Source organism: Staurois parvus, unplaced genomic scaffold (genome assembly GCF_062004578.1).
Source record: "Staurois parvus isolate SC_StPar_1 unplaced genomic scaffold, SC_StPar_1.0 ptg000268l, whole genome shotgun sequence".
In the NCBI taxonomy this organism is placed as follows: Eukaryota; Metazoa; Chordata; class Amphibia; order Anura; family Ranidae; genus Staurois; species Staurois parvus.
In genome coordinates this window covers 116121-188209 of record NW_028318064.1, presented here as the reverse complement: position 1 = coordinate 188209, position 72089 = coordinate 116121, and the positions used below count along the sequence as shown (strand labels likewise).

Here is a 72089-nt window from a genome sequence, read left to right as displayed (position 1 = left end):
TCTGTTGTAATTATAATTTACACAGCTGCTACTGTAAGCCATTTGATATTATCAACACAGAACTTGATAGTTCAGTTGTTAAATTAATGCAATGCAAAATGATGGAGTGCTAGAATTGGTGGGTTAAATACAGCCATTATCAGGTTTTGTGGCACAGCTGTGTATGCCTGGCATACTCTGCCCCTTCATGATAAGCTTTTAATCTTATTTATCCCTTTTTTTAAAGAGACCTTTCTAACATGTTCATTGAGCTCACAAGAAGAATGCAGAAAGGTAAGATAACTTAATACGTATGATGACAAAAGGAGAACAAAGAACTGGAACAGAAAAATGAAATCGCTACCAATGTGAATCAGTGGTAAGACAATGCGTGGCCGATTTGCCTGGCATTGGATAACCCTCCAGTGAATAGATCAGAGAGCAGAACAAGAAGTATATTATTTTCATTTGTATGCTCGTGGAGACATTAAACATATTAGTAGGATAGTTTTTCATATGCTATACAAAATAGCTAATGATGTAATTAAAGAAGAGAGGATCTATTTTACTGTGAGTGTTGTCATAAAAAATGATTGCCCTGAAGTTTTATTCAGATTTTAATATTAAAATGGCAAAACACAAAGTGCTATGTATGTGCTATATCCAGTATAATCAAAGCAAAGGAGCAGTTTTGTTTTATTACATTTTAATGTTTTTAATAAAAATACTAGACTGTGCTAGTAAAAGAAGAGTTGAAAAATGTGTAAGTTAAGGAAAGATAATTTTGATCAGATTGATTTTAAGCAAAATTGTGCTTTTCCCACTTAGGCAAAACAACAGGTTTCCCTTATGCTCTGATCCCAATTATTATATATTTGCTTTTCCTTCATGCCCCCTCTGATCTGTTTAGTGGCAGAAGTCAATAGTAATACCTTGTACTTTCAGGTATGGAAGAGCACATGTGATTTATTCCAGCACTGTTAGGCCAAGTCCAAAACCATATGTGAGCTATAACTCCAGACACTTGTAGCTTGCCCAAGGCTTTGCTTTCACCCCCATTTACTGAATGAAGTGTCAGGAGGAAGGATTTAATTAATGTATATGCAACACTTTTGTTGAAAAAACATAATCCCCTCTGGGTGATCAGTGTATTTTGCAGGGATTTAAACAAATTTTGTTATATAGTCCTATCTATTTATGCTTTGAAGAAATATCTGTTTATTGTCTGCTGAGTGAATCTGAATGAGGATTACTTTTTCCTTATTAATCAGCTGATACACTTGCAGTGTTCTAATGAGGAGAATGCAGGGCATGCATCCTTTTATAAGTGATTACCCCTTTGGGAGTGTCTCAGCAAAAGTGAAATTCTTGTTGAAGATGATCCCTAAAATCTGACTTGTATCTTAGTGCAGACTTCTGGAAAAATCATTGAGCCAATCACACAAGCAGGAAATGACATTTCAGGAGGTGTTGCGTACAGAACGCTTCCAGGTTGCCATATTGCTTTGAATTTTACAGAAAACAGCAACTCTGATCAAAAACGGAAGGTCATGTTTAATGACATTCAATTACAATTTGGCATGTGTAGCAATAGTATATACTATATTATTATTTTCTCTGTTTGCTATATTTTTCCAATGAAATGTACCCTTTAAATAAAGCTCTTGCTTTGCACTGCATGCCTATAGCTCATATTCACTTTAAAGATCAAGATTTGAAGGACTTGGTATAGCCCTCTTTTAAAATGGTAAGCAAAGCTACGATCATTGACTTGTACAGGTGAAGCTGAACTCTTAGTAAAAAGCTTGACCCAGGACTACATCGTAATATCTGACAAAAAGCATGAAAACCCCTTCAAACTAGTTGACACTGCTTAACCGCTTGCCGCCCTGCCACTGTGTATATACGTGTGCAGGGCGGTAGTGGAACGCAAAACCCCGTTTTAAAACGGGTTCCGTGCTCCCGACACTTTCACCGGCAGGGGGCGCACGCGCGCTCCCGCCGACCCGCGGGTGACACGATTTGATCCAGGAGGGATCAATCATTAGATTTCAGCCAGTGATTTCTAGCTGAAATCACATGATCGGTCCCTGTCCTATCCTGTCCTGTGTTGACAAATACACAGGGCAGGATATGATGTCATTCTTCTCTGCCTGGACACATTCCGTTCCAGACAGAGAAGAAGACATCCAAAAAGTGAGTACACAAGCACTACACTACAGTTAGAACACTCTAGGACACATTTAACCCCCTGATCGCCCCCCCCCCAGTTAACCCTTCACTGCCCTGTCACCAGTGTCACTGATCAGTGAAGCGATTTTTACTGATCAGTGTCGCTGGCGACTTCCCATAGAGTTAGCGCCCATCCCAGATAGCGCCAGGTTGCCCGCCAGTACACCAGTAATCCTGTTTAACCCCTTGATCGCCCCCCCCTCCAGTTAACCCCTTCACTGCCCTGTCACCAGTGTCACTGATCAGTGAACCAATTTTTACTGATCACTGTATCAGTGTCGCTGGCGACTTCCGATAGAGTTAGCGCCCCTCCCAGATAGGGCCAGTTTGCCCGCCAGTACACCAGTAATCCCGTTTAACCCCTTGATCGCCCCCCCCAGTTAACCCCTTCACTGCCCTGTCACCAGTGTCACTGATCAGTGAACCAATTTTTACTGATCACTGTATCAGTGTCGCTGGCGACTTCCGATAGTGTTAGCGCCCCTCCCAGATAGCGCCAGACTGCCCGCCAGTACACCAGTAATCCCGTTTAACCCCTTGATCGCCCCCCCCCAGTTAACCCCTTCACTGCCCTGTCACCAGTGTCACTGATCAGTGAACCAATTTTTATTGATCACTGTATCAGTGTCGCTGGCGACTTCCGATAGAGTTAGCGCCCCTCCCAGATAGGGCCAGTTTGCCCGCCAGTACACCAGTAATCCCGTTTAACCCCTTGATCGCCCCCCCCCCAGTTAACCCCTTCACTGCCCTGTCACCAGTGTCACTGATCAGTGAACCAATTTTTACTGATCACTGTATCAGTGTCGCTGGCGACTTCCGATAGTGTTAGCGCCCCTCCCAGATAGCGCCAGACTGCCCGCCAGTACACCAGTAATCCCGTTTAACCCCTTGATCGCCCCCCCCAGTTAACCCCTTCACTGCCCTGTCACCAGTGTCACTGATCAGTGAACCAATTTTTATTGATCACTGTATCAGTGTCGCTGGCGACTTCCGATAGAGTTGGCGCCACTTCCAAATAGCGCCAGTTTGCCCGCCAGTACACCAGTAATACCGTTTAACCCATTGATCGCCCCCCCAGTTAACCCCTTCACTGCCCTGTCACCAGTGTCACTGATCAGTGAACCAATTTTTACTGATCACTGCATCAGTGTCGCTGGCGACTTCCGATAGTGTTAGCGCCCCTCACAGATAGCGCCAGATTGCCCGCTAGTACACCAGTAATCCCATTTAACCCCTTAATCTCCCCCCCCCCCAGTTAACCCATTCACTGCCCTATCACCAGTGTCACTGATCAGTGAACCAATTTTTACTGATCACTGCATCAGTGTCGCTGGCGACTTCCGATAGTGTTAGCGCCCCTCCCAGATAGCACCATATTGCCCGCCAGTACACCAGTAATCCCGTTTAACCCCTTGATCGCCCCCCCCCCAGTTAACCCCTTCACTGCCCTGTCACCAGTGTCACTGATCAGTGAACCAATTTTTACTGATCACTGTATCAGTGTCGCTGGCGACTAAATTTATGACTAACTTTGAGTTTACGATATATTTTTTATAGCTGAAAGTAGAAAATATTGTTTTTTTTCAAAATTTTCGTGGTTTTTTTGTTTATAGCGCAAAAAATAATAAGCGCACAGGTGATCAAATACCACCAAAAGAAAGCTCTATTTGTGTGAAAAAAAGGACGTAAATTTTGTTTGGGTACAGCATTGCATGACCGCGCAATTATCATTTAAATTAGTGCAGCGCTGTATAGCAAAAAAAGGCATAAATTACAGCATCTATACGATAGTTTGTAGACGCTATAACTTTCACACAAAGCAATCAATATACACTTATTGGGATTTTTTTTACCAAAAACATGTAGCAGAATACATTTTGGCTTAAATTTATGACTAACTTTGAGTTTACGATATATTTTTTATAGCTGAAAGTAGAAAATATTTTTTTTTCAAAATTTTCGTGGTTTTTTTGTTTATAGCACAAAAAATAAAAAGCGCACAGGTGATAAAATACCACCAAAAGAAAGCTCTATTTGTGTGAAAAAAAAGGACGTAAATTTCGTTTGGGTACAGCATTGCATGACCGCGCAATTATCATTTGAATTAGTGCAGCGCCAAACAGCAAAAAAAGGCCTGGTCATTAAGGGGGGTAAATCCTCTGGGGCTCAAGTGGTTAAACTTGATGTCTGATGCTAGAACATTGACATGACAATATGCTGCTTCCAGTTATTCAACAGACTACCAAATAGACCGGATGATTTACTAAGAGTAGACTTTCACTTTGAAATCTAAATGTTCAGCTAGCCTAGCAAATGAGGCAACCCAGTCATTTCCAAAAATCCTGTTTTTGTTTTGTTTTTTCCATTATTTCTGCATTCAAAACAAACACATCTTCACTTGATTTACTAGGCTAAGTGAACTTTTGCATTGCAAAGTGAACATCCCCAGAAAAATATCTGTTTGCAAAACATTTATATAAAAACTATTGACATATCTCTTTAAAAAAAATTACATTGTGAAGAATAGCATAGATGGGTCTCCCAAGCAATTGTCAATGCTAATAATTATTGCAAACAATTGTGATGACATTATTGTACATCTGGTCACCATTACTCTATATCACTGAGCAAATACTGGAGATATTTTGAAGCCTATAGTCAGAGTCAATGATGGCTATAAATAGAAGTAAGCGTGTCCTTAGTTGTATTGCAACCAGAGGTGGTGAAGCAGATCTTAAAGAAGAGGATGCTGATGGTGGTGAGGTTAGTGCTGCTTATCTCTTGAAATTGGCAAACAATGATCCTAATGATTTTGTGATCTGGAGTGATTTTGTAGTGCACACAGAAAGTTGGAACCTTGGTCAATGGGAGGGACAGCAAGTTCACAATTATTTCTGCTACTCGAGCACATCTCAGTTGGAACCCTTAGATGGACTGAGCCCAGTAACCAGTATGGTTTAAAGACCACAGGTACATTCCATTCTTTCAGCAGTGCCCAGTTGGCAGTGAAGAGAATGTTTAGAGACTGAAAATCTTAGATACTTAATATAATCTGTTTTGTTGGTGGTTATTTTTGACACTGGAAACAATTTTTACTTATAAATAAATTACATTAAAAAAATATATATATATATAAGTTTACTGGCATAAAAATGATTTGATAAATGTATGTTGCCTTTAGGTCACACCAAAGCACCTTTTGACTTTCAATTTACACCATTGATGAACTGCAAAACAGCCCATATATTAGGCACAAAACTGTTTTTCCCAGACAATTGTTGATGATAATAATAATTATTATTGTATGCAATATACTTAAAAGGATTGTGCACCAACAGTGAAATATTCCAAGATTACAGAGATTCAGCTAGGGCTCATTCACATTATTGGACTACATTAAAGTGGTTGTAAACCTCAGACATGAAATATGGACAAAACGTATCCCTATAGTGTGCACTTGTCTCAATTAAGAGCATCAAGTGTCATTTCTGTCTGCTGCTTTGTTCTTCTTCTATCAGCATGAATCACTGTTTTTCTGACACTAAGTGACAATGGAGGGACCTTAAGCAGATTGACAGCCTCAGCTCTGTTCCTGTGAACTGTGTGGAGGAGGATGTGTCTCTTCTCTGCAATCAGTTCTTAGAGCACTCTTCACTGAACTCTGCAGACTCTCCACCCCCTTTTTTTTCTGACTTCTCAGACAAGCTTTATAAATTCAGCAATTTAAATTGGATGAAGAGAAGACTGCAGATAAACAGGTACGCCTAATATTGGAGGATTTTTCATCTCTGTGTATCACCTTAGGCCAGTCACTTTACTGGGTATATGTGATGGTTTGCAACCACTTTAATGCTCATCTGTGAACAATTGTGTACTTATTAATTTGAATGGCTAGCCAACATATTACAGTACAGGCAAAGATGGGTCTTTATCATTTTTTCCAAAGCCGCACACCACAATGCACAGGCTACAGTACAAAACCTGCTGCTGGTAAGGTGTTGGGAAAAATGCTCATTCTTCCATAAAGGAAAGCAAATAATTAGGCTGCCCCTGCTGACCTTTTATTTCTAAAAATATTCGTTTCTTTTCTGTCATACGGATTCATTGGCTTCTGTATTTCTGAGATACAGACGCAAAAAAACTATGCAGACCAGCAATTTTAGCTTCAACCCACACTACTGCATACTTGTTACAGGTCAGTGATAAGGTGAGGAAAGCTAGGCAACTAGCATATTCAGAGGGAGGTGAGCAGTGTCTACCTCTTTCCTCCACTCAGTATAGGCTTCCTTTCATCAAGATGGCAATTTGCTGAGTAGAAGGTTATTAAAATTTATAGCAGATTAGAAATATCTGCAGACACATCAGCCCTTCTGTAAAATTCTAGGGCTGCATGTCAAGGCCTTCTCCATATTTCAGAGCAAATTTGTTTTTAATCTGTACTTTGTTGTTTAATGATGAAAATGTCAACAAATATTCACTTGCTAAACTAATTTTCATATAATTTTGAGTAAACAAGAATATTATTCTCCAGTCTATTTGAACTTACAGTACATCTGGCTTTCCTTGCTCTTCAATACGATAGCAAAGTCTATTGTCCTTTAACTAAAAAACTGAAGCAAGGATACCATATGCAAGATGCAGCTGCTGATGCCAGTGTAAAATTTGTTTTCAGAAATGATTATTTTAATCTGACTTCTACATGGTATCCGATACAACTTGGGGGGGCGGGGCTTTGTGTTTAATCTTGCATAAGAAAAACAAGAAGCTAAATTATTCAGCTGAAAAAAAGGATTTTGATTGTTTCATACTGTACATCTATATATTTTTAGTTTAACTAAATGTTGCTTCGCTGCAGTACCTTTTTACTTTATTTTCTCAGAAATCCTAATGGCAGACAGTCATAAATTCATGGATGCGAAATTTAAAGAAGATACTGTATATTTGAAGGTGATCTATGAAAGTACACATTATACGAATACTAATCCCTTGTTAAGCCCCTTTTAAATGGACCATGTTGTTGATCCCTATTATATTATATGTATAAACGTCTTACCCAGCTAAAACTGTCCATCAAAGATGAACTACAGGTTAATTTGGGGGAAGTTTGGTGAACCCTATTAAAGTCTATGGCAGGTGAAACAAGCTTTTATTTCCTGATCTAAGGAAAGCTATTGCTGAAAAAAGGACATGGGGAGGCAAACTGCCATGGGGTTTATGAACCAATGCAAACATTAAAAAAAAAAAAAATAAAAAAAAAATATATATATATATATATATATATATATATATATATATATATACATAGTGTGTTGTAAAGGCCAACAAAAATATTACACAAAACATTTAAACGACTTGCTTGGAAGATGTGTGGTGTTACAGTACAATGTAGTCCTTCAAATATGGTATAAAAAAGAAAAACAAGAAGCAATGTGGTGTATGTTTCCCTTAGTATTTTAACCAGGCCCTTAGCCAGGCATTCAGTCTGGGTTGTCAGGAAAGGAAGGATGGAGTTAGGGTGTATCTTGCAGGGGGGGGGGGTTGGCAAAGCCTCCTTCCCCTTGCTAGGCACCTTTTCCAAATGTAAAGGAACAAGAACTCACTGACCAAAAAAAATTCGGGTTTGTGGAGGGGACTTATAGGATTATGGAATCCCCTTTATAATAATGTGGCCCCCAGATATCCACCCCCTCCAAGGAGAATGAGTACAGGGGGACATTAGTACCAACAAAAAAAGTAAAATGGTAGAAAAAGTAATTTAAATGGTGCCCCCTGATGTAAATCCATCATCAATCATGTTGTCTAATGATGTAAATCCATCATCAATCATGACGACCCACAACCTGCTGATGTTTTGGTGCTGCCATGAAGACCTTTCATTGCTCCCCCACCACAATTGTATGGCTCAATGACAAATACCCACTGTAGCAGTGTAGCAATGTAAACACAGGGCATAGGGATCCTGGGTTACTTCACTGACCACATTTGTCTCCTTGCACAGATCAAAAGGGCTGCAAGGGCTGGGACAGTGATAATAATGGGGGATTTTAACTACCCAGAAATTGACTGGAGTAATGGTACTGCAGGAACAGTTAAAGAGCAAAAATATTTAAACCTACTACCGGACAATTTTATGGTACAGTTCATAGAGGCCCCTACTAGGAATGATGCTCTGCTGGACCTGGTACTCTCAAACCATGCAGAGCTTATTACGAATGTCCATATAAAAGAATATCTGGGTAGCAGTGACCATAACATGATTTCATTTATTGTTAGCTGTAAACAGCAAGCACATACGGGAAAAATAAAACGCTCAATTTCAAGAGAGCTAATTTTCTAAGGCTGAGAGCTGCTCTCCAAGACTTAGACTGGGAGGGAATATTGGCATTGATGAACACAACACAGAAATGGGAGTTCTTCAAAAAGACTGTATGTGAACACACTGCAAAATTTATTCCCATGGGCAACAAGTTTAAAAAGCTAAAAATCAAACCTATGTGGCTTACGGCCAAAGTTAATAAGAATATAGATAAGAAAAGAGCTTTTATTAAATATAAAAATGAAGGAACTCTATCATCGTTTAAACATTACAAAGAATATAACAGAATATGCAAAAAGGAAATAACGGCCGCAAAACCTGAAAACAAACGACAGATTGCAAAAGATAGCAGGACTAACCCCAAAACATTCTTCAGATATATTATTAGTAAAAAGGTCTGGTCTCAGCATGTAGGCCCTTTACAAAATAATCTAGAGTGGGTGACTGGGGACAAAGAGAAGGCAAATTTATTTAATACCTTCTTCAGCTCTGTGTATACAAAGCAGCATGGGGGAGCTCTTGTCCATAATGGGCATGGTATTGACACAGCTCCAGATGATCCACATTGGCTTACAATTGATATGATCCAAAAATATTTAGACAGTATAAAGGTGAATAAATCACCTGGACCGGGTGGCATACACCCACGGGTCCTTGAAGAATTGAGCTCTGTCATTTCAAAGCCATTGTTTCTAATTTTTAGGGACTCTTTAATGACTGGCATAGTATCACTGGATTGGCGTAAGGCCAATGTGGTGCCAATATTTAAAAATGGGTCAAAATCTTTAGCAAGTAATTATAGACCTGTTAGTTTAACTTCTATAGTTGGGAAGATATTGGCGAGTTTAATAAAAGACCACATAGATGAGTTCTTGCTGGAAAAAAATATTTTAAGCAACAGACAGCATGGATTCATGAAAGACAGAAGTTGTCAAACAAATCTGATTTCTTTTTATGAGGGGGTGAGCAAAACCTTGGACAGAGGGGTGGTGGTGGACGTGGTATACTTGAATTTTGCAAAAACGTTTGACACAGTTCCCCACACACGGCTAATATGTAAAGTAAAGTCTACGGGTTTGGAAAAATCCGTATGTAAATGGATAGAAAACTGGCTAAAAGATCATATTCAAAGAGTAGTGATTAATGATTTACACTCTGAATATATTTATAAACAATTACAGGATCTGCACAGCAAAATCATAGGTAATTTTAAGTCATATCTTCTACATCTTTTAATTATGTTGCTTAGTAACAAATTGAGTTAAACTTTAGAAGCCAGGTGCAGCAACGTACTTTTGGTTTGCTCCCTGTGATGTCTCTCCAGCCTACTGTTAGCTGCACTTTCACCATTGCAGCTACCTTCACTTCTTCAGTGGAAACATAATCAGACCTGTACCACATAAGGTTAATATTTATGCTATGCCCAGGGGATCAGAATGAAAATTATGGTCCTTCCCTAGATTTATTTAGCAATCTATATGTCTTTTCCTTTACTGTTCATACAGCCAATTTTAAGAAAAAGCACAAACAAAATGGAAGCAAGGCAAAAAAGGTAGACGAAGCATAGTGCTTCTGTTACCACAATATGAAGAGTGTACACATTAACCATATTATACCCTGTATCTTTGTGGAACAAGCTTTTTCTGTAAATAGGATATTTGCAACTTTATTCAAGCTGGTACAGTGTATGCGTATGTGGAGGGACTTAGCAGAAATGTTATTATGAGAGGACAGAATGCCAGTTTATTATGTGAAAATTTATCAGGCCCAACAAAGCAGAGTAAGGGTACCTATCAGGGTAGGCTGATCTTTCCCATTCCATCACATGATCCTTGTAGATTTGAGTGGTCAAAATAACATGATGTAACATACAAATGTTGATAATCGGCAAAGCAGGCCTAATTTACCAGGTAGTGAACATCTCCCTTGACGCAGCGGGGATTAGAATGACTGCAGATGCCCAGTATTCCTATTCTTTGTAAGAAACTATTTCCTGGTTGCTAGATAGCAAAAAGGACTCAATTGTGCAAGTTGTAAGGTCATAAATCTTTATAAATTGTAAATTTAGATCCACAGCAAGATTTGTATCCAAAACAACACACCATCTATGGAAAGATGCTCACCATACTTATTTGAATCGGAGGTCAAAATACACTTATTTATTTCAGGTACTTATATAGCGCCGTCAATTTACGCAGCACTTTACATATATATTGTACATTCACATCAGTCCCTAACCCTCAAGGAGAGTACAATCTAAAGTCCCTAACTCACAGTCATACATACACATACTAGGGCCAATTCACCTACCAGCATGTCTTTGGAGTGTGGGAGGAAACCGGAGTACCTGGAGGAAACCCACGCAGACACAGGGAGAACATGCAAACTCCAGGCAGGTGGTGCTGTGGTTGGGATTCGAACCAGCAGCTTGAGTACTGCCAGGCGGAAGTGCTAACCATTTAGCAACTGTGCTGCCCACTTATGGCCAAACTTAGGATGTTTAAGTGGAAGGTAAACAAACATATTCACCTTTCAATAAGCATCCACTAAATACACGCTCAAAGTGACAAAGAAAGACTCCCCATAATGAAATACCATCAATAAAGGTCCTTTTTCATGGTGTGATTGATTTAAGTTACTTTTCAAATTTTTTGTGAACCAATATCAAGGGGCAATACAACATATGTTGGGTCTGCACAGGGATGATTTATAGGAATCTGTAAGCCTTTTTAGAAAGTGGGGGCCACCATATATCCCCTCATTTGAATAAGCACTGTGTATATAGTATCTCTTGTATCTCATTCACAAAAAAAATGTAAATGTAAATAAATACACTTAAACTGTGAAAAAAGTCCTTTATTAAAAAAACAAACAAAAACAATGTCCAGCGATGTAAATCCAAAGTTAGTCACATTGTCCAGCAATGTAGACCCTCGTCACTCATTATGAGCACTCACCTAATGATGCTGATCCACCACCCGGAGATGGTTCAATGCCATCACAATGACCCACTGTACAATGATGCTGATCCATCGCACATCTGTCTCAAAATGATGGATCTCCAGCCAGCATCTTTGTAAACAGGCTGGGGGAGATCTAGGGTGATGTCAACTAAATAACAGATTCCCAGCCACTTTGTTACAAACAGAAACTGAACAGATATTTGTCATTTTACAGCAGTAGTGCGAACGCTGCAAAATACAGGGGATCTGGCGTTTAGCAGTGGTAGCACTTCCACAGTGCTAACAAATATTGGTATGTGCTAAAGAGCTACCTCACTTAAATGCCAGTTCCCTGATTTTGTTTATAGACAAAGTGGCTGTGGGTTCTGGTAATGTCATTGACCTAATATGGTCATGACTATATTTGTTCAATGACATCACCCAGCAGCTCTGTCCTGCTTGTTTACATATAGATGCAGGCCAGGGATCTGCTGAGGTTAACCGCTTCCCATGTGCCCGACCCGCAATTTACTGTGGAAGTGTGACAGCTACAGGCAAAGCGACATACCCTGCAGAGACAGCGGAATGAAGATCCCGGTGAACGGGACCTTGTGATCATGTGATCACGTTTGGAAAATGAAGAAAGAAAACAAAAAATGTACTTTTTTCTTTTCTTTTTTTCAAAATCCTGTGACAAAAATGATATCTGTAAAACACTCACCATGCCTCTTATCAAATTATTTGGGGTGTCTACTTTCCAAAAAGTGGTCATTTGGGGGGGGGGTGTTTGTATTATCCAGGAATTTTGGAACTGTGATAGGTAGTGGGAAGTGATATGAGGAAATATGCCCTTTGAAAGCCTGGAGGTGGTTATTGGATTTTGGGGGCTTGTATGTAGCCAAAAAGTCTCTCACATGTGGTATCCCCATACTAAGGAGAAGTTGAAGAATGTGTGTTTTGGGGTGTTATTCCACATATACCCATGGCATGCATGAGCAATATATCATTAAATTAACAACTTGTCTTTGTGTAAATAAAAAATAAATAAATCAAAAATTGTTATGTTCAAAACATTTGTGGCAAAAAATAAAATGTTCCATGGACTCAACATGCCTCTGCAAAATTCTTGGGGTGTCTACTTTCCAAAAAGGGGGCATTTGGGGGGAGTTGTACTGCCCTGGCATTTTAGCACCTCAAGAAATGTGACAGCCAGTCAGAAAGTAAAAGCTACGTAAATTCCAATATATACCATAGTTTGTAGACGCTATAACTTTCACACAAACCAATTAATATACATGTACTGAGATTTGTTTTTACCAAAGACATATACCAGAGCACATTTTAGCCTAAATTTATGACTAACTTTGAGTTTATTGGATATTTTTTATAACCAAATATGAAAAATATTTATTTTTTCAAAATTTTCAGTCTTTTTGTTTATAGCGGAAAAAATAAAACCTGCAGAGGTGATCAAATACCACCAAAAGAAAGCTCTATTTGTGTGAAAAAAGGACATACATTTTGTTTGGGTACAGCATTGCACAACCGTGGAATTACCAGTTGAAATAGCACAATGTCAAACAGCAAAAAATGGCTTGGTCAGGAAAGTGGGTAAATCCTCTGGAGGGTAAGTGGTTAAAAAAAATGTATTGCTTCCAAATGATTGAAATGAACAGGGTTTACCTAATGTTGCTCCATGTTTACTCAGTCCCAATGCTAACATGCATAGTGTTACTGATAAATATATGATATCTGGCTTCACATGGTGCTTTTTGAATCATTATTTGTTTATTAGTGTGCAGAAAAATAGTTTTTCTTATTGATGAAAAATTGTAAACAAGAAAGTTAATTTTTATTACAGTTAGAATAGTTAGCCAAATGTGGATAGAGAAGAGAATAACTATAGCAGCAGAGTCCACCAGCTTTTGCACTTAATGAAAAGGGAACAGCCATAAGAGAACAACATTCCCAAAGAAATGAGTCACGATGCCTGAAATACAGTACTTATACCCCACTGCTGCAGACTAAAAATTCTAGACCTGAAAATGGCACAAATAACCGTGCAAGTGGTTTTGAATTTTTTTCCCCCTATTGGCCTCTAGCACTCTACCTTGGCTGCTTCTACCATTAAGCTGAATATTTCATGTATTGCATCAGTACTTTATTAATTTTACTCTTTTGTCATGTTGTAATTTACACTTTAGATTGGGATTTTTTTGTAGTTCTCTTTCTTTTATGTTTATATTAGGTTCGAACCAAACCCAGCCTGTTTACTCTCCTCTTAGCAAAACCCTCGACTGATGTTTAACAAACCTCTCGGTCCTGACAATATTTGGTCAATGATGCCATCCAGGATTCCAGGCCTGTTTGTTTACAAACAGGAGCCTGCAGAGATCTGTTGTTTAGCGGCATTAGGACTGCCACTGTCTAAACAAACCATATCACTTTTAACCACTTCCCGACCACCCTATAGCAGATATATTGCTACAGGACAGCACAAAATCACACACACATATATATATATATATATATATATATATATATATATGTGTGATTTAGCGCGCCCTACCCACATTGCCATTCGCGGCCGCAGCTGTCAGTCACCAGTGATTACTTGCCAGCACCCAGTGATTGCTGAGCATCTCCGATGGGGAAGAGAATAGTTTGTAAAAGAAACAGTTCTCCTCCCTGTCAGCTTGTGCACAGTACAGCCATCCACAGCAGTGTGATTACAGTGAAGCACAAACACATGGCCCCATAGTAAAACACACCCAGCACACAGTTAACCTTTGATTGCCCCTCATATTAGCCCCTTCCCTAGTACAGTACAGTGCTTTTTTTAAGCACTGATCACTGTATTGGTGTCACTGGGGATGTCAGTGACACCAAGTCAGTTCCCCCCAGTGTCAGAATGCCCGCCGCAGTCCCGCTATAAGTCGCTGATTGCCGCCATTACTTGTAAAAAAAAAAATCCATTATCTATACTGTCATTTGTGAACGCTATAACTTTCACATAAACCAATTCATTTGCACGTATTGGGATTTTTTTTTTAGCAAAGACTACATTTTGCCCTAAATTGATGACTAAATTTGATTTTTAAAAATTTTTTTCCTGGACATGTTTAATAGCAAAAGTAAAAAAATATTGTTTTTCTCAAAATTGTTGGTCTATTTTTTTTTATAGCACAAAAAATAAAAAACACAGACAATCAAATACCACCGAAAGCAAGCTTAATTCGTGGGAAAAAAGGATATAAATATCATTTGGGTGCAGCGTTGCATGACCGCGCAATTGTCAGTTAACCTCCCTAGCGGTCTGATTATGTCAGCATTTTCTGTGCTCAAAGCGGTACTTTTTTTGCATTTTTTTAATTGTAGGCCTGTAATTTTTAGGAATAACTCACTGAAATCTGTCCGAACAAGAGTCTAGTAAACATCCCGGGTATGTTAAAATTTGAAACACAAAATCATAAACTTTAATAAATAATCATAAAAAATAATAATTTAATAATATATTTAATTCAATAAAATAATCAAACCAAAAACATTGAAATTTGAAATATAGCCCCAAGTTCGTACATCACTGAGCAAAGTCACAAAAAATTGTTTTCAGTGTCTGATGATGAATTTCCCCACAAATCATTATCACTCAATTCTGCAAGTAGTTCTAATTTACTAGCTGGTCTAAAACTGTTTTTGACGTAAAGAGACGCTTTTTGGACGCCATGGGCATTTCTCAATTTCCAGGCAGAAAGAACAGTAAAAATAAAGGCAGGACACTGGACAAAGCACTAGGGACAAGATGTATTTGAAATGCTTTGATACAGTAATGTTTTACGTTGTGATTTTAGTGTATTTAGTGAATGTCACTTTTTGACATGTTTAAATTTCCCACCAGTTCCGTCCCCGTACGTCCTGACATCGCAGGGAACGGAACCCGGAATACAGATGCCGGCATGAGCCGGAGGACATTGCCGGGGACGGTGCAGGGGGGACATTGCTGGAGCGCTGGACAAGGTAAGTGCAGAAGGGATCCCGGAGCAACGCTGCAAGGTATTCCCGAGTGTAGCTTGGGGTTACCGCTTGTGGTGCTGAAACTTTACCCCCAGCTACACTCGGGAATAGCTCCAGGGAGGTTAAAGTAATACAGTGCCATATCGGAAAAAAATTCCTGGTCAGGAAGGGGAGTAAATCCTCAGGAAGGCAAGTGGTTAAAGGAGTATATTGTGGTGTATCCAGGACTTCATATGCATGTTATTTAACCACTTTCCTGCCGCCCTATAGCAGATATACTGCTACAGGGTGGCAGGGGTGCGTAAAATCCTGTGTGTATATATACGTGATTTTGCATTTCCAGGTAGGAGGCACATATATTTATTTTTAATGTTTTACATAGCTATAACTATAACTGTAAAAGGGACCAGCCTGAATTTATCAAGCAGACATAATGTTCTGACTAAAGTTCCACTTTAATGAATTGGCTTGCTAATGATCGGGTTGTACTTGTCAAATAATATATGCCTACAATGTACAGCGCGGAGCAAACATTTTGGCGCTATATAAATACTGTATAATACTAAGACACTATGGGTTCAGTCCCTTGGTATACCTTACCCAGGTAGCATGCATACATTGAAAAGTTAATTAAAAAAGAACAGAATGAGCACTGCAGTTGCAACCCTTGACATGACATGAATGAACTCTTAGCCAGTGTAGACAGATGAACCCATAGGAGAATAGAGTCCATAAAGTCTGCAGTTGGAAAATAAGTTGGAAGTTAATCCACTGCTGATTACATGGGCATCTCTTTAGCATGATCAGACCTTGACAGGAATAAAAAGTACTTGAAGGCTCAAAACACAGGTTTTGACAAGGAAAACTATGTCTACTATACTACATAAATTATTGGGCTAAGATGCTAAACAGCGCTCAGAAAATGGTTATACCACTTAAGATTGTACCAAATGTGATAGACTAAAAAAGGAAACAAATACAGTTTTTTTTCCCCCATTTTATTTTAAAAATGAATAAGAATCCAGTCCAACATGCATTTTTCTACAAACTGAATGTATTTAAATAACCAGATAATTTATCCATACAATACATTACATATATAGATAATATACATATATTGATAACAAACCTCATCTCATCCCATCAGTTTATTTAAATATTATAAAACCTTGATCTAACCATCTAAGTTCTTGAAAGAAGAACTATACCCAACGTTTGATACACTACCTTATCTTTATTGCTGTTAACGATAAGGGATGAGCAAATGTATTCACATGGAAGGTGATTTGCAAACTTTTTGTTTTGCCTAAATATATTCATGCAAGTTTGCCTAATCATCAAAGAATCATTATTAATCACAATCACTTGGCTTTTGAATTATTTAGTACTCGGCACATCAGACAGATCTACATAGAAATGATGTACCAAAATTAAAAGCAAAAATTTGAATCCAGAAAGGTTTATTTCTTTCAGTGATTCTCTACAGATTGAATAAGACTGCATTAATAAGTTTAAGCAAATTGAAAAAAGTTTGTAATTTGTTTACTTTTTGCTCATCCATATTCCAGATCACTCACTCAATTTCCCTTCACAACTTGATTGGGCTTTGGAAGAGATGTCTCTGCCAAGGCCAATAACAACAGAGATACAACTCCATTCCAAAACTCCACAATTATTGGGTTAAAATTTGCTTTAAGAAAGAACATACATACTGTTTTATATTCAGTGAAATACTGCCTATAAATCATTTGCATGTAGCAACGGTGTATAAAGAGTAATACTCTGTATAAACATACTCAGAGCTTTAACAATTTGTCTAGTATGGGGTTCTGAAAGCACAGTGTTATAATATTTATGTAAGTGATATTATATACTTGAAATTAATTACACCACTTGATATTCTGGGAATGGATTTATTCTGAGAAAAGTTATTACCTTTTTAAATTGAAATTGTATGAATAATAAAAATTGGCCCTATTAGGGAAATATATTTTACCCATATTTTCTCAAGTTTATACATTTTGTAAAAGGTGCACGTTGAAGCACAGTGTAAAAATACCATAAAATTGGTTAAAAAAGGTAAAACAGAAAGATGTGATGAAACCCAAAAGGTAAGGTTTATATATAATGGATTTAATCAGGTTTAAAGTAACAGTGACATTTTCACTGTGGAAATTGAAAAGTCCAAACACGAGCTGAGGAATTGTCTAGAACAGGTGTCAAGTAAAAAAAAAAAAAAAAGCAGCATTGTTGGGAATATTTATTTTCCTTAAAAAGGAAGCAGTTTTGACCTTTTCTAAACAATGCCAATATTGAAAATCTTAAATTATAAAAACATAGAAAAAATAAATTAAATTAACATTTTTGATCATTTGCATTTTCAGGATCAGCTTTATTGATCTATGTTACCTACAATGTTAAAAGTTGATGATAACGCATATGATTTTAAAATAGTATTCTTTTAATATAAAAATAGTTATTTGATATGAGCAGTGCAACTGGCAAAGTGCTTTTATCTCAAATGGGTCATCACACCTACAAAGCACTAAAGAAAAATTATTTTATTATAGGCATACCAAACAAATTACATTGCTTACATTTCTGTATGCCAGATAGTGACAACAGAATTAGAGGGATTCATGGGTTAGATCATTTTTTTATTGGCCTAAATATTTGCACATTTGCCTGATCTGTGTAAAATGACATGGTTCAGGAAGCCAGGCAATTGTGATGCATGAATTGTAGGATTCTATTCAGATAAGGCAAAGCTTCAAACATATATTCATTAAGACAATGTTTTTTTTTCTAGTTTGTTGATTTGTTTAACTGAATCACTCATCATTAATGCTATGTCTGATGAAGATTTCTGATGGTGGCTAACTGCCTTCTGATACATTTATCAGAGTATGATTGTTACTGTTTGAAATGATATTGAAATGAACACTTATTTTGTGACTCTTAAAAAAAAAATAATTCATTTTATGTTTTTCTTTTTTTTTCCTTTTTTTTTTTTTTTAAAAAGAACAAAGAAAACAGGTATATACAATACAATTATATTTCCAATGCTGAACAATAAAAGTAATTAAGTCCCTTATCTATGATCTTTTACTTGATGAACTTATAAAGCTCATACGTGCTGTTAATCTTTAACTCAAACACGCACAACTTCTCATATAAAATGACACAAAATCTTTCCATTTTCAGAATTAGGCAGACAGTTAATTTCATGAGAATATGGAAAGTTACGAGTTTTAAGGGACTTTTCATGCTACAAAACGTAAAAATACACACCTCATAAGTGCTTAAATAGTCATAAATTTAGTCCCTATCTGAAAAACGGGAAAAAAATTGTTTGTCTTTTTTTTTTTTTTTGACATTCTTCATATTGATTGCTGTAGTCCTTGTAGTACTCACTTAGTCTTCATAGACTCTGTACAAACAAAATGAAAACATAATATATTAACTTAAGAAACATTTTGGTACATAAAATACAGAAAACTGGTCTTCAAAGCAAGCATTAAAAACTGGTCTTTTATATTCGATAACTTTAAAATGTGAAGAAACATATGCATTTTAGTGAAAATAGTTTTTTTCTGGATTTTTGGTTGATTTTCTGTCTTTCATTTAAAATAAACCTTTTATAAAAATTATAGACCCTTCATTTCTTTGAAAGTGGGCAATCTTACAAAATCTGCAGGGGATCAAATAATTATTTTCCCCGCTGTATACAATTATTAAGTGGATAATTATAGTAGCTTATTAGAACTAGGTTTCAAGAGTGTTTAAAATGCCCTATTTATGTAGGACTTTCTGAAGAGTTTTTCATCTGTAAATTATACCAATGTGTTGCATATTTATTTGAATGAAGGTATAATGAGATTAACATAATTTCAAATTTACATAAAAGCCTGAACATGTAAATCCTGAGTCAGACTGTTCAAGGAAGATTATTTTTGACAGGGGAGATTTAACTATTAACCTCTTTATACTGTATGAAAGTAATTGATCAAAATATTTATTATACCACTTCATCAGAGTTTCCAGTAATACGGACTTAGAACCTTGGCACATTTTAGCACTTTCCTGTACTTTCGTAACGTCCTTTATTACAAAAGAATGTGTTTCACAAGAACAGGGTTGTTATAAATAAAACCGAAAACAAAAATGAATTGTTTCTGACAGTTGTAATTTAACTTTTGAGGGATATATTAGAACTAAAGGTCCAACATTTTTGCCAGCACAAGATTTAGAAGGTTGCAGCAGTATTCCACCTAATAGTTCAAAACCATCCTTGGGATGAGTTAGGGCTACAAAAATGATTTAAAAATGGGGGCAGCATAGGTAGAATCCTGTGTAAATGTAAAGGCAAAAATTCTGTAAAATTAAAAATGGACAAGGCTGTAGAACACTGGTCTCTAAACTGTGGCCCGGGGGTCCGACGTGTCCCTTTGCTTGCTTTTATGTGGCCCTTGGGGCATTATTCACCCCACTGTCAAACAGTGGGGCATAGTTCTTGCCACTGACACCGACAAATGGACACTATTCCTCCTATTGCTACCAATGATGGGGCACACTTCCTCCTATAGATACCAATGATGGGGCACTATTCCTCCTATGACAGCAATGATGGAGCACTATTCCTCCCATTATCACCAATGATGGGGCATTATTCCATCTATTGACACCAACAATGGGGCACTATTCCTCCCACTAACACCAACAATGGGATGCTATTCCTACCACTGACACCAATGATGGAGCATTATTACTCCCTCTAATACCAACGATGGGGCACTGTTTACTCCCACTGACACCAGGACATTTTCTTCTCCAACTGGCCACAGTCCAGCCCCCCCAAAAATTTGAAGGACAGTAAATTGGCCCTTTGTTTAGAAAGTTTGGAGACCCCTGCTCTAGAACATAGAATATCTAGTATATACTTCATTCAGAGATTTATATTTAGAAGTTATACTTCCCATTTTTTCTACATTGTCAGTTTATGAACTCATCATTTAAACAGCAAATATGTAGCTTCATTTGATGAATAAACATTACTTGTTTTAAAATTGGTTCTGATGGTCTTTTTTGTGGGTAAATATGGATGAAAACCAAATGATAGGAATTACAGTATATAAGACGAGGTGGCTTTTTATTTGTCTAAAAAGATTAACATGTTTTGCAATCCCTAATGAAAACTGACTAAAAATACAAAATACAGCAAGATATGGTCAGAAAATGGCCACCAACATCAAGAACGGGACTTAGTCTAAGATCAATACAAAAACTTGCAACTAGCAGCTGACTTTGCCAATCAACAAGGAGGTGAAGTTCCCAACGCATGTAGCCACATGTATGTTACCAAACAAGCTAATTATCCTCTCAGTTGTCATCATGCAAAGCAACAGATTTAGTTTGCATGTGGTCAAATGACAATGGTACATTAAAAACAAGATTGTCAACATCTTATTTCTAAGGGGCCAGCCACATGACCCTATATTTATATGTAGCTATTCCTATTTGCTGTATAGCTTATGATTATAGACCACACAATTTGTCCCCCTTTAAAATTAATTTTAAAGGATGGAGCTTGCTTTTAGATGTAATACTACACTGTATATTTAAAGAAAAGCTTTCTATAAATTAAAATATATTGCTCTTTGCATGCTTTGAAATCCCCTACCCATCTATCATATTTTTATGTCAATAACACTGTGTACTATTGGTTCTACTAGCGCATGATCTAGCTGTTCTTCAAACATTGATACTCAGAGTTCATATACCAATGTCAGACAGAATCCTTGTTACAGCGTATACTACTGAGGGTTCAAAGCAAAGGTTTCACAGCAGCTGCATGAGAAATCATAGTGGCTGTTCCAACATAGCTTAACATTATTTAAACTATTAGATCTACTACTAATAGCTGCAAAAGAACCAATTTTTGTGACTGGATGTACAAGTAATGTGGTTTCTCAGGGGAAATTTACGTGCTCACAGCTGGGGCTAAATGACGGACTGGCATATGCTTCCAAATAAAATAATTAAAATAATTTTCTAGTCTAACCGGAACTTGCTGCCCTCAAGCAGAAAGTATGAAGTCTGCTGTAAGGTTCTATTAATAGATGTCAAATGCATCTCATTATCGCATTCCTGACAAGGTTAGCATGGAAAGTGTCTGAGTGAAAGGATTTCGGTAACACATCCAGTTAAATTCCTTTTTCATCCCTACAAATAATAGATATAACAGCAAAGTAAGTGTCCCTCAGTATATCCAGATACATTAACATGATCGGGCTTAGCTAGATATTTAATAGAAATCTGTCAGTACCATCAGTAAAAGGTTATAATGACTGCATCATAAGTGTCATGTGTTTCCTAAATACCCCAAAAAGGCAGGTATTTAATCCATCTTAGTTTACATGCAATTCAATCCTAAGAGTGTACAGACTTCCAATTCAGCGAGTGATGCACTGGTGAACTGAGGAAAGGTACAATCATTCTCTAGATTCCATAGTATTCAAAAGGATAAAAGGACAAACATATATTGTTGTTACAGACATTGAGATGTTATGTTATGTTTCAGACCTCAAACGGTCCCTTCCATAAGCATACATAGCTACATACAATAGTGTTGATCATTTTTTTTTTTCCTATTACTTTTTATTAAGTCTTCTAGTATACAAACATTAGAAAATATATTGAGAATACTGTAAAGTTATTCAAAGAGAAATTCAAATAAGGTGTGCCATGCAGGGCCCATTTTTTAGTGTCCATCCAGAAATGGAAAGTGTATGAGAAGGAAATCTTGAAACATGTAAATAGCAGGAGCTGAGGAGAGAACATACTATTATACAAATTTATCGCAAGTACCACTCATTCCAACATTTCACATTTTTCTCAAAAGATGAGCAAGAGTCTGTTCCAATGGCTGATAGTCTTTCGTATTGATAATTGTTAACTTGTGCTAGGACTTCAGAGGGGTTAGGGGCAAGTTCATTTCTCCAATGTCTAGCAATTATCAGTTTGGTTGCTATTAGTATGTGGATAGCAACTATGCAATATAACAGTGGGTATCTATACCCAAATGTAGAATTGCTAGTCCTGGGTCTGGGGGTGTGAACACCCCAGTAATCTCAGCAAGAATACTCCAATAGCTAGTCAAATTCTTACAATTTCAGAAGATGTGGAGGATGGTACCAGTGGGTCTACACTGTCTCCAACAAAGGGAGGATAGAGTAAGGTACAATTTTGCTAGTAGATGTGGAGTTCTGTACCACCGAGCCATTATCTTCTGAGTAAGTTCCCAGTAGTTTATACAGTAGGATGCTATATAGTTGTACCAAAGTGCTATGGCCCATTGTTGAAGGTTAAATGCTTTATTAAGATCTGCTTCCCATAACAACATAGGAGGAGATTTAATAGGTTGATGTTTGTGTTGAAGAACATTGTGCAGTAAGGAGATGCCTTTGTGCTAGAACATCAGCTTTGTGGTGCAGTGCTTTTTTTTTTTTTTGATTTAAGGCTTCTTGCATTAACTGAAATGAATTTAAGTCCCATGGTAAGAAAGCCAAACGATTTGGAAGACCATGGACGTGGAATGAGAATACTGTGTCATATTACGGTAGGTATGATTGTGATATGTATATGGACAAAATAGTATGGGCGTCAAGAGTTCCGGAAGGTAGGTTGGACAAAGTAGTAAGTTATTTAACAGGCGGACCATGAAGTTTGTGCACTTATTGAGCCAACAAAGTAATGAACAAAAAAGTTTAAATGTCGAACATGGATGGAGGTTGTCCAGTGGTAAAAAAACAAAACTGTAAAGACTGGTAGCAATAAAACAAAGCTTTTAAGAAAAGGACATGGATCAGGCAGTATGTACTGCCAATACTTTTCTGGGTCTTGGGTATGGTGAAAGGTACCTCTGGCTCTTGGGGAAGCTGACTGTCACGTACCTGATGGGAGACTGAAATGACGAGGTCGGCCTCACTTGTGTCACTAGCCCTTACCCCGCTGGAGTTGGAACAGAGGGAGTCTAGGACCCAGGCGAACAAGAGTGCCAGTAGTTGTTTGCAGCTCTTGCAGATGATGACCTTGGAAGGCTGATGATCCTCTGATTTTGGCACAGTAGTAGTAGGCAGAGCAGGTTTTGTAGATTGCCAGGCGTGCACCAGAGCAAGGCAGGTAGTGAGGACAAGAGACAGGAGCAGTGTCATGGAATAGCCAGGGTCATCAACAGTCGGGCAGCACAGTACAGAATCAGAAGGAAAAGCCAAGGTCAGGAGCAGAGCCAAAGTCAGGAACCAGTATCAGGAGAACAATCAGAGTCAGGTGAGGAACAAGCCGGGTCAGCAACAAAGGAATCACACATGAACAAGCAGGACACGGGGGAGCTGAAGACCAGTCAGCACTGAACATGAGCAGAGACACTCCTTAAATAGGCCGTCTGATGCCAATCTGCACCATGCGTGTGCGCGATTGTGCATTTCTGCACGCATGCGCACAACCGGCAATTCTATGAAATTCCTATGCGCATGCGCATTTCCGATCGCGATTCATCTTGCCGGAAATCCCTTACATTGCCCCCCCCTTAGGGGCAGCCTCTGGATGTGCACTAGGACTCGTTTTTCAGGGTGAAGATGGAGGTAGGCTTGAACTATCCGTGGGGCATAGACATTAGTGGATGGTTCCCAGGAATTATCCTCTGGTCCATAACCTTTCCATTTAATGAGAAACTGGGTCTGTCCGCCCCTCTTTCTACAATTCAAGATAACATCAACCTCGTATTCTTCATTTCCTTCAACCAGCAGTGGAGCAGGCGCCTCTGGATCTCGACTGGGAAATCCAACTGCAATATGTGGTTTTAGCAAGGAGCAATGAAACACCGGGTGAATCTTCATATTAGCAGGTAGTTTTAATTTAAAAGCTACAGGATTAACTTTTCTCTTGATAGTAAATGGTCCCAGGTATCTTGGACCATGCTTTCTCGAAGGACAATTCAATTTTAGATTTGCAATGGATAACCAGACTTTATCTCCTTGTTTCAGTTTTAAGTTGTCCCTTCTTCTTTTGTCAAAAATTTTTTGTTACTCGCCTGAGCTTTGGAAATATTTTTCTGCAATATATCCCCGTTCCTCCTGAGGAACTCCATCCTTTCTTGTACTTGCGGGACAGCGGGTTCCACTGGTATTTCCGGAAGGAAGGAGGGATGATATCTATAGTTGGAGTAAAAGGGGGATTGCTTAGTAGACGAGTGAATGGAATTATTGTAAGCGAACTCAGCTAACGGAAGGAGAGATACCCAGTCATCCTGTGAATATGAAGACAAGCATCGGAGGTATTGTTCCAAAGTTTGGTTCGTTCTTTCCGTCTGTCCATTTGTTTGTGGGTGATATGCAGCGGAGAAGCGTAATTCAATCTCTAATGCCTCACACAGAGCTTTCCAGAACCTGGATGTAAATTGTACTCCTTGGTCAGATACAATATTAATAGGAACGCCATGCAATCTTACGATCTCTTTGATAAAAGCAGAAGCAGTTTCCGTGGTGGAAGGAGTCCCTTTCAAGGGAATGAAGTTGGCCATCTTTGATAGGTGGTCAACCACTACAAAAATAGTGGTAAATCCTTCCGATCGGGGAAGTTCCACAATAAAATCCATGGAGATCATACTCCAAAGTTTTTCCGGTACGGGCAAAGATTCCAACAGGCCCCAGGTCTTGGCTTTGTCAGACTTGTTTCTAAGGCAAACTGTACAAGACCTCACATAGTCCTGACAATATTTTATTGAGTTTGGCCACCAGAAGGAGCGAGAGACCAAATTTGAGGTCTTGTGGATCCCAAAGTGACCTGCTAAGGGGTGATCGTGACACCTTTTGAAGATAAGAGTCCTGAGTTCTTCGGGCACAAAGATTTGTTCTTTATGAAAATACAGACTGTCCTTTAGCTGAAGATGCATATCTATGGGAGGTGTATGATTATCCACCACTTCTCTTATTTGTGTTACAAGGTCTGTCTGCAGCAGTAAAAAATTCTTGGCTGGCAAAATCGTGTCAGGTTCAGACTGTACAATTGAGTCGGGAAACATACGGGAGAGTGCGTCGGGTTTACCGTTTTTTGATCCAGGACGGTATGTCAAATGGAAGACAAAGTGGGAGAAAAATAGTGCCCATCTTGCTTGTCGTGGCCTTAGGCATTTTGCCGTTTTTAGGTATTCAAGGTTCTTATGGTCTGTGAAGATGAGAATAGGATGGGATGTTCCCTCCAGTAAGTAGCGCCATTCAAGTGCTGCCTTGATGGCTAGCAGCTCTCTGTCTCCCACATCATAGTTCCTTTCAGAGGCATTTAACTTCCTGGAGAAAAATGCAACAGGGTGCAGAAGGGATTTGAGTCCCTGTCTTTGTGACAAGATGGCTCCTACAGCATTCTCAGAAGCATCCACTTCGAGGACAAAGGCTAGAGCAGGGTCTGGGTGCTTCAGGATAGGTGCAGAGGTGAACAAGCTCTTTAATTGCTCAAAGGCTGCTTGGGCCTTGGGAGTCCACTTGAAGGGGATATGTTGCCTGGTGAGCTGTGTTACTGGTACGATGATCCCAGAGAAGTTTTTGATAAATTTCCTGTAGAAATTAGCAAATCCTTTGAAACGCTGAACAGCTTTCCTGTCTCCTGGAACGGGCCACTCCAATGCAGAGTACACTTTTTGGGGGTCCATAGAAATGCTCTCGGGGGTGATCACAAGTCCGAGGAACTGGATAGACTGTCTCTCAAATTCACATTTTTCAGCTTTTGCGTAAAGGTGATGTTGGCGTAATCTATCCAGAGTCTTCTTCACATGATCCCGATGTCTTTCTATTGAACTGGAGAAAACTAAGATGTCATCCAGCTAAACTATTATGAATAGATCCAAATAGTCCCGAAATATATCGTTTACAAGGTGTTGGAAGGTTGCTTGGGCTTTACAGAGACCAAAAGGCATCAGCAGGTTTATCAAAATGCCCGAAGCGAGTTCGGAAGGCTGTCTTCCATTCGTCACCTTCGCGAATTCTAACCAGATTGTAAGCGCTCCTCAGATCCAGTTTTGAGAAGAAACATGCTCCTTGCAGCCTTTGGAATAACTCCGGAATTAGAGGCAGGGGATAACGATTTTTGACCGTTATCTTGTTTAGGTCATGGTAGTCCACACAGGGTCTGAGGGTGTGATCCTTCTCAACAAAGAAAATGCCAGCTCCTGCTGGTGATGTAGAAGGCCGAATAAACCCTTTTTCCAGACTCTCATCCATATAACCCCGGAGGACCTCTAATTCTACTTCGGATAGGGGGTAAATTTGTCCAAAAGGAATTTTGGCGCTGGGCAGGAGCTCAATTGGACAATCATAGGAATGATGAGGAGGAAGAGTATTGGCATTCTTTTTATTAAATATGTCCAGATAATCATGGTAAACAACAGGAACGAGTTTCATGGTCTCGGGATCAGAGTGAATACTAAGAAGAGGGGTTGCACTTGGTTCTTTAGGAATACAGTGGTTCAGACAGTATTCTGAAAAGAAGAGGATTTCTGCAGACAACCAATTGATGGTTGGGTTGTGTGCTCTTAGCCAGGGCATGCCAAAAATAACTGGAAATATCGGTGAAGTAATGATATCCAGACACAGAAATTCCTGGTGTCCCGAGGAGGAGTAGCATAACATTGGCATGGTCTCTTGTGTCACAGGACCAGAACTGATACCGGACCCATCCGCTAGATGAACCGAAAGTCTTCGTGCCTTGGTACAGAACAGAATCCTATTCTTGGTAGCGAAGTTTGCAGCCATGAAACAACTACAAGCACCCAAGTCTATAATGGCCGGGACCGTGATCGTCCTTTCGGCCAGTTGTAGTTGAAGATGGAAGGAGAGATGCGTTCGGCTTGTTCGTTGGGGATGCATCATATAGAACCAGTTGGGAGAGGGCTTATGAGGTCTGATTGGACACGTCACTACATAATGACCTGCGTCACCACAGTAGAGACAGAGATTGAACTTCCGTCGTCGAATACGTTCTGCAGCGGACAACTGTGGTCTTCAAAGGCTCCTCCTAGATGGATTAATATGTTTTCCTTGGTTAATGGGTAACTCTGATGGAACAGCATTCGTAGAGGGCACCGGGATCCCTACTTCTGAACATATCAGAATCTCCCCGTTGGTTTTCTCATCCTGTCTCTCCCGAATCCGACGGTCAATGTGGATCGTCAGGTCTATCAGGTTCTCCAGCCTGGTTGGTACCCCCACTCGGGCAAGCTCATCTTTCAGGGTGTCGGAAAGGCCAAGACGGAACTGGTAGCAGAGAGCAGACTCATTCCATTGAGTATCGGAACTCCAGATGCGGAAATCGGTAACATATTCTTCCACAGGCCTTGCAAAGCATAGATTCAGCGGTTTGACGCAGGAAAGGATCAGCATAGATTTGTGCCATTGCTGTGAAAAAAGAGTCCACCGAAGTTAGAGCCGGATCATGTTGCTCACTAAGGTGGTGTGCCCAGGATTGCGGTTCATTCCTTAGAAGTGTGATGATGAATCCCACTTTGGTGTTTGGTGATGTAAAGGTCTTTGGAAGCAGCGAGAAATATAGCTCGCAGGAGTTATGAAAAGTTCTGAACTTCCTGCGGTCTCCTGTAAAAAAACTTAGGCGTAGGCACCCGGGGTTCCAATAGAGAAGGGGTTCCAAAGATCACACTGGGCTCTGTTTGAGTGGTTGCATCTAAGGCTGCAGTGAGATCTGTGTCTGTGGGGTCATTAGACTCAGTTAGCAGTTGACTCTCCAGATGCTCAGATTGTCTCTGCAAATCTTGCACCAAGTTAAACAAGGCAGATACTGATTGGCAAATGTCCCCCAATGGAGAGGCTTCTCTTTCAGACTCTATCATTGGCTGACTGGTACTGACATGTACCTGATGGGAGACTGAAATGACGAGGTCGGCCTCACTTGTGTCATTAGCCCTGACCCCGCTGGAGTTGGAACAGAGGGAGTCTAGGACCCAAGGGAACAAGAGTGCCAGTAGTTGTTGTTTGCAGCTCTTGCAGATGATGACCTTGGAAGGCTGATGATCCTCTGATTTTGGCACAGTAGTAGTAGGCAGAGCAGGTTTTGTAGATTGCCAGGCATGCACCAGAGCAAGGCAGGTAGTGAGGACAAGAGACAGGAGCAGTGTCATGGAATAGCCAGGGTCATCAACCGTCAGGCAGCATGGTACAGAATCAGAAGGAAAAGCCAGGAAGAGTCAGGTGAGGAACAAGCCGGATCAGCAACAAAGGAATCACACAGGAACAAGCAGGACTCGGGGGGGGGGCTGAAGACCAGTCAGCACTGAACATGAGCAGAGACACTCCTTAAATAGGCCGTCTGGCGCCAATCTTTGCCGTGTGTGTGCACGTGCGCGTAATCGCTCATTTCTGCACGCATGTGCACAACCGGCAATTCTCCTGCGGGAATTCCTATGTGCATGCGCATTTCCGATCGCAATTCGTATTGCTGGAAATCCCTTACACTGACCAAGCTAAAGATACTGTAATTATTAATTGTAAAGAGCCTTGGTGCAGTAGGTATAATGTTCCAGACCCACAAGAGCCAAAGGCCTTCATCTAGAGATCCAATGAAGTGATTAAGCCTTTATAGCGATGCTGATTTTAGATGAATATTGCCACTTATAAACAATTTTGTGGTTTCTCAATGCCTTAGTGATGGTTGTCAAGTGTCTGTTGCTGGATGTGCTGGAAGAAGTCTGGAAGTACTTGAAGTTTAACTGCTTGTTCAGGAAGGTTATCTACGCGACGAAAGGCTTCTAGGATTTTCTCTTTCACCTGAAAAAGTGTATTTGCAGCAGCACATCTCTAGATACCTCAGTTGGTAGAAAGAATGGTTTGGGGACTCTGTGTACCCTGTCGATAGTGAGATCTGAAGGAAACAGTAATGAAATAACCACCTTGAATAAATCTCGAACATAATGAGCAAGTTGGTGTAACTGGATAGACTCGGGTACCCCACAGATTTTTCTACCCAAATGAAACAAACGGCAATAAAACCTAAAAAATGGTATAACCCTTCTTCACTCTAACCAAAAATTATAAAAAATTATATTTTTGCTGGAGTTGTGTCAAAATGAAACGGTTCCTTTTTAAACGTTTAATCCTTTTTACTGCCATGGACAAATTTTACATCCATGGCAGCACATTCCTGTAAACTCTCTGGAATCTATTTACTTCTCTTCAGCTGGCTGTTGGCTTTCTACAGTAGTGGAAGTGATTCAAGTGACTGTAAAGCCTTATCACTTCCACACATGCTGCAAGATGCTTTCACCAATCCCCCCTTCCCCACTGGATCTCATTACCATTTGTCCCTGGTTCAGTTGCCCCTTCTGAGCACATGGAATTTCCATGGCAGTTGTTAGAAAAAATGGAGAATGATCAGGGAACATCTCATATGGTCCTTGCACTGAATGAAGCTGGGAGCAACACATTTCTTGTCACTTCCAAGTTCAGAGCTGTCGTTCCTCAGCTGGTGTCACCGGGAAAGAAGTTGATCAACTACGGACCTGCCAGAAGGTAGGTGCGGTTTGTTTTCTCCACTGCAGGTGGCACTTCAGCCTGGAGAGGAAGTCCAAGAGAACCAACATTTCTCTATGGTTTCCTAGGTCAATGGAGCAGCATTCGGGTTGGTTATGCCCATGTGACCCTCGGATGCCATCTTGGGTCAGCAGGATCTAGTTCAGTCCCCGGGTTTTGGCATTCTTCTGGCACGTGACTAGTGTAGGGAGAGCAACCCTGCTTGTTAGGGAAAGTAACTAGTGGTAGGGAAAGGTTCCTGATGAGGAGGGAAATGGTAGGTACTCGCTGTCTTGAAAAGGAGCTTCCCTCTTGGGACTGGACTGCCCATTCTGCGCTTCACCCTCTGAAACAGATGCTGTTTGCTCCTCTCCTCCTTTACATCTGACTACATTGAACTGTGATTTGTTTCCCCAGAAATGCTCTCCCACCCGGTTGTTTGTAATGTTGGGAATCTGTTTGATGCAAGTTCCAAATTTTACTGCAACCGGACTCTGTGTATTTACTACCCGCAGCACAGTGCAACTTCCCACCTGCCATGTCAATTGTGCTATCACACAAGGGGATTGTCAGCCTCCTTGTTATAGCAAAAAAGTTAAGTGAATAAAATGTTAAGCTTATAAAAGGTACAGCAAATCAACAAATAAAGCAAAACGTGTTTCTACATAGGAAAACAACATTTGCGTCACATATAATAATTGCTGTGAATGTCTAAGTGAGAGCAATAATTCTAGGGACATCATTCATGGTTAACTCTAAATTGACTACCTGTATGGGCTTTTAAAGTTTCACCTCTGGAAAATTTGGGGTACCAAATATTAAACCATTGCACTAATATCATGTAATATGACGTGACATAAAAAAATGTAACTACTACCAGTTTCTCAGCATTAAAGTAAAAAAAATCCCAGTATATACTGTATGCTACTCCTGTCCCCAAACACTTACCTGCTGTCCTTGCCGCCACCTCAGGGGAAGGATCAGTGCTGTTCCCTAAACTTTCTTGATCCAGTGCGCATGTGTAGTAGAGTGATAGTCTCCTGCAGCCATCAGTCAGATTGATGAGAGGAGAAGACAGCAGGGAGGTGACTTTCTGGGTGTTTGTGTGTCTGTGGACACACACAGATTGGTTCAGGAACCTGACAGGGGCACACACACATGTATGTCTCCTTAGCAGCCAAACAGTGAAAGGAGATACCCACAAGCAGGGAGAAGGGAAAAGCGCCCCCCAAAAATACTTTACTGAGCCCAATCTTGATCCAGCACTGTGCTGCTCTCCCACCTCACTAAACAAGGAGGCATCAGTGGGAGCCATTGGCTCCTGCTGCTGTCAAATCCTGTGAGTTAGGGCGAGGCTAAGCCATGCTGCACTGTGTGTGTGTCAATGGACACACATAGCCTGGCTCAGAAGTGAGCCTTCACATGTGCCCCCATAGTAAGTGGCTTGCTATGGGGGCATTTGGAAGGGATGAAAAGCCAGAAGCACTAGCAGGGGACCCCAGAAAAGGCGGAAAACAACAAAAAAAATATTCTGAACCAATGGACTGCAGACACAGTACAGGAAATGACCAGAGACTGTGGACACAGTACAGGAGATGACCAGAGACTGCAGATATACTACAGGAGATGACCAGAGACTGTGGACATAGTACAGGAGATGACCAGAGACTGCGGACACAGTACAGGAGATGACCAGAGACTGCGGACAGTATAGGGAATGACCAAGAGACTGCGGACATAGTACAGGGGATGACCAGAGACTGCGGACAGTACAGGAGATGACCAGAGACTGCGGACAGTACAGGAGATGACCAAAGACTGCGGACAGTACAGGAGATGACCAGAGACTGCAGACATAGTACAGGAGATGACCAGAGACTGCGGACACAGTACAGGAGATGACCAGAGACTGCGGATAGTATAGGGAATGACAAGAGAATGCGAACATAGTACAGGGGATGACCAGAGACTGTGGACAGTACAGGAGATGACCAGAGACTGCGGACAGTACAGGAGATGACCAGAGACTGTGGACAGTACAGGGGATAACCGGAGACTGCGGAAAGTACAGGGGATAACCAAGCGACTGCGGACAGTGCAGGGGATGACCAGAGACTGTGGACAGTACAGGGGATGACCAGAGACTGCGGACAGTGCAGGGGATGACCAGAGACTGCAGACAATGCAGTGGATGACCAGAGACTGCGGACAGTACAGGGGATGACCAGAGACTGCGGACAGTACAGGGGATGACCAAGAGACTGCAGACATAGTACAGGAGATGACCAGAGACAGCGGACAGTACAGGGGATGACCAGAGACTGCAAACACGGTGCAGGAAATGACCAGAGACTGCGGACACGGTGCAGAAAATGACCAGAGACTGCGGACAGTGCAGGAGATGACCAGAGACTGCGGACAGTGCAGGAGATGACCAGAGACTGCGGACAGTGCAGGAGATGACCAGAGACTGCGGACAGTATAGGGGATGACCAGAGACTGCGGACAGTATAGGGGATGACCAGACACTGCAGACAGTACAGGGGATGACTAAGAGAATGCGGACCTTTGGGGATGGAGGGGGAGCGGGTACCTGAATTTGACAGGTACCCGCTCCCACTTCCGCAGCCGGGTGCCCAGTGCGCATGCGCGCGAAGCGCTGCGCTTTGTGATTGGTCCGGCGCCTTCTTGGACCTGTCATGTGTCCCAGAAGACGCCGTACTATTCACAAAGCGCAGCGCTTCTCGCCCATGCGCACTAGGCACCCGGCTGTCAAAGCCAAGAGCCCACACTAAAGATGCCGACGCGGGAAGCCTTCGCAGCGCTGGACCGAGGAACAGGTAAGGTCCTGCTGCAGAGAAGAGACGAGTGGCCGGCCCTGTATTCTGACATGGCGGCGGTGGGAATACCGGACCGTTCGCTCCATAAGACGCACTGACATTTTTCCCCCCTTTTTTTGGGGGAAAAAAGTATGTCTTATGGAGCGAAAAATACGGTAAGTATAACATAACATGCTTATTATTAAAAGCAATAAGAAAAACTTTAGAATCATTTTAAGCAAATCATTTTTTGAGAATCTGTTGCAGAGTTTCTTACCTGGAGATCTAGCCAGTAGCCACTTCTTCTTGCATGCAGACACCGCTAAGTCACTGCCACACTATTACTGACAATAGTTTCAGCCTACTGTGGGAGATGCTTCAATTGTCTGTTGGGCTTTCTGATAAAACTGATAGGTAGCCCAGAGGAAAACCAAAAGGAACATACAGGAAGGCTTACAGCTCTGTGGCTAATTATGAGGCATCTGAACTGCATTGTCAACCTGCAGCAGGAAATACCGTTACTAGCAAGATCTCCAAGTGAAAACTCTGCAACTATCCCCAACAACAACATGCTTAAAACATTCAGTGAGGCATGTTGCCAAAATTACTGAAAAATAGATTTACGTAAAATTCAAAGAGAAGGCTCCACAATATGCATATGAATACCTCTATTAGCTGAAGAAGTCTCTCCTTTGCTTTACCTTGATATAGTTTTACCTTGTTAATGGGGATAACCTGATATGTAAGAACTCAAATAGCTGTCTGTTGTATCACCTTTTTCTGAGATTTTGCTTTGTAACTAAGGCATTTGAGTTGATTTACTAAAGGACTGGAAACTTGACGTAACTTAGTGAATAAAGTGTTTACATGCTTATCTGATACACTAAACATTTTCTTACTTTAGTAACTCAACCCCAGAATCTTTCTAAATAAAGACATGCCATCAAGAATTTAGCCTTGACATACTGATATGTAGTATGGTAAAGGTTCTTTTGTTCCTAATTTAACCTCTAATGTTTCAATATGTACTCACACGTCTTCATGCCAGTGTTAGCCTCATATAAATGTGGGGCCCGGTTTTCTCTATCCTCCCTTCCTCCAAACACCGGAAAAGTATTTTGCTTGCCCATTTCAAAACTAACATTGCTTTTTCCATATTAAACTGATAAATAATGGACAACGACCAATGCAGTTACTGGCTGCTGTATGGTATAAACATGATGCATGAACAGATTAGTATTGGTATTTGTTCAGATATCAAACGGAGAATACTAGTCAAACAGAATGGTCTACTCACACATAGCTGTATATGCAATGCATATGCAATTTGAGTGAAAAAGCACTCAAGGGACTTGAAAGGGACACAAAAGCAAGTAGATCGATATAGTGTGTGACTAATGTCTAGTTGGGGCATAGCCCCTTTTTCAAACAGACAATACAGTCTATGCCATCATTACCATCTTTCATGCAACTCATATATTTATTCAGGGCATTACAAGAATGATTTGTTAGATATGGCCTACCCAAACAAATCAAATATATATCATATTTATATTTTTAACCTGCCTGCTCACCCCAGTGTCCCCTTTAAAAGTTCTTAACGCTCAGGGGGGCAGGAAGGATTGACAATCATGTGACCACTGTTATTGGCTGTCAAAGGAGCTGAAACCAGTCCTGCCGGCTACCAGTGTTTAGTTGTGACAGAGTGGTTTTCGGCAGCTTTGTCTTTGTGCTGGGAGTATGCGGTGAGCATGCTCCCAACACATAAATGTTGCCCACTCAGCGGCGCATGTGTGATGTGTGGGCGTTAAAGCCCACCTTTTTGCCACCGCACACGTGTGACTGGGGTGTTAAACTCGCAACACATTTTATGGGGTTAAACTTGCAAATATTTGTTTTGAAGCATAAAACACATATTTCAACACTGCAGCCTCTAAGGTAGAGAGCTATTTTCTGGTATTTTCATTAGAGTTGAAAGAGTTCATTAATCTTCCTTCATGTAGCTGTCATACCAAATATAAAGCATATTCAAAGTGAGAACGTTTATTGGAAAAAAATATACATATACATTATATATCTCTGTATTGTTTGATATTTGTTTTATCACCCATACCTGCTCTTTTCTTTCCATATTGTGTACCATTTAAGGAACTTCTTAGTACTGTGTAGTTTAGGGTGCAAGCAATACTGTTGTCCTCTAAGTCGTGAAACATGCATGGTCACACTAAAAGAGAACACAAAAACAAATACATATGTGATTAATCATTATTCAGTATATTTTATATATAAATTGATAGCTTTGTGCTATAGAAAATCAGAAATGTTTAAGTTGCAAAAAAACACGGGGTCTACAGTTAATGGAAGGCAGATAGAAAATACACAAATGAATAAGGCTCTGTAATCCTGAACATACCCTTAAGGGCTTGTTTAAACTATCTGACCACTGTTATTTTGCACTGGATAAATGCAGGTTACCACTAGGGTGTGAAGTGTGGTGGGATGAGCTGTGTAAAAATGCAGCACGTCTGCATTTTTCCACAGCACACTAGATGCTGTTTTGCAGTGACATGAATGATGTGTCAGTACGTGAAACCTAAAAAAGAACCTAAAGAAGAAAAATAAATGGAGCCAGCACTGTCACTAGCTTCACAGTAAAACATTTTAGCGTTTTGTGAATGAATAGACTTCAAGTACCTCCTTTGCGGTTCATGGCTTGTAGTACTCAATGAACCATCATAGCACTGGTGAGCATCATCATAGTTCATTAATTCTTCCTGGGTTGAAGTAACTGCCTTCCCCTATCGAGGTGCAGAATGACCGCTATACTGACAGTCTGTAGGATCCTGATATTTCACCCATGATCTTCTGATCATAGGTGTAATGCTTTCCAAGTTCCCAGGAAAAAAAAAAAATTGTAAATGAACTTATCACTTGCCAACTGTTCTCTAGCCAAAAGATGGCTACAGCATGGGCATCTATTTCTGGGAGGGCATCTGTAGTGCGAGGAGACGTTTCACCATACTGTCAGATGGAGGAGGGGTGGCTGGCGCGGCTGCAGTTATGGGGAAAAAAATGGGTGGAACATGTAACATGTTCCCAAAGGTGAACATATCCTTTAACCACTTCCAGTCCGGACACTTTTACCCCCTTCCTGTCCAGGGCAATTTTCAGCTTTCAGCACTATCACACTTTGAATGAAAATTGCGCGGTCATGCAACACTGTACCCATATGAATTTTTTACCATTTTTTTGAGACAGATAAAACTTTATTTTGGTGGTATTTATTCACCGCTGGGATTTTTATTTTTTTTGCTATGTAAATGAAAATGTCCAAAAAGTTTGAAAAAAAGTGTTTTCCTTATAAAATTTGGCAAATAAATAATATTTCAACATAAATCCTGGCCAAAATTTACTCCGTTATCTTTTTAGTAAAAAAAAAAAAATAAGCCAAATTAGTTTTTAACCAAAAATTATAATTTTTAAAAATTTGTTTTACATTTTTATTTTTTTTATATTATTTTATTTTTATTTTTTTTACATACTGTCACCCTAGCAGTACAGTGTCACAATGGTGACAACTGTACTACTTTTGGGGGTGTGATGAAAATTTTTTTTTTTTTTACACTGATTGCTTTTACACCCATATAGGGTGTAAAAGCAATCATTTCTCTTTCTCTCTGTCTGCATTCTTGCAGCCATTGAGAACTACTGAGTGAGCTGTGATTGGTCACAGCTTGTCACATGGTACAAGGCTGTTGTGAATAGCCTTGTACCATGTAACCTCTGTGATCATTCACAGATTTCACACGTAGTAAGCAATGATGTCAGAAGTGACATCTTGCTTACTACTTTGCATGTGATCACTGATTGGCCAATCAGTGATCACATGATCGGGACCTCGTACAGATGTCTCGTCCGACGATCGGTGTTTCACTGTGTCCGGAGGACACAGCGGGCACCGGATCGCGGTGCTGCGCGCTCCCGAGGAGCGCGCACAAGCAGGGTGCGGGGAGGCCGTTTATAAATGGCCACCCAACCCTGCAGTGCCACCGTCCGGCCGTTTATATACAACGGCCGGACGGGAGGTGGTTAAGCTATAATGTGCTAGCATACAGCATACTAACACATTATGACAGACTTACCTATAGAACGCACCAGCTACACTGCTGACAGGAATTCCATCCTCACTGGGCCTTCCTTTGGGGTTCATGGGCTCCAGTCATTTGATTGGCTGTGCCAAGATGACATAATTTCTGCGCATGTGCACTGGAGTCATGGCCATGACACAGAGCTCTGAAGGGACAGCATAAGTATGCCGTACCTTCAGAGCGATGTCACTGGCTGCTGCTGACTGGAATATCTCTAAAATGATGCACGTTAAGGAGGGATTCATTTTACCTACAGGTAAGCATTTTTATAAGCTTACCTGTAGGTAAAAATTGGAAAAGCTTTACACTCATTGGCTCCTTCTCTACATCATTTTTTCCAGGCTTGCAGCTCTTGAAACTAAGCTGTGGTGATGTAAATTGGCCCCTCCTACAGGCTTGGAATGTTTGGAATGGAAAACGTTTATTGAAAACTAAGTGTAGCAAGGTGATCAGAGAAGTAATTGGTTGTTGAGAGAATATATTATTTATCAGATTATACGTCATCTTTAAAGTGAAATGTAAGCCAAAGCTGATGATTATGGTGAAATCTAACATTTTATGGACTGCACCAAGTGTGTCTCATAATATTTTGGAGTTTTGTGCTTACATGCATTGGCAATGGTACATTACACTGGTGTTTCCCAACTTCACCCATCGCGGACAATGAACATCCAGATTTCCATGCAAGAGGAGAAGTGTGATAACTGCAAATTTTAATGGAGACCCAAACTGAAGGCAATATGTAGGCTGCTAATGGCGAACTCATTCTAAAAAGCCTAGTTGCCTATCTTTGCTGTAATTCTTTTTTTCTCTGCTTTAATCCCTATGATAGCAATTGGCATACTAGATCTGGTTCAGTAACCCAGAAAGTTAAAAAAAAAATAAAAAATACAGAAATAGTTGTCAGTGATGGCAGTCTCCATACAGTATTTCTCTTTGTACAGGTTTTCTTTTAGAATTTCTTCAATAATTACTTTGCCTTAGAGCATGTGATAGAACTCTGGGTGGCTTTTGATACTGTAGGTTAAGAAACATCACTGTGATCAAAAATAAATATATCTTACTTTTACCAAAAAAGCACGCTATGCTGACCCATATGGGTGTAACACTGTACATTGGAGGTCGCTAAGGTTTTCTCAGAAGCCCGTCTCACTACCTGCCCCCTGGATCCTGTCCCTTCACAACTACTATGATCACCCTCTTCTTCCATCCTATGCTCCCTCACTCACATCTTCAATCTCTCCCTCTCTAACGGTGCCTTCTCCTCCCCTCTAAAGCATGCACACATCACTCCCATACTTAAAAAGCCCTCCCTGGACCCCACCAACCTGAACAACTTAAGACCCATCTCTCTGCTCTCGTTTACCTCTAAACTCTTACAACGCTTAGTCTACAATCGCCTGAGCTCCTACCTCACTGACAACAACCTTCTTGACCCTTTACAGTCTGGTTTTTGCTCATTACACTCCACTGAAACTGGCCTACTAAAAGTCACTAATGATCTACTAACTGCTAAAACCAATGGCCACTACTTCGTACTCTTACTACTTGACCTCTCCGTGGCTTTTGATACTGTTGACCATCCCCTCCTCCTCAAAAAAAACTCCACTCTCTTGGCCTCCGAGACTCTGCTCTCTCCTGGTTCTCCTCCTACCTATCCCTGCGCTCCTTCAGGGTTACCTATAACTCTGGCTCCTCCTCTCCACTCCCTCTTTCTGTAGGGGTCCCTCAAGGTTCCGTCCTTGGACCCCTACTCTTCTCCATCTACACCTCCTCCCTTGGTCACTTGATAAACTCCCATGGCTTTAATTACCATCACTATGCTGATGACACACAAATCTATCTTTCTACCCCTCACCTCACCCCTTCAGTCTCCTCTCGCATTACTAACCTAATAAGTGACAAATCGGCATGGATGTCACTCCACTTCCTCTAATTCAGTCTTTCCAAAACTGAGCTCTTAGTATTCTCTCCAGCCTGTGCCTCCTCCCCTGACTTCACTCCCTTGTTATCTCTCGCCTTGATTACTGCAACTCCCTCCCCTTTGGCCTACCTCATCACAGGCGATCCCCTCTTCAGTCTATCATGAATGCTGCTGCCAGACTCCTTACTAGCTGTTCTATATCTGCCACCCATCTCTACCAGTCCCTCCACTGACTTCCCATTGCCCAACTGATAAAATTAAAAACGATACCATATAAAGCCATTTATAACTCTGCCCCAAATTAAATCACCAATCTTGTCTCCAAATATCACCCAAACCGTACTCTCCGCTCCTCGCAAGACCTCCTGCTCTCTAGCTCCCTTGTCTCCTCCTCCCATGCTCGTCTCCAGGACTTCTCCAGAGCTTCCCCCATCCTCTAGAACTCTCTAACCCAGTTTATCAGACTATCGCCAACTCTGCTCACTTTTAGGCGATCTCTGAAAACTTATCTCTTAAGGGAAGCCTATCCTGCCCTTAGCTAATAATGGAATCTTCTACTCCTCCTACTAGTCCATCCCCCACAGTTACTACCTTTTGTACCACTAGCCCCTACCTCCTAGATTGTAAGCTCCAAGGAGCAGGGCCCACCTAACCCTCTTGTATTGAACTGTATTGTTGCTGTATGGTCTCCCGGTATATTGTTGAGCAAACTGTTGGCGCTATATAAATCCTGTATAATAATAATAAATAACATTGCTACTGTGAATGCAGATTTGTATTTATCCACAAGATGGCAGTGTCCATTAATTTATTTGCCACAGCCTTAATACAGGTGCACAGAGACTTCTGGGAATTGTATGCTAAAAGCAGAACTCTCCATACAGTTACTAAACCCACAACAGTAAAATCAGTCTGTATATGAAGTAAAGCATGTTTGTTATGCTCACTGTGGAACCCCTAAGGGGTTAATCCTCTGTATTGTGTAAAAAAGGTTGTTTGATCCTTTCTTCTCTGCCCCTCCTCTTGTTGAAATGGCCACCTAATACAGACTGAATCCATGGTCACATATACATGCTTGGTTTGGTGTATATTGCTAGAGAGGTTTTGTTTTTTTGACTTTACAGAGTGCATGTGATCAGCACAGGGTCAATCAGCACTGTCTAGATTAGAGGGTCAGGGGGTTTCACGTCCTCCTAGAGCAGAAAGAAAACTTCTCCTACAAGCTTTAACCAGTGCTCTGCTGAAGTCACAAGACTGCTCTAACTGCTGATGAGAAAAGGTATTTAACAGTTTATATTTACTAAAATAACTGCATTACCATGTTCTGTGTACTGTGGGAGACCAGATATACTGAATGCAGGGTCCTGGGTTTAGTAACTGTTTAAGCTGAGATTGAATTATAGCATCCATGAGTATTCACCAAGGGGTATATAAGAGAAAAAGTCCAGGAAGATGCGAAAGAGTTGAAGAGAGATTGTGTAAGAGGATCTGATTGGGCTGGAGTTCACAGAAAGGCTAGAGATGCTTAAGGGACCACTGTTAAGCCGATTATCGAGTGAAAGAGGCAACCCTGAGGAGACCTGATGGCCGCAGGAACGCAAGGATCAACGTCATTACAGCCGCGTCTCCCTTTAGAAGGGGGCCGCCGACCACCAGATGCTCTTTATTTACCTGGTTGCTACCTAGGTTTGGGTGAGAAGGTCGCTGACCCACACATCATCAGATTTAGTAATGTTTTAGACTGTGTGCATTCAGGTTCCCCCAATTCTTAGAGACATTTTTCTGCCCTTCTTGTGTGATAAGTACTTTCCCCTGATGAAGCCACGTGACCCGGTGGTGAAACGTGCAGGGGAGGGGCTCTGAAGTCACATCGCTTAAAAGCAAAGCAAGTATACTGCCGTTTTGAAAAACACACTGTGGATTCAAATATCAACATCTTAAAGTGATTTTAACTTGTAATATATGTGAGTGCAACACTTTATTTAATAAATAATTTAAAAAGTAGATAAGGCACTATATTTTTTATTATTACATTTCATGGCACTTATACCTATGGAGGAATATTCCTAAGAAAGCGAGGAGACCCCTAGTGGGAAGAGGGATAACTCCATCCATCCATCCATCCCCAGGAAAGAGGGATAATCTCATCTACCACCAAGTTCATTTAAAGGGACACAAGCTTTATATGATCTCACTTAACAGTTTGGTCATATACGCCAGGTGAGAGCACAACTGGTGAAGGTGTACACTATTTTTATGATTGGTGGACTGCATGCTATTTACTTTGTATCACACTATTTATTAGAAGAAATGCCAAAGTCACGGATTAATTAAGGACATGTACGCAGCAGCAGTGTGATTGCATTGTCACTTTTTAATTTGATGCTGGACTATTATTTATTTTCATATACAAATTTGATATAATTTGTATTGCATTTGTTAGTGGAGAGCGACACTATTTTTTACTAGATTTTCTATGACACAATGGTATTAGTATGTGTAAAGTGTAGGCGACCCACATATTATAATATTTTTTATCATTCTATATATACACATATTTCAATACAATATTGCTTTGTACACCATTTTAGCATCATTCACAATATTTAATTATTTATTAACACTTTATATACACCATAGTAGCACACAAGACCACACATTTTAGTATTCTTTTTAATGCACTTTTGACATTAAAAAGAAGCTGGACACTGAGGAGCTGTGCTTTCTCAAAATTTTAATAAAAACTATTGGAAAATAAAGAAGCTGGAATCTGACTGAAAGGTAGGTTTAGCATGCTATGCTATTCCTATATGGGACAGTGTGCTTTTTGGTAAAGGTGAACTTAATTTTAAATATATTGTTTAATAGCCACAAAAGATATGATTTCACTTTTCATATGAATTTACCAAATGCCTTTCCAAATCATTTATTACCCTATGACATCACCACTGTGCTGTAAATAGCCTGTACAGAAAGCAGAGCTGTGGGTGAAACCCAGCAGGCCCGCCCACTATAGACTTCCTACAGAAGCTCCAGGGTGGGTGGTAAATACAAGACCAGATACCCTGCTCAAGAAGATAGAGTAGCAGTGACCAGTCTTTATTACAGGAAGCTTGGGCATGGAGGCAAGGTTTCACAAACGGTTACTACACAGATCTGGAAGAAATACACAAAGCTCACTAAGATTAAAATAGAAATACACATGACTCTTGTAGGTATTCAATATGTGCTTATCCTGGAGTTCAGGATTAATTAGTCAGTATAATCAAAGTACAAAGAAAATACAAAGAGTAGAGGAAGTTATCAGCTGACAAGATTTTTAGCAAAATGACCGGTATTTTGCATGGATGAGATATAAGAAAATGCGTTCAATGGTATATTTAACTGGCCAAAGGGACCAAATAAGAGGTTCAGTTGTTAGGATTTGCATATTCTTTTAAATATTTTAATTGTGAGGAAAATTCCAACACAAACCATTATAGAAAAAATCATGATAATATGTAAAAAGATATGCATTAGGAATCAGAAAGCGTAATTTGTGTTAAATCAGAATACTTCATAATACTGTTGTTAATTAGCTGCACAGCTCTGGGTCGCAGCTATTTGGAAAAAGCTAAAATGTGATATTCTTAGACTTTTAGTAGGTTAAGTGAACCAAAGACAATCTGCTGACACTAAAGGTGAAATGTCCCTCTCAGTAACACATCTCTGTTACAGAAGAACAAAGAGGTAACATGTAAATGAGTGTAAACAGAGACACATCTGCTTAGATGCACAGACAGGTGAATTCAGCTTAGCTGGCTTTCACCGCCTAGTGTATCTTTTTCACAAGCAACCTTTTTTTTACCTATAAATCACATTCTTTATTAGACTGAGTTTCTTACAAATGTCTCTATGAATGCAAGGATGACCTATTTTGTGAACATTTCCATAACTGAACCTCCCAAACAGTTAATAGATATGCATTACATAAACTAGCTTGTGTAAAAGGGTTTTAATAACATCCTTCTAATCCTAGAGAAGAAATCTACCACCGTTTGCATTCACGATTTCTGATGGAAACGCCCATGAGTGCAGAATAAAGATGCGAGTAGGCATACAAAAAAATCAGAGCACACATAGAGCTGTTGTGTTATGTTGTGGTGGACACTGTTGGGAGACCTTGTTTGCCACATGGTGGAATTTATGCTCTGTGTAGAAGCAGTGGTCTCTCTTGAGGTCCGACACTCATCCCTGCTAATTCGGTGCTAGAGATCTCCTGAAGCACCTGAAATGTATTTTACTAATTTAAACTGAAAATTTTAACGCAAAACTAAACACATATTCCAAATCGGTATAAAATACCATGTTTTACTGGACAGAGATTTGTATGCATTGTGAGAAAATGTATTCTTTAGGATGTGGAATACAAGCCTGGAGTTACTATTAGGCATTGTAGGCATATGTATACAAGCAGCAGAGACAAAGAGGTGGCTTTGCCCTGTATAAATATTGGTCACCCATTTTTTTTCCATTATCATTAGGAATGGTCACATTCACAATATCACAATATTTTAAGCCATGTTAGGGTCAGGAAAACAAGAGAATGTGTTGGAAAATAAGAAAAAGAAAAAAGTATTCCTAGTAGATAGGTGTTAGGCCAGCCATAGACAAATTAATATTTGGCTGGATTTTTATCTATGTACTGTATAGGCAAGCTGATTGTATTTAAGTTGATAGACTTCAGTACAACTAGCCTGTCAGGTTCTTTTCGTTCATTCACTGCTGTCAGCTATAGCTGTCAGAAGACAATAGACCAGTGGGAGGGATTCCCTCACCAACACTAGTTAAAGAAGAAAATTGCATAATATATGGCCTGTCTTAGTTTGAACACCAAGGTTGTGCCTGCAGGCTCCAGCATTGTCTCAGTACACTAAAATAAACTACAATTTTCTTACTGATTTCACACCCAGCGTCTTCTTGTGCCATCCCTTTAGTGGGTATATTTTTTATTTATGTATTTATTTCAGGTACTTATATAGCTAATCATCATATCTATTATTATATGTATGTAGTTCACATTTTCTTTTGGAATTCCTAGGAATTTATCTTTGCCTCTAGTCATGCCCTAGATTTCACAAACACAGCAATGTGGTATGTTGATTTTTCTGTAGTTCTGTGTAGTTATAGTTAGGAAATACATATAACTGAACTTTGGGTTAAAGTGATTGTAAAGTCACTTTTTTATAACAAGCATGTAATAGCTGGTGTATGCATTGAAGCAGCCCCAAACCTCCTCTTCTTGGCTCGCACCCAGGCGCTCCTGGCCCCTCCCCTTCTGAGTGTAGCTGCTTGCTGTGGGGGCACACCTGCAGGCTCGATCCTGAGCTGCGCTGTCTGCGTCTATAGACAGACAATGTTGCTCAGTCCTGCTCCCTTGCCAATGGCTCCCTCAGCCTCAGCAAAGCCCGTTTGACCAGAACGTGAGAGGAGAGAGGACTCATAAGGGGAAGGGGCTACATTGTTACCTAAACATTTTTCACCTTAATTCTGGGAATGCATTAAGGTAAAAAATGTTTAGGCTTTAGAACTACTTTAAGTAAACATGGAATGACTTGCAAAAGGTACTTTGAAACATTGACTGTAAAAATGTCTATATATCATACACACATCAACTTTGCACTGTTTTGAAGTGCATTAAAACAAAAATAAAATAGAAATTAATAAAAGATGCAATTTTTTAAATAAAATTAGAACAGAAAATCATGCTCTCAGGTAAATCAGTGATACATCTGGAATTGTATCTGATATACTTTTAAAAATACAATGTTGAAAACAAATATACAGATATTTGTATTATACTATTACCATTTATTATTATTAATACTACTAATAACACAGGTCTGCAAAAAAAATTTTTCAAGAGCTGTTTTGATTATTCCACGTAATCCTTATGTTTTTTGGTGCGCTGAATCCGAAAATGACCTCCATTTTGTCATAGGACATCACATTTCCTGACAATTTAGGTAACTATGTTAAATAAGGCAATAAATCAAAATAAATGGAAATAGACTTATAAAATTTAAGTTTTATTACAATTTTTTCATGAAAATCCTTTTTTGAACTGAAATGAGCTCACCTACACACACTAAACTCAATTCTTCTTCCCTGTGAGGCTCCTCTTGGTGCATTTATGCTTGTGAGTAGCATCTGGTATGTCTCTCTGAAGCATCCAACAGTAGTCTGCCATCGTTGTAATGCTCCATTTACCCTGGTATCTCCTTTTCATCACTTTAATGTCTTGGTGGAATCGTTCACCTTGTTCCTCACTCCCAGCTCCCAAATTTTCAGGAAAGTAGTCAAGGTGCGAATGGAGGAAATGCACTTTCAAACTCATCAGGCAACCTAAAGCTTGAAATGCTTTCAACATTTGTCCGACGATCTTTTTGTAGTGAGGATCTTTGTTATTGCCTAAAAATTGCTGTACGACTTCTTTAAATGCAATCCACCCTTCTTTTTGAGGATCCGTCATGGTATTGACAAACTCTTGATCAACTATAAGTCTTCTAATGTCCGGTCCGACGAACACACCTTCCTTCAATTTTGCCTCCGACAGGCTTGGAAACTTGGCGACCAAGTATTTGAAGCATTCTCCATCTCTTGGAAGTGATTTTACGAATTGCTTCATCAATCCCAATTTTATGTGGAGAGGTGGTAGAAGAACTTTATGGGAAGGTATCAAAGTTTCTCGGAGGACATTTTTTTCACCGACTGTTAGCTCCCATGGCTGCCAACTCTTCTTGGTCCAGTGATTTTGTCGGTCTCGACTCTCCCATAGACACAGAAAACAAGGGTATTTGTTATCCCACCCACTGAATTCTTCAGGAAAGATTAACCCCTTCTACCATTAGAAGCACAGACTCAGGGCTGAGGCTTACACATACAGCATGCTGTTGAGTATCCCAGTAGTCAGACATGTCACTCAGAGCAGCACTTGTATTCACCCCCTTTGCAGGGGGGGAGGGGCAGAGATTGTTTACCTGCAAACAATAACAAAGGGCCAGAAGAGAACTAGGGAAATGAGGAAATAGATTTTTTTCCCTAAAACTTGCTTAGCTTATGTATATATTGCTGACCATCAGATTTACAGTGCTATATTTTTTTTTACATAACTCAGACAACTCCTTTAAGGTTTTTTTGGCATTTTATATCTTAAATGCACTTATGTGAATTAATTAATAGTAATTTGGACTTTAAATTTGGTTAAAAACCCATAATATAAAACAAAAATGCCAAAAAATAAAAGAATTTGATAAATTTGAAGACAATTTTGCATTTTGTGGCAAATCAAGCACACCAAAATACATGAATATTAGATGAAAATAATCAAACCGCTTTTTAGTCGCAGACCTGTATAATAATAATACAATCTGCTGTAGAATATAGTATATTATGAAGGATTGTTTTTTTGAGGGTGGGGAAATAGTAGGAAGTGAGAGGATAGTTGAGGTTGGAGTGGGAAAATGGAGGTAGATGAGACTGAATGGAGGAGCTAGGAGGAAAAGAAGCTCTAGGATCAGACTTGACAGAGAAATGTAGGAAAGAATAGGCAAAGGATGAAACTGGATAGAGGAGGCATAAGAGGATGCAGTGGGATGAGACTGGATAGAAGGATGATTAGAAGTAGGATGGAGCTCTTGGAAGGAGGGGAAAAAAGAGGCCATGTGATGTGACTGGATAGGCAATAGTGGAAGAGAAGAGACCGTGGAATAGAACTTGATAAAGGAAAGCTAATGGTGTGAGACTGAATAAGGGTAGTGGGGAGGGAAGAGGCAGTGAACTGGAAATGGATAGAGATGGAGAAGGAAGAAATGGGATGAGACTGGGGATAGGAGGGGGGAGAGAAAAAAGTAGTAGCTAGTTTGGGAAGTTGGCAGTAGGGTAAAACTTTATGGACAAAAGACAATGGGATGGGACTAAATGGTTCGGGGTAGTAGGATAAGACTAGACAGAGAAGAGGCAGTGGGATGTGATGGGATAGAGGAAGGAGAAAGTGAAGAAGCAGTAGGAAGAGACTAGATAAAGGGGGGTGAAGAGAAGAGGAAGTTGCATGGGCCTAGATAGGGAAGGATGGAAGCAAAGAGGCAGTGAGATAAAGGTAGATAGAGGAGAAGAGAGGAGACGAAGCAGTGAAATCGTCTAGTATTGTATTGTCTTCCGTACTCATTGTATTTCTTGCCAATTTCTGTTTTACTGTCTCATATGCCTAACCTAATTTATCCTACCTCCCCGCACTTTCACTCCTTCATGTCTCAGGTTCTTGTATCTGTGACTGCCACAAATACAGGAAGGAGTTCACTGTGTGAGAAGCCCAATGACAAACAAGTAAAGGTGAGCTATACAGAGGTTCCCTGTACTGGAATCTTAAGGGCATAAAAGTTCACCAAGTCACCAAACTCCATTCCTTCTTTCATAGTTTGGTTCCAGGCTGCTGCAACCAAGTTAGAACCAAACCTGATTATCTACACCTAAACCTGATAATGCACCGTCTTAGTACAGCCTGTTCACCCCTTGTGCTGTGTTATTGTCATCTACTGGATACTCTGCACAATGTGCACAGTAGACTGTACAAAGTGGGTGTGTACTGCGTGTTGTCTAAAATTTGCCTCCAGCCCATTGCCTGATTATAAGCATGAATCCAGTGCTTGTATACTGAACTGAACTCTGTATGATTACTTGAAGATCTGATCCAGCTTGTCTTATCTGACCAAGCATCTTGCATTCTGATTCTGTTATTATGTTCTGATAATACCTACCATTACCCTGCAAGATTACCTAGTATCCTGCATCCCTGCACCTGTTTGCTGCCTCTCTTTTGGCATGCTTCTACCAGCTATGCATGTACATCAGTCTAGCCTGTATTGTCAGACACCAATACAGCCACTACTTAGGGATTGTTCTATTGGCATCCAATGTGTCCCCTCTTTACCAGGTAAGCTCTGATGGTACAGTATATGCAATTACTCTCTGATAGTCAGAGGATCCACTTACAAGCAAGTCCTCTTTACTTGTGGGGTTCAGCTGATTTGCCTTTAAATGATCACATGCTCTTGACCTCTGTCTTGCCTGACGTCTTCCTCTGGCAGTAACCCTGGGCTACCCTCAAACAAATGCTACTGGTTTCTAACTAGTCAATCAGTGTAGTTTAGGGTGTGGTTGCCATCATCCCTATTTCAATACAAAGAAACATTTTCTTACATTTTTGTGGGATTTTCGGGGGGGCCCTTTTTGTGGCTGTGTGGAGCAGTGGGGCGGGTTTTCCTTTCCCTGTCTCTTGTGCACTTCAGTGCAGTCTGCAGTGCTTCCGTGTCGGTGGCAGTCTCCAACATGACGCCTTTCCTGGTCTCTGGAAACATGGCATTCCAGAATTGGATATGACGTCAATGCGCATGGTGCTTTTGCGCCTGCACAGTTGAGATGAATGTTGGACCACATGATGGGCACCATCTTCCTCTCTAGCAGATTTACTCTGCGTATGGGAGGAAATCTATGCATCACACCCACCTGGGATTCTATAAAAGGCCACCTCTGGCATGCAGTCTCTGATATTCAATCCTATTTTGGGAGCGGTCATAGTCTTTATGCATGCAGTTGGCCCCTTGAAGGGCCGAACGGTAAAGCCATGCCTGACTTGAACATTTTCACATTGCTGCAAAGTTTATGGTGAGTCAAATGTCAGTAATGATTCGGATTATATAAAAATAGTTTTCAAATTTCTATAGTTCATGTATTTTGTATTGTCTATATAGATAGATATATAGATAATACAACTTTTATTGCGAGCGAATATATAGTCCATCTTGGCAGATTACTATTTTATTCATGTGTACAGTAAAGGGACACATATTATCTTATATCCCATCTATCTGATATTCTGCTGTTTTTTTCAAGATTCCATATCACATATAGCATTATATGACACAAGTTAGCCTGCAGTTTCTTGTTTGTGTTCTTACCTTCTTGCTGCAGTGCTGTTCCTGATCCCTTCTCATGTGTTTGTCTGTGCTCATCTATGGGCATAGTCTGCTGTCCTCTGGGTTTTATTTCCTTCCCTTCCATCACTTCCTGGCCCGCCTCCTTGTTTGCCTGTCTATATAAGACCTGCTCAGACTAGGCCACTTTGCCTGAGCAACTTTCTAGTTGTTGGAGCTCCCGCGTGTTACTATTGTCTGAATCCTACATTGACTACTTGTGTACCGACCCTGGCTTTGTTCTTTGACCTTGCTTGTTTTCCACCTGTCCTGACCTCGGCTTTCCTATCAGATTCCATTTGTCTCCTCCCATTATACTCTACTCCCGCAAGTGGTCTCCTCAACCTCAGCTGGGCGTACCTGGGGGCCGCGACCTGGTCCCAGCTTGCTGCAAGTCCATCCCCACCATCAGGGGCTCTGGTGAAGAAGCAGGCTGGGGCTTAGACTCCGTGCCCTGGGGAACCCCAAGTTGAGGATCAATAAGAGCTCACTACCACAGGTGCTGACATTATACACATATTTCATTGCAGCAGTGTTTGTGATGCAGCACCAGTGGTCCTTGCACATCATTTGATGGCCTTAGCTATGGAGGAAATTTGCCTTTTAAACACAGTGAAGCATCTTCTTTCAACTATTTTTGGTGGTTATGTAAGTCATGCGTTTTTCATGGTTGATTCATTGCTATTTAATTGTAAGGATATGTATTGATTGTTGTTTTACTGACCATAATTATTATTATAGAGTGGTATCCTTTCCCTGAAGAACAATCTATATTATTGTATTCGAAATGCGTTGGATTCCAGGCTGAATATATATCTGCAGTCAAATTTGGGGTTGCAAGATGGAAATCCGCTTTTGAGGGATACCACCGAACGTATACTGCATAAACCACAAAGTTATAAACTATTGTTCTTAATATTGGTCAAGTATGTATTATTTTTATGCACTTTAATGTGTTACAACAAAAAATATTTTTTGCTAAAATAAAATGGTGAATATTTTAACAAGTGACTCTTTTGCATATGATTCAAGGTTGCCTTAAAAATCCCACAAAAATGTAAGGAAAATTCTCTTTGTACTGGTTTCCAACCATTACTTTTTAATGCTTTCTCTTGCTCAGTTACCTCAGTAGGTGTATCAACCACTCCAACCTTGAACAATTTCCCTACATATCTTTACAGGCAGTAATTGAATGTATCTGGGACAATGGTAAGCACTTCTAATTTCTGTGTACCTGCTATAGTATTTAGCTTGTGGAGTGATTTTTCTAAGAACTATTTAATTTTAGAATACAATTTAAAGCCAGTGTAAAACATGGTGTGGTATGTTTGTGATTCTATCAACGTTGAGAATTTTCTTCTACATGCTATATATGTAACCAGAACAGACTGTTTCCCAATGCTTTCTGTAATATAATCGTGTTTACCATGAAGACTTTCTGTGCATGATTGTTAATTGAACAATTACTAACATGCGGAGCTCACTTGTGACCTTGCCCTAAACCCAAACAGCCGGCTCTAAATAATTTGGCTTGTGACCACCTACATGGTTGATCAGGAATTGGCCCTGCTGTTCGCCACTTCTGCCAAGCAACAGATACTGCCTATGTGCTTAAAGTATATTGCCTAGCAGTATTAGGTAAACCTCTCTCTTTGCAAAATCTGCTGCCAATTTTAGCATTGTTTAAAAAATGATTTAGTATCATTGTTTTATATGTTTACCCAGAAGCTCTCCTTGAAGAATATATTTGGCTCTAGTAAGACACTAAGTAAGCACGCATACCAGCTGTGCCTCACAAATGTAGGTCATCTACTGTTAAACATTTGGGATATCTGGCACAACTACCAAAAAAAAAAAAACAACCCAAAAACAATTTAATATGTAAATAGCCTTGTGATTAATTTTCCTCTGCAAGATGTGACAATGACTTTGCACTTCGCTAACAGATTTGTGGATTATCCACATAGGTATTTAATCCTACTGTAATTATATGCCAGTTTGTATCTAATATTCATTTTAGTCTTCTAAGTTTTGCATTCAACTTCGTATTTTATGGTTTTGTTTAAATGAACAGTAATATGTGTTTATAAATAACATTTTGTTTTATGATGTACCTGATGACTTAACTGCTGTTCAAAAACAAGACTGTTTATATGGATACTAAAAATCTTATTTATTCAGTTTCTCTGGTGACCACATGTCTGCCCTGACTGGTATATTGTATCACATTAAACACATGTGCTTTTCTTTAGGATGCACAGAAATAACTTTAAACATATGTGACAAAAATTACAAAGTATATTTTTGTGTGTAAGTGCAAAGTCACATTTTGTAGTGAAATATATATGGGGGTGCTGTACCCCCTGCTGCAAGTTATAAGGCTATTAGGTTTCACCGAGTAGTTCTGTGACCATGTAAATGCACCAAGCTGCAGGCCATATTGAAAGGTCACTGATCTTCAGGGGAAATACTAACATTCTTAATTTCTTGCAGAAAGTCAGTTGTTCTGTATAATACAGTCTTTCAAACACTGAAATACACAGATTAAAGGATGACCTGGATCGTGATAACTCAGACTCACAGATTTGGTTGAACAAAGACTGCAGGGCACTGGTTGATAGTGAGTAACACAGATTGGGACAGGCAGATATACACCAACACAAGATAAACATGCCTCTGGGAAATCCCAGGTTAGATTTTTTTTTTATTTTGACCGATGTGTAAAAAGCCACCTCCACGTACAAAAGCTGTGCTTACTTTTTTTTTAAATAATTGTCCTCAAGTGAATGGGGTTTTAGATGAAGTGAGCAAACCTGGTAGACAGAACCTACTACAATAATAATTGAAGCTTAATGTAATGAAGGGTAGCACTTAATTTTTGCAGGTTTTAGATCATGCTGAGATTGCATATAAAGCACATTCTGAAGTAAAAATTCAATAATAATTTATAGGCAGTTCCATAGGGCACTGAAAATGAGTGTAATATACTGACTAGGGTTCATTATAAAGTTATAATTTAAAGGACCTTTAATACAAAAGCTTTCCTATAAAATAACCAAAAATAATAAACAAATGCACTGATGGAAAATTGGGCAGATTATGCATTTTATTCTTCAAAACAAACAGATTATGCTATTTGTCCTTCAAAAGAAGCAAATAAACTAGGCTATAATTGGAAACATCACCAAACATACTAAGAAGTCAGAAGAAAGCAAGAAACAAACCGCTGATAAAATCCTAATGTAGGCTGTCATGTTTCACATGACTGTCATATTGACTGTCATATGTTTAAGTGTTTTCTATATTTTTTCTGCACCTCTTTCCTTTGGTTTAGTTAATGCTGTATAGATAGCCCTCCCCCTTTCCCAGAAATGCATTGCAGCTCTAGCCTCATGTCATGGAGCAGGAAACATTATGATCTTTTGACCTATCAAATGTTCATTGTTGTAAGATTCTCTCAGTTTATGGAATAAACTTCACAAGATCTACAAGATGTCTTATCAATTGAGTCACTGACTGTGGTATCCAACTAAGGTTGAAGTTATCGCTATCTCATCACAACTGTAAGTTACAGAGATCACACTATCAATGCTTACATTGGAGAGAGAGAACAGTCAAAAGATCAGTGGAATGCTTCGTAGGATCCTTGCAAGTCAAAGGATCAGTGAAATGTCTTCATAAGAATCCTTGCTAGCTACAATACACAGTGAGATGTTATATGGATACTGGATATAACAGCTATAGAGAGTTAAGTCTGTACATGCCTCCAAGTATATCCCAGCATAACACTCATCAGTGTCAGGACAAATTATTGATGTGGATGTTTTACAACTGCAAGTTTATATACTGCATCTGTATACATTACCACATGGATTGCCTGTGAACTTTTAAGAAAGAAAGAAAATCTTAATGCTGACAAGTTAGAATTGCTGTCTAATATTAATGACTTATGGTCTAATGTTGTTAAATGCATGTCTGCTGTCTCCCACCAATCTCATGAGCCAATACAACTAGAGGGCGCTATCCAGCAATTGAATGTTGCTTATGAGAATTATCAAAGACTGTGTCCAATATATTGCTCTATTAAAGCATCACAACACTCAAAGGACATTGGAAGAATTAATGAGTTTTGAGGAGCTCAATCTTGAAAGAGACAATTTAGTGGTGCGAACAAAGACAAAGGCAGAAGTGAGAATAACACAGCTCCATGAATCCAGATCTTATCGCTTTGCATCTACTAGACGCTCAAGATCTTCCAAATCCATACAATCAAGGTCTTCTACACTCAGTCAACAACTAATAAAAGCCCGTGCTGATGCTGAAGCTTCTAAAATTCAGGCAGCTTTTGCCGAAAGGAAAGCAGAAATGGAGGCTCAGGCCGCACATTAGAAAGCAGAAATTAAGGGTCAGGCCGCAGAAATGGAGGCTCAGGCCGCGCATAGGAAAGCATAAATGGAGGCTCAGGCCGCAGAAATGGAGGCTCAGGCCGCACATCAGAAAGCAGAGAAAGAAGCTGAAGCCACATGCCAAAAGGCAGAAATTGAAGTTTTGGAAAAACAATGTGAGCATGCCACAGCCATGGCAAGGTTAAGGGTCTTAGAACAAGCCACTAGTGAAAACGTAACAGACAACAGTTCCAGAAACTCAGTTGTATCTTATGTCCCAGATTCTTCACACACCTCTCCAGAACATCAACTCCCTGTCACAGCAGCCACACTACTCCATCAAAGTCTCTTCTCTGCACCTACTGTACCTCAAGACCATATCCTCCAATACATCAGACTGCAGCATCTCAGCTAGCTGCAGACACTGGTGTGTATTTGACCGCCTCCCGCCTGCCATATAGTACGACGGGTGCAAGGCGGTTCTCTTATTCTGGGAGGACGTCAAATGACGTCCTCCCATTCTAACCACGCATGCGCGGCTACGGGAGTGTGCAGCGCGCTGTGTCCCTCAGACACAGCGGATCACCGATCAATGGAAAGAGCCGAAGATGTTGGCTCAGTCATGTGATCAGCTTGTGTGCAATCACAGCTGATCACATGTAAACAGGAAAATGTCAGTTATCGGCATTTCTCTCCTCACGAGCTGTCACGCTGACAGCCCTTGAGGAGAGGAGAGCTGGTAATCGTCATTCCTCGGAGGGGACATGGACACAGATCATCAGAGCACTGATGATCTGTGTATTCCCAGCAGTGCCACCTGTCAGTGTCAATCAGTGCCAGCTGTCAGTGCTTATCCATGCCACCTGCCAGTGCCCATCAATGTCACATATCAGTGCCCACCTGAGCTGCCTTTCAGTGTCACCCATCAGTGCCAGTCAGTGCCACCTATCAGTGCCAGTCAGTGCCGCCTATCAGTGTGCATCAGTGCCGCCTATCAGTGCCCGTCAGTGTCGCCTAACAGTGCCAGTCAGTGCCGCCTATCAGTGCCAGTCAGTGCCGCCTATCAGTGCCAGTCAGTGCCACCTATCAGTGCCCGTCGGTGCCGCCTATCAGTGTCCATCAATGCAGCCTACCAGTGCCCATCACTACAGCCTCATTAGCACACATCAGTGAAGGAGAAAAATCACTTATTTACAAAATTTTATAACATAAACTAAAAAAAAAGACGATTATTTTTTCAAACTTTTCAGTGGTTTTTGGTTTGTTTAAGAAAAAATAAAAAACCCAGAAGTGATAAATACCACCAAAAGAATGCTCTGTCACAAAAAGAATGATAAAAATTTCATATGGGTACAGTGTTGCATAACCGCGCAATTGTCATTCAAAGTGCGACAGATCTGAAAGCTGGAAATTGGCTTGGGCAGGAAGGGGGTATAAGTGCCCTGTAGGCTAGTGGTTAATAGACCATCATACTTTGGCACCAACAGAGTACCTCCTAGCAAACACACCACTCTACAAACCAACATGCCAATGGACTCTAAGCCAGCTCTGGCATTGAATGCCTTAGCAGCAACATATGTTCCCGAGTCACTCCACGTAAGTCCACCAACCGGCACATCCTGCAGTCATGCACCCAAAATCTGAAAACACGAACATATCACAGTTTGCTAAATACATGCTTCGCAGAGAGCTTGTTCAGACAGGCCTCACCAAGTTTGATGACAAACCTAAAAATTACAGAGGCTGGAAATCCACTTTTAAGGCCACAATGAGTGACCTAGACATCAATGCCACAGAGGAATTAGATTTACTCATCAGATGGCTAGGTCCCCAGTCTACTGAATGCATCAAGAGGCTCAAAGAAGTTCATATTGACAACCCTGCTGCAGGCCTTAATGCAGCTTGGACAGACTTGAACATACCTTTAGCAGCCCAGAGGCCATTGAAGATGCTTTATTCAAAAGGTTGCAAAGCTTCCCAAGGATTTCTGCTAGCGGCAATCTAAAGTTTCAAGAACTCAGCTATGTTCTATTAGAGCTTCAACTTGCTAAGGCTGACATCAACTTACCTGGTCTCAGTTACCTTAACACCTCTCATGGCATCAAATCTATTGTTCTCATGCTACCATATGGAATTCAAGAAAGATGGGCAGCGCTTGGATCAAAGTATAAGGAAAAACATAGGGTTGCCTTTCCTCCTTTTTCCTACTTCTGTGAGTTCATCAAAAGAATTGCAGACACTAGGAATGACCCACGTTTCTCATATGGGGACTGTAACCCTCTTGGTACACTCTCTCCAAGACCTACGAACACACATATGTCGCACAGAGACCGTAGAGGTCCAGCGTTAGTGAAAAGGACTATTGTTCTACCTGAACCTGCTACAGTTCTTGAAAAGACTGATCAAAACAAGAGAATTTAGGACCCAAATCGCCAGTGTCCAATACATAACAAACCACATCCACGTAAGAAATGTATCGGCTTCAGAAAGAAAACCCTCCAAGAACGTAAGGAACTTTTGAAGAAATTTGGCGTTTTCTACAAATGCTGTGCCTCCACAGAACACTTTGCAAAGGACTGTAAAGCGACCATCAAATGTATAGAGTGTGACAGTGATGACCATTTGCAAGCTCTTCATCAATATTCGCACAACTCTATTACTCTCACGAACAATCTTCCTGAGGCAAAGGAAGGCGGGGAGCGCCCAGATGAAGCAACACCTACCACCCCAGTGTTCTCTACATGTACAGAGGTCTGTGGAGAAGGATTCTGTGACAAATCCTGTGCAAAGATATGCTTGGTACACGTATACCCCAAAGGTCAACCTGAAAAGACCATACGACTGTATACTATTCTGGATGATCAGAGTAACAAATCTCTTGTAAGAACACAGTTTTTTGAACTGTTGAATATAGCTGCAGATGCTCTGCTGTATACTCTAAGCATTTGTTCCGGCACTACAGAAGTCTTAGGTAAGAGAGTCAGTGGTCTGGTAGTTGCTCCTCTGAATGACAATGTGGAAATATCTTTGTTCACTATCACTAAGTCCAACCAGATTCCAGGCATCAAAAAGGAGATCCCTACTCCTGAAGCTGCTTTTCACCATTATCACTTAAAGCACATAGCCAACCAAATACCAGCCCTCAATGAAAGTGCCGATACCCTGCTGTTACACGGTCGAGACATCCTAAGGGTGCACAAAGTTCGTCATCAAATCAACAGTCCACACAATGCACCATATGCTCAGCGTCTGGATCTAGGATGGGTCATCATAGGTAATGTCTGCCTAGACAAGGACAGGAGGTCCTACTCAGTCTCTTCCTTTAAAACACATTTCCTGTCAAATGGAGGAACAACTTGTTCTGCACAACGACCACATAAATATATTGTGAAAGAAAGACTGTTTGAAAAAGTTGCACAACAGCACATCATACAAGACAATAAGAGAGCTCTTAATCTCTGGGATAACAACATCGGCAACACAGTGTTCGAGGTAACCCCTAAAGACAATGAGTTGGCAGCTACCATAGAAGACAAAGAATTCTTGAAAACCATGAGTAAAGAGTTCTACCAAGATGATTCCAACAGTTGGGTAGCACCTCTACCATTTTCCTTTACCTCTGTTGTTTCCTGGTTATTCCTCAATCCGTGATCAGATCACAAGTCATCAGTAAAGCAGCAGTAAGGCATACAGCCAAGATGACTACATGTTCACAGACACAGTATAGAACATCGCATGGTATGTTAGTCTTGGATTACAAATTGGCTTCAGGGAGGCCACAAACAATACTGTTGCATAATCTTTGACCTTTTCCTGCCTTTTTTGTGCTCAGCTTCCACAGTTCATGTCTATTAGACAACTTAATAGTTCAAGCAAAATTAAACCCATTTAAGCGGTTTTCAAAAAACAATACATTCCCGGCATTCCAGAATGCTAAATGTCATATTTGCTTGCACTCTCAACCAAATTGTCACACCATCAAATGGCTGGTGTCATACCTGATCACATGTGCAGTACTATGGCAGTTGCAGATCAAACAGAGGCTAAGGTAGCTGACGAGAATAGGAAGGTTTAGTTCTGCTTTAACTACATACTACAGTAAATGGTAGCATCCTAAAAATGTAACAGAAAATATTCCATCAAACCGAATCCATTGATTACTGGCCAGTTCATAAGACATAACTGTTCTGTCTGGTAAAAAAATCATGTATATATCAAACGGTTGGCATAAATAATCTATAAAGCGCAATGATTGTATGCCTGCATATGTTAGAGTGGTTCAGCCGTTTCTCTTGTCTCAACAAAATTCGGAACATTTCTCTTGAATTCCAATAGATTAGATCTCGCATATTTTTCAATATACGTGCATAGCAAAATTTATTATACATCAGACTTAAGCTTCATTTTTTTATTTATGTTCATCTGTGTGACTGTGTAAATAAATAAATGTTTTACTGAGCTGGTCCAAATCATGTACCTTTTGGCACATTATATATTTAGAACAACAGTCTCCCACCAGTCAGTCGAAAGTCGCATGACATTCTGGTGTCTCCAAAGCTGAAAATGAAAGGCCCCACTGCTTTCCAGTTCACACAATGCAATGCGCTGTATAATGCTGACTATGTTAATGACACACAGGGATATTTTAGCTAGTTTGCATGGCAGTAATTCCAGTGTTTGAAACTGCCTTGAAGTCATTGTAAACAGATATAATTAAACATGAGGGCAAGTCTAAATAACTTAAATATCCAAGTTAAAGGAGAAGTATAGCCAACGTTTTATGGCTTTACTTCTCCTATGGAACATAGCCGTGCAGTTCGTTTTGCGCTCCTGTGATCCCTTTTGAAAACCCGCTGTCAGCTGATGTCACAGAGCTGGTCCAGGCTCCGAAAAGATCCTGACCATATGGTCGTGATCCACCCAGATTCCTGGACCAGCTGCTGGCTCAGCCTCCCAGGGAGCCTCTGAGAACCTAAGCCAGCCACTCCAACCCCCTCCACATCCCAGTGCTCTAGTAATCACTGGAGGGGCAAAGCAGAGAGTCTGTGACTGACAGACACCACTCTCTGCTCACAGAAGACAGAGAAGCTAATGATTAGCTTTATTTGATCTCAGAAGCGGCGTGGAACAGATGCATCATCTGATCATGCTGTACTCACTTATCCACCTTTCCTAGAACCCATTTGTCTCTTTCAAACCGTACTGTATGTTAGGGCAAAAAAAAACTATGCAGCACATCTCTGCAATACATGCATATCTCATATTTCCAAACTACATTCAACATTCCCCAATGCAGCCATATCCATATAAGTCCTGTTGTGGGCTGACAACACACAGCTTTTTTTGGGGACTGAGTGCTGTCAGCACTGCTAAGTGCCTTTTGCTAAACTACTCTAGTACTCCTACTCTCTCACAACATAAAAGCTAATCATTTCATAGTCCAAGATGAGAACTTTGAGATAACTGAAAGTTTGCAGAGGACGTGGTTCAGTATTTCTGTCAAGATTATTTTTTGGCACTTCTCAAAGAAATACTGTATAACAAATTTGTTCCAAAGGTATAATGAAAAGGCCAAAAAGCAAAAGAAAAAAGTTCAATAAATTCGAGAACAGAAGGTGGTACAACCACATACCAAAGCCAAGCCACTTTACAGAGAGGTGAAAATACAGCTTCAGCATAAGTTCCTCCTGACTACAGTTCTCTGACATGTTTCGCTCCACCCATGTGGATTCATCATAGAGAAGTTCAGTGTTAGAGTTTATATATACTTTAAGACCGGGCTTCACAAGATGCCTGCTATTACTATTATATAGAAATCCTCTTTTGTGCATGATTTCACATTTCTTACTACCAGATCTTGGCCTCCCCAACCCTAATGTGTATTAGCTAAAGCTGGCCATACATTAATATATTTTTAAGAACATACCTAATAATTTTCAGGACATTAGATGACTTGACAAATATCATTTGCTTAGCATTTGATTTTACAATCTAATATCCTACAATGGAAAGTAAATTTTAGCAGTTCATTTGTTTTTTCATCCTGTTCCGTCAAATTTTCTTCTGAGGTCAAAAATATCGATTTGACCCCACTAACAATTACAAAAATCAAAGGAATGTTCTTAAACCTAAAAACTTCAAACAAAATGTTATATATGTCCAGCTTAAGCTTTACCAATAAGGATGATTTCACTCAGCAGGGAAATGGTGCGCAGGCTTGGCTTAGGTCCTTGGGGTAGGGCTTAGTAATGAGGTTAAGCCCTTAATAGTAAGGTTTAGGCTTCATGCACACTGGCTTATAAAAACGCTACTCCTAGAGGAGTTTAGCATTTTGCCTGTAGAAGCAACTAATATTATCCTATGTGTTCATGCACATTAGGTAGTCTAGAGACATTTTTAAAACTTAGTTTTTGGAGGCAGAAAAAAACTCTTCTGTGTTGCATTTTTGGCAGAAAAAACACTAAACACCACTAAATGCTAGTATAAAAAAGTCACAATTAGCATTTTTTTCTGCCAAAAGCACTGGAATTTTTTTAAGCCAGTGTGTTTGGAGCCTCAGGGAGGCACACATGAGATCGTGTAGCTAATAAGGGTGTAATGCTCTCCAGGTTAGCTAGATAGGCTGTTTTTTGTAGACAGAGGCTGAGTAGCAGCCTGAGATGAGACAGTCTGGGAGTGAAATAGTGAGATCACCTTAGGACAGGCTGCAAGGCTCTAACAGGTCAAGGCTTCTGGAGCCCATCCACCCTTCCAGAAAGTTGGAGAATTTTCCGGAAGAGGGGTGGGGGATGGGAGGAGACCCAGATCTGCATGTTTGAGGGACGTTGGCCAATCCCCTGGCAGTAGGTTGGGCATGGTGACCAAGGCAATCCTTAAGAGTGGCAGAGCCTCTGCAGCAGCGGTAGTGTTGGGTGAAAGATGGATTGAGGGAGGCTGGAGTGTAGAGCCTGGGAGGAGGCCCCAGGGAGGAGAGCCCATCTACAGGCAGGTCACTGGAGAAGAGGATCTCTACTACCTCAACGTCTCCTGGAGAGGACAGCCTGTATAGCAGGGAAGGAGTCATCCCAGCATAAGGCCTGAAATCAGCCACAAACCCACTAAGCTAACAGGAGACATTGTGAGTACTCCTACACTCCCTGGGCCAAATAAGGGGAGAGGGACAACCCTAGACCATTCAGAGTATGAATCATTAACCACTACTCTCTGAATACGATCTATTAGCCAGTTTTCTATCCATTAACATACAGATTTTTCCAATCCTGTAGACTTTATCTTATACATAAGCTGTGTATAGGGAACTGTGTCAAACGCTTTTGCAAAATACAAGTATACCACATCCACTGCCACCCCTCTGTCCAAGGTTTTGGTCACTTACTTATAAGAAGAAATCAGATTTGTTTGACAACGTCTGTCTTTAATGAATCCATGCTGTCTGTTCCTTAAAATATTTTTTTCCAGCAAGAACTCACCTATGTGGTCTTTTATTAAACAATCCATTATCTTCCCAACTATAGAAGTTAAACTAACAGGTCTATAATTACTTGGTATAGATTTCGACCCCTTTTTAAATATTGGCACCACATTGGTCTTACGCCAATCCAGTGGTACTATACCAGGCATTAAAGAGTCCCTAAAAATTAGAAACAATGGCTTTGAAATGACAGAGCTCAATTCTTTAAGGACCCGTGGGTATATGCTATCCGATCCAGGTGCTTTATTCACCTTTATTCTGTCTAAATATTTTTGGATCATACCAATTGTGAGCCAAAGTGGATCATCTGGGGCTGTGTCAATACCATGCCCATTATGGACAAGAGCTCCCCCATGCTCCTTTGTATACACTGAAGAAGGTATTTTAAAAATTTGCCTTCTTTTTGTCCCCATCACTCACTCTAGATTATTTTGTAAAGGGCCTACATGCTCGGACCTGACCTTTTTTTTGCTATTAATATATTTGAAGAATTTTTTTGGGTTTGTCCTGCAATCTGTCATTCATTCTCAATTTTTGCGGCCTTTATTTCTTTTTTGCATATTCTGTTATATTCTTTGTAATGTTTAAATGATGATAGCATTCCTTCAATACCATATTTAATAAAAGCTCTTTTATCATCTATAGCTTTTTTAAATTTGGCCGTAAGCCACATAGGTTTGATTTTTAGCCTTTTAAACTTGCTACCCATGGGAATATATTTTGCAGTGTGTTCACATACAGTCCTTTTGAAGAACTCCAATTTCTGTGTTGTGTTCATTGATGCCAATATTCCCTCCCATTCTAAGTCTTGGAGAGCAGCTCTCAGCCTTGGTAAATTAGCTCTCTTGAAATTGAGCATTTTTATTTTTCCCATATGTGCTTGCTGTTTACAGCCAACAATAAATTAAATCATGTTATGGTCACTGCTACCCACATATTCTTTTATATGAACATTCCGAATAAGCGCTACATGGTTTGAGATTACCAGGTCCAGCAGAGCATCATTCCTAGTTGGGGCCTCTATGAACTGTACCATAAAATTGTCCTGTAGTAGGTTTAAACATTTTTGCCCTTTAACTGTTCCTGCAGTACCATTACTCCAGTCAATTTCCGGGTAGTTAAAATCCCCCATTATTATCACTGTCCCAGCCCTTTTGATCTGTGCAAGGAGCTGAGTCTCCACCTCCTCATTAACACTGGGAGGCCTATAACAAACTCCAATGATTACCTTTGTAGTACGCACCCCCATGTGCAGTTCCACCCATAATGCTTCAGCCTCATTACACTCTCCATCAACTAGGTCCTCTTTCACATTTGCTCTGAGATCACTTCTCACATAGAGACAGACACCACCCTGTATTTACCCTGTCTCTCTGAAAGAGAACATAGCCAGGAATATTAATGGCCCAGTCATGTGAAGAATGAAGCCTAGATTCAGCAATACTAATTAAATCACAGTTCTGTTCATGCACCAAAGCTTCCAACTCACTTATTTTGCTTGGCAGACTTCTGCCATTAGTGAACAAACACTTTAATCAATTGACACCTTGTGCACTTGTATTTTGCATATTTTTTATTTCCCTACAAATAGTACCAATTCCAGTGGTTATTTTTAACATGGGAACCTTCTTATCACCTGCCATAGTCCTCTCCCCATCTTTCCCCATTCCACCCACCAATAAGTACTGACCCCTGTCTGATCTGTCTACCCCGTTATAATCTAATGCTCCCTCCTCCCTCGATCCTAGTTTAAATACTCCTCCAGCCTTCCCATAAACCTCTCCCCCAGCACAACAGACCCCCTTCCATTTAGGTGCAAACCATCTCTAGCATGCAGGCTGCACCCCAATGAAAAGTCAGCTCAGTGCTCTAGATACCCAAATCCTTTTCTCTTACACCAGGTCTTTAGCCATGCATTGAGTTCTATAATCTCCCCCTGTTTTCCTGAGTTGTGCATGGCACAGGTAATATTTCAGAGAATATCCTTCTCTTCAACTTGCAACCTAGTTCTTTAAATAGATTCTTAAGGAGCCTCCACCTTCCATGTATTCTGTCATTGGTTCCAACATGGACCAAGACAGCTAGGTCATGCCCAGCTCCTCCCAGTAATTTATCAACCTGGTCCACCACATTCTTTGGCACCAGGAGACAGCAAACCATTTGTTTGAGGCGATCCTGGCGACAATTTATTCTATCAGTCCTTCTGATTATAGAATCCCCTACTACCACCAGCTGTCTAGGTCTTCCTGCACTGCCCTCACCACCCCTCCCAGATGATCTGCCCTCCCAGCTGTTATGGATTGCAGTGACATCCAGGGTTGCCACCCCTGAGCTTGCCACCCCCACAGCTTCACCCAACTTGGCAAATCTGGGTGCACAAACCCAGGGCCAGCCTTCCATTTCTGTGAGCCCCTACCACTCCCTCTTGTTACAGTAACCCATCTTCCTACCTGATAATCCTTATTAGCCCCTCCACCCTCAACATCAATCCCATTAGCTACTTGCTCAGAGAGCAGAAGACCCCTTTCAAGGCTGTCGGTTCTGCCCAGTGTTGCAACTTGCTCCTCCAGATCTCTAACGCAGCTCTTCTTTGACTCTAGTGTGCAAAGTGTGGGAAATGTTGCCTGGCCTTGCAAAGTTTAGGGGGACAGAAATCAAATCCAGCAGTCCTTACGAGGGTAGTGCTACAAAGGTAATAGCAGACAACCTGTTTTCTAATTTTAGGTAAAACTTTTACTTGTAAAAGTTTAAAATAGTGTAAGATTTGTTTTAACATCATTTAAAGTATTTTGTGCTTTCCATTACAATGAAACATCATTTTGACTTCTTTCATAGATGCCTCTCTCCAGCAAGTGCTACCATATTGGACATATATAGAAACATGTGCTCCCATTCCTTTTTCTAAAGCTTATCACGTGCAGAGTTGGCAGAGAATGTGCATTGTAGGCATTGTAAAGCTCGTTTGTTGATGTGATACTATGGTAGTGGTGATGTGCTAGTGCCACTGCCCTGATAGCAACAAACCTCATAATACTCCTCCCTGGAATGCTGGTGGTGTCCACAATGCAAATTTACTACATCCTGAGGATTCAAAGGTGCTTGTTGTAACAGGACAAGGCTTGAATGGTAGTCCTAATATCATTTTAAACCTACTTTTTTCTTGCTGGTGCACTGCATTGGAAGACAAAGTGTACTATTGCAAATAATTAAGGACATTTAACTTATTTTGAGAAAGTTGCTGTAAATGCCTATTAAATATAAACCAGGTTTTGAAAAAGAAGTTTTAAGAACTTTAAGGAATAAAATGTGCACAGCTGACTTTTGGTTCAATTATCCTTAGAAGAAAGCTGGAATTTCAGTGCCTTTCATGTCCAATGTGGCAGTTGACACGTAACAATCAGCTAAATAACATACAGTAGTTACAAACATGATTTGACTGGAGAGCTTCTGTGTAAATATGAGTATTTTACATGTGTACAGTAGTTGTAATTTCTATTGTTCGCTCTTCTACAAAGTACCCATTTTCATTTCAAAGTGATTCTGCAATAACATCTCTTTATATCTTCAAAAATTTCCACTACAGTAGATCATGTATACCCACTTCCAGACTTTTCTGGAAAAGTCTTTTCTGGCACCTCTTGTTTACATGTAACAATCAGTATTTTTTGCTAGAAAATTACATAGAACACCCAAACATTATACATTTTTTAAAGCAGAAGCCCTAGAGAATACATTGGTGGAATTTTTTTCAAATGCAGTTTTTCAAATGCAATTTTTTGGGATAAAACACACTTTTTAAAAATTGAAATGCAAAAAAAAGCCCAATATATAATATGCTGTTACTCCAAGTAAATAGATACCAAATATGTCATGCTTTAAAATTTCACCCACCCTTGCAACTAATGCGACAAATGACTTAAATTTTGCTATCAATAGTCAATGCTTTAAAAGCCTTTACAAGTTATCACTTTAGATTTAGGAGGTCTGGTACTAGAATTACTGCTCATGATCTTATGTTTGTGACAATATCTCACATGAGTGGGCTAATTGCTGTTTCTGTGAGTGCGGGACCTACATGTGCGTTCGCATTTGCGTGCAAGCATGAGGGGACGGGGCAATTTTTTAAATTATTATTTATTTTTATACTTTTACTTAATTGTTTAAATCTATTTTATTGCTTTCCCAAGGAATGTAAATGTCCCATGTGACAGCAATAGGTATTAGGCATTAGATAAATACCAAGTACCATTTTTGGAGGGATCTGGAGTCAATGAGACTCCAAATCTGTCCTCTGCCCTTAAAAGCATTCAATCACATCAAGATCGGTGTGACTGAATGCTTTTATTTCATTTCAAAAATAGAGCCGTGTATTTTCAAGTAATCCAGAAGTGATGTCAGGTCATCGCTTTCGGTTTACTATTTAACGGAGCCAAACCAAGTTAATTCGGTCTTTGTTTGGCTCCTTGACCAGCTGGAGGCTACATCGGCTGGTCGATTGGGACTCCCGGTGGAACGCGAGCTCCTGTTAAAGTCGAAGGAGGGGGGGATGTCCCCTCCCACTGATTGTAATAGCATTCAAGCAGCTAGTTAGTCTCTTTGATTGCTATTACAAGAAAGCCAACCATCGGCTGTAAATACTGGGGAAGGGATGATGCCTGCAGAGATGTGTAGGTATTTTGCTGGAGCTGAAATGGATACAGTAGATGCCAACTTAACTAATTTGCAACTTTTTACACAAGTATAAGAATCAGCTCTTTTGCTAGAAAATTACTTAGAACCCCCAAACATTCTATATATTTTTTTAAACAAAGTCCCTATGGTGTGTGGGTGTAACAAATTTATATCTCACACAGTTTTTCAAACACAAGATGTTACCCCAAGTAAATACTGTAGATACCAAACATCTCATGCTTTAAAATTGCGTACGTTCATGGAGCATGCTGAGCAACTGGTCTGATGCATTCTAAATACAGGAGGTTGGCACAGGTGCCATTCAGGGAATGCTTTGCATTTTCTGAAAAAATTGCAGTACAGAGCTGGAGTAAGGGTGCAGAAAGAGTGGCATTTTAAATGCTGACAATGTGTGCACTTGCACATACAGCTGCCACCTTGCTGTGGCAGTACTGAGTTTAGTGAAAACTGTACGCTATTACTATCAGTAGAGCCTGAGAAATAGGCTGCATAATATATTATATGGGGGATATGTTAAATGTTGATAATACATGCACTGACTTTTCCTAAAATAGTTGTGTGTTGCAACACTCTCTCATACCTCACAAGCCTCTATATTTGTTGGTTTGGCCACCTATCACTTTACTTACTGCACACTTGCTCCATAACAGTGACTCCAAAGTACTTTAAAGTAAACTTGTCACAGATCTGGTAAATTCAAACACTGCCAAAAACAGGTGAAAGCTGCATCTCAAAATGACTTGTAGATTCAGAAAAATAAGCAGCTGAAGTTACATTAAATCTTAACTGTAAATGTCAAACTTGGTTCCCTCATTATTACCTTCTGAGCCTCACTTTTTGTTTTTCAATGTGAAAGACATCCATGTTGTCTGATAGAAAGTGGGCATGAACAAGGCCAAGCTTGGTAACCACCACTATCATTTTTCATAATGTGCTTTTGTTTGAATTGCCTAGGTTTTAGGACTTTACATAAGATTAGTCAGAAAACAAAATTGTTCAAGGTGAATTAAAACAACTCAATGGCCACACCTGATGAATAAGAACCTGCACTGTTAACGGCTCATTCACCCCAGAAGCGGTGACAATTCACTGTTGTTCCTGTCAACATCCTGCATGCTAGTTTATGTACAATTTATGCCCAAATTAAAAAGTAATCCTTCAAAGATGTAGCTTTCCTGAAGCCCATGCAAATACATATCAATATGTTAACATAGGTGGTCTAGTGCCTACAAGTCCTTTGTATGGAAACTTGCTATTCCCCACTTCTTAGATGGAACCAAAGTATGGTGCTATCTGTTACTGCATAAAACATGCACAGTGAAACTTTTTGCTATGCACATTTGTTAGAAAATAAATCTGTGAACCTTGCAGAGTCCCTTTTAATAAATATTCACCTTCATTAATCAACCCTGAGAACACGGACAAAGGCAAAAATGCAAGAACACCCAAAACACCACAGCTAGAAACTGTTATGTGAATTTTGCTGCTGTAGTTACTGTGAGATAGGTTGAATAAGGGAACTCTTCAATCTGAAAATTTTTGATCCACTTTAACATTTGCATGCTGACCTGTGTGGTCTGCAGAGAATAATGCAACTCGGTTAACCACGATTTATTGTACTATGATTTTATGTACTATGTTACTGAAAAATAGGATGTATCTCTAAAGAATACAGTTGCACTATAGAAAAAAGTAAAGCTGTTAGTATAAATCAAATTTTAGTTTACAAACTGAATACTGATCTAGCCTGGATCTGTCGTTCAATCTAAGCATTCTTGTTCAACCTGTTTTAAAGCTGCATTGAAATTTAAAATGGCATTAAGGATCATGAACATTCTTATGTTCACTAGACTTAATAGAAAGTAATACAGTACATTTCTAAATTTTAATTTTACATATTAACTGTCATGCTTAAAAATACAAAATATGGGTATAATGGGTATAATACATACATAATCATCTTTTCTTCGCAATATGGATGTCTTGGTTTGATTTCCAGTTTCTGAACATCTGTGAATCTAATTTTTGGACCCTTCCGAGAACATTTGCATTTTGACCCTTGGAAAAAAAAGATGAAAAAAGATGACGCACAGGAAACTAACAAACACATATGTATACTGTATATATTTATATATTGTGTGCATTATATTTAAATCAATGCTGTGCTATCATTATGTGGATGTACAGTTTTCTAAAAGTTAATAAAATGTAATGCTAAAACACAGCTTATCAATGCATTCACACTCAGTTATGCTTCCCTGTTAAAATTTACCATCATGTAAAAGTCCTATACAAAGTACAAATATAAGAGTATTGTTTTTCAAGGAATACATATCTATATCATGTATAACAAGGTGCGTTATACCTTGTCACTACATGTATACATTTACTAGTTACTAGAAAAATACAACCAGAAGACTATTCAGTATCCTCTAATGAAATTAAACAACTGTGTAAGAGAAATGACATTAAGAAAATGAGTAAGAAACTTACCTTCCACTTGGAGTGTGCAGATTGCTAGAATGAGTAATATGATTGCTGCATAGAGAGGTTTCATGTCCCAATTCCTATTCTGTGACTTATAATATAGAGATCTGTTATAAACTGTGCTACCTGAAGGTCTGCCTGTGTGCAGAGTTCGCAGAAGCTGCGCTCACACTGTTTCTGTGCTGATGCCTTCACTGCCTGTTCTCCACCTTCACTCTGAGCTTCGCCTTGCTTGCTTGTCCTCTTTTAAAACAGATCCTACAGCCCAGGGTACAAAGTCATTAACATGCATAGCAACCAAACTACTCACTGCAATTTCTTCACTCTGTGGAGGGTGGAGATTTCTAGCTTACCCTATCCTGTTCAGCCTGAATGGAATGACTGAAAAACAGCACAGTCTGGATTTGTAACCCACAATGTTGTTTTTTTTATTTCCTCAAGTGAATTTTTAATAAATAAACTCCCCAATTGATTTAATCTATTTACCACTTACTGTTTTAGAAGGAAATATGTGTAGACACCAGCACTTTATTGTTTGAAAGTCGTATATAGTTTAGTGAAAATCTGTTAATTTCAAGGACCAGAATGGTTAAGAGAAATATGTATGTATGTGTGTGTATGTGTATATAATATAGCTTCCTCTTTTCCCAGAAAGTTATTAGCTGCTTGGCATTGCTATAGCGTAAAGATGAGCTTCTGAATGTGTATATGCCCTCTCGCTAAGATATATATATATATATATATATATATATATATATATATACTGTGTGTATATATATATATATATATATATACATATACTGTGTGTGTGTGTATATATATATATATATATATATATATATATATATATATATATATATATTACAAAGTAGGGATGAAGTTCCTGTTTGTTGCTTTCAAGGGTTTACCCCAAACTTTGGGTGTTTGAAGTTTGGGTGTTTGTCCGCCAAAAGGAACCTCCTACTGCAGCCAGAAGCCATTCGTTTTTTGACAGTATTACTGGCATCACTGAATGACAACTTCCCATTCTGTGTTCGCAACATACAATAATAAACAAAATGCCCACAGAATCAATGAAAAAAAGTAAATTTTTAGAAAGCAAACCTGATCCTCATGCCTAATAATGAGCACAGTGCAGATGGGAAACAGCTGTATACACCTGTCCTAAGAATGACGTTCCCCAATATGGAATTTTGTTATCATGACCAAGGATTATGTTTGAATATAAAACATGAAATACGTTTAGTATTTCTGATGCAATTTTCACTTGCTTGTTGTACCATATTTCGATTATGATAGTAGCTCACAGTATTTCAGTGTATTCACTGATCAAAAACTGACAAGATCCCTTATCTGCCTCTCCCTGCAGCAGCAGATCACTCCTATTGTGATCTATTGCTGGCTGATTGCAGCCATTGTTCTAATTTGTGTCTTCACTAGCCCAATGTATGATAGCAATTTTTGTCCTGCATGTGTGCCAATGTAGCAATAAAGATCTCCTGTACTAAAATGCAAACATTTATCTTTGAGCTTTGTCATTTCTCTGTTATATTAAAGCATATATACCGGTATGTGCTTTAATCAGCAGACTTTGATATTTATGGGATTGTGCTAATTACATAAGTTTTTTTTTTCATATTCCTTGTACACAATCGCTGCTGCAGATATTTTACCTCTCCTTGTCTGCCAGTGAACACTGAACATTTCCAGGGTTGTGTGCAGCCACAGACACAACAGGGGAAAGCCCAAACCACCCAGGAAAACAAAGGAAACAGTAATGCTATTGCTGTGCAACCTGGGAAAGGATCAAACGTTCCTTCCATAGCAAGGAGTTGTGGGAGATGTAGTCCCCAGGGAGACAGTACCTGGTGTTAGAGTGTTTTGGAACAACAGATCCCAGCATTACCAGAACACTATAGAAGAAGAAAAGGAAAGACTGTTCCTGGGCTTGAGGCAGTCATTGTGAGGTCACTGTAGAGCACACACCATGCAGCAAGAAGCTGACAGGATGATTTGCCTGGATGCAGAGAGACAGAGATGCTGACATCTTCTTGTCTATAGGAACGCCACTGTCAAGGTCAAGGGGAGGACATTACAGTAGCTGGCACTGCTGAGCCCCAACCAGACAGCAGAAGGAGACAAGTTATCATCCTATGTGTCAATGTGAGAGGCCACTGGTTGTATCCCCTCTACACTAGTTAACGGAACAGTATTGCCGCTTGGGACACCATTTAGAAACTTACACCCAGGTTTGTGGGACTCACATGTGAGCGCTCCAACCCTGAATTTGGTCCCCAAGGCACTGGCCAGTGGGATAGAGTGTTTCAGATACTGTCAGACCACTATTTTAGCATCGCCCCTTAGTCAGGCCTCCCACATTGTATAGCAATTGGGGGTAAAGTCATTGGCCCGCTTGTCATTTACTGAGTCGCACATTGTTTTGTACCTTTTTCCATGTACTTGCTAAAGTGTTTATTACTGCTTTTCCATCCTTTGGTTATTGGTTTACTGTGTGTTGCACAAATAAATATTTTCCCTTCATCTTTTGTGTGTCAAATGGTGTGGCAATGCTGAGAAGGTAATTGGCATACAGAGTCAGTAGACCCAAACATCAGTGGCTACTTCATGGGTAAGTGCTACACCTGTATGTCCTGAGAACCATTGTGTGATATATCAGGATAGATTACAAAAGCTAAAATATTTTAAGGTGTGGAGAGGAGACATCGCTGAAACAAATTTAAATTCATACTCTTACATATGTGCATGGCAATTGTTGGCATGGTGTGACAACTAGTGTTGATTTTTTAAAATCCTTTTGTTATGCATTAGATCCCTTGCTTCATTTTCCAGAATAGATAAATGAAACTAATAACAGTATTATTTTTACATGCCTTATTTTTTCCTTTAAAAAAGTTATAGATCCAATGTTTGAAAATGTGTATTTGAAAATTACAACCTTTATTGTTCGCATTTATAAAATGTATAGCAGGGATTTAAAAAGTAAAATAGCTCTGTACGTGGTTTAAATATTTAGCATTAACAATAAACTGCAAAAACAGATGAATGAAACTTGTGATTTATAGCATAGCTACATACTACATATTACCCTGTAGAATACATAGTGGAGATTGTAGATGCCAGCCAAGCAATGCTGTCGTTAGCAGAAAATTGTTTGCATAGATTCAGTTCCGTTGCACAGTGGCAAATCATGTGAGATTATTTGCTTTGACTACTGATGACTTTATTGCCACTACAAAGTCACCCGTGTGAACAATCCTTGAAGCTCTTAAGGTCACACTGAATGCATACAGTATGTCTTATCTGGGACTCTTATGTTCTTTACGTAAGTAAAAGAAATAAAAATTAGGCACAGCACATTCCTTAACATCAGATTACTGCACTTTTAACTCTTTGAAATGGACAGTTAATAAGAGACATTTATCAAATTTCTTGCCTAAAAGGGAACCTGTGATGTATTGTCAGTGAATATGCATTCTCGGTTATTAAAGTGATACTAAACACACACTGTTTAATTTACATTGTCCCTTCTATTTCTATATGTGGATGATGACACTGTAATTATTTTAATTAAAAAAAAAATCTACCTTTTTCCTAATCAATTTACTGCTGCCACATGACCCAGCTCTTTCCCAGCCTGTCTGCAGGGAAACATAAGCAGGAGGAGCTTCTAGTCCTCTGCTGCTAGTCACATATTCAAACAAAAAAAAATCAGCTTTTGGAATACAGAGTAAAAATAAATAAATAATATCAATAAAATGTTTTCTATTGGCATAAAAAATATATTTTGGAAAACAAATCTTTATTTTTTTGTGGAAATAACATGGTGTGGGCAGATTTCTGCCAATCAGTCAGTGTCACGCCCCTCCAGCCTGTGTTTTAGAATAGCAAATCATAGCTGATTAAGTCTGAACTTAAAAAAAAAAACAGTTGCCATAAGTTAATGTAAGTTTTCCCTGTTTTATTTTAAAGTGTTACTAGATCCATGACCCTGCATTCACTATAACTGGTCTCCCACAGTACACAGAGAGAGAGAGATATCATTTTACCCCTGTACAAGTCATTAGTGAGACTTCATTTGG

General features: G+C 39.9%; 1 protein-coding gene across 1 annotated transcript; it reads right to left on the bottom strand.

Moving 5' to 3' along the window:
- Positions 1-16515: 16515 nt before the first annotated feature.
- CXCL14 (C-X-C motif chemokine ligand 14) lies at positions 16516-68304 on the bottom strand. Its single transcript, XM_089681509.1, has 4 exons — positions 67996-68304; positions 67455-67560; positions 34986-35096; positions 16516-18913 (listed from the first exon to the last, which is right to left on the bottom strand). Exons 1-4 carry the CDS (start codon positions 68057-68059, stop codon positions 18898-18900), a joined length of 297 nt encoding a protein of 98 aa, XP_089537635.1. The 5' UTR covers positions 68060-68304; the 3' UTR covers positions 16516-18897.
- Positions 68305-72089: the final 3785 nt, after the last annotated feature.

Bases quoted from the DNA above. Each gene is read 5' to 3' on its own strand.
- CXCL14 (XM_089681509.1), bottom strand. From the start codon at position 68,059: ATGAAACCTCTCTATGCAGCAATCATATTACTCATTCTAGCAATCTGC. The intron at 67,561-67,995 runs GTAAGTTTCTTA...TTTTTTTCCAAG, and splicing joins CTGCACACTCCAAGTGGAAG to GGTCAAAATGCAAATGTTCT. The intron at 35,097-67,454 runs GTATGTATTATA...GTTCTCTTTTAG, and splicing joins TGCGAAGAAAAGATGATTAT to TGTGACCATGCATGTTTCAC.